Genomic DNA, 72,089 nt, shown 5'->3' with positions numbered 1-72,089 from the left:
ATTTCCTTCTCCTCACATAAGAAGAAGAAGGAAACAGCAAGAGTTTTAGAATTAGAACTCAGGATTAAATCATTGGAGGAGGCTTACCGCATTTCCCCCGAAGAGCACACAATGAATAATATAAGGAAAACTAAATTGCAGCTTAAAGAAATTATAGATAAAAAAACACAGTTTTTAGTGCAAAGACTTCGCTTGGAGAACTTTGAACATAGTAACAAATCTGGAAAGTTTTTAGCAAATCAACTAAAAACAAACAAGGAGAAAACAACAATCTCCTCTGTTAAAGATCAAGACGGAAACATCAGCCATGACCCAGACAAGATAAATGACACGTTTAGAAGCTTCTATAAAACATTATATGAATCACAGATTAATCCAACAGATGAACATATTGAACAATTTTTAAACAACATTAATCTACCAAAACTAAAAAATGAAAATAAAATAAATTTAGATGCACCTATTACTGTAGATGAACTCCACGAAGCTCTCCAACATATGCCCAACAATAAAGCCCCGGGTCCAGATGGTTACTCAGCAGAATTTTACAAGGAATTCTGGACAACGCTAGCTCCTACATTTTATAATATGTTGTTAGAAATACAGGAAAAACAAAAAATACCGCAAAATATGAACTTAGCTAATATAACACTATTGCTAAAACCAGGCAAAGACCCCACACTTCCATGCAGTTACCGTCCCATATCTTTAATAAATGTAGACCTGAAAATAATTAGTAAAGCTCTTGCCAGAAGGATAGAAAAAATAACCCCTCTTATAATACATCCGGACCAGACAGGTTTTATAAAAGGTCGACATTCATCTACTAACACGCGTAGACTAATTAACCTCATAGATTACTCTACTTTACATAATCTAGAATCCACAATCATTTCTCTAGATGCAGAAAAAGCCTTCGACAGGGTAAACTGGAAGTTTCTATTTGCAACACTAGACAAATTTGGGTTTGGATCTGCTTTCATAGAGTGGATTAAAATATTATATAATAACCCAAATGCATGTGTGAAAACCAACGATCAAACTTCTCCAAGCTTCCGCTTACAGAGAGGCACCAGACAGGGCTGTCCACTCTCCCCCTCACTTTTTGCCATTTTCATAGAGCCGTTAGCAGCTGCTATTAGACAAAATATAGAAATTAAAGGAATCCAGGGCAAAAATATAGAACATAAAATAAGTCTTTATGCAGATGATGTATTACTCTTCCTTCAGAACTCACAAACATCACTCTCTGAGACAATCACAGTTATTAATAAGTTCTCATCAATATCTGATTATTCTATTAACTGGTCTAAGACTACAGCCATGTCCATCAACTGTGACCTACAAAACATCCCTAATATCAAAATACAGACAGGAAACATTAGATATTTAGGTATAAATATTTCCCCCAGATTATCAGATTTAACAAAATTAAACTATGTTCAGCTACTAAAAACAATAGAAGATGATCTCTTACGGTGGAGGCGCTTACCCATCTCACTAATGGGGAGAGTTGCCACCATTAAGATGATGATTCTACCTAAAGTTAATTATTTATTTTCAATGATACCCACTAAACCCTCCACCAGTTGGTTTAAATCTCTGGACTCTTTCATATCCAAGTTTCTTTGGAAAAACAAGCCGTCACGTATCAGTCTTAAAACCTTACAGCAGACTAAAGATAGAGGAGGACTGGACCTACCAAACTTTAATCACTACTTTATAGCTAACAGGCTGCAGTACATCTCAATGTGGCTCAAACCCAGTTATCTGGATGAGCCGTGGCTAGATGTGGAGCAGGCTTTGTGTGAGGACTTAGTCATCTCTGACCTGCCGTTCATCAGCTCAACCATTAAACCATATAAGTGCTTTAAAAGCCTTAACATCCGTTTTTCCTTAATGGCTTGGTGGGAATTCTGTAAGATAACCAGATCTTCCCTCTTTCCATGTAGACTTACACCCATCTGGAACAACCCTGACATCCTGCAGAACAAAAAGATGATAAACTTCACTCAATGGAAGACTAAAGGAATACAACAGTTAGGACAGATAATAGAAAATGGAAACTTTGTATCTTTCAACACAATAATCTCACAGTACGGAATCAACAGCAATAAATTCTTAGAGTACCACCAACTAAAATCAATTATATGTAAGAAGTATACCCCTGTACAGTTAGACTTGCAGCTTCCTGTCAGAATAGCAGAATTCTTGAATCTTAATACTCCAAAATTATTATCAAAAATATATAGATTACTTGCAAAGCTAGAAGACAGGATATCTCTCCCAACTTCAAAATGGGAAGATGATTTATCTAATAACTTTGATCAGAAAAGATGGTCACAAATATGTTTAAACACGTTTAAAATGACTCAGAATTCAAATATACAACTAATACAATTCAAAATTCTCCATAGAACTCATTATACAGGACACAGGATGTTCAGGATGGGCCTTTCACCATCAGATATCTGCCCACACTGCTCTGAGAACACTTCTGATAGCTACATCCATGCGCTGTGGTCCTGCACACCTGTCCAAAGGTTCTGGATTAAGGTGTGTGAAGATCTCTCAAAATGGTTTAAAACCAGTTTTTCTGCAAACCCCACACTTTGCCTACTGGGCGACCTGGGTGACGCTAACATAGGAATACACTCCATAAACTTGGTCCTCGCAGTCTTATGCATCGCAAAGAAAACTATTCTTGTGAACTGGAAAGATAAGAATAATTTGTCTATCCAGCAGTTTAGAAATCTCCTGTTAGATCACATCAGCATTGAGACAATGTCTGTCTCCTCCAGGAACCAATCAGATGACTTTCATTCCCTCTGGTCCCCTGTGACTGGCTACATCACCTAATGTAGGTGGAGGATTGCGGCTTCGCTGGGATGGGGGTGGATATGGGTGGGGGGTCCCTGGTGGCTTCGGGTCTCCGGTTGTCTCCTGGGTGGGGATCTCGGCTGCTCCGCTGCTGGGTCGGCTGGGGGTTCCGGTCTGGGCGGGCAGCATTGGGTGGGCCCCGGGGTGGGGCTGCCTCGTGGCGGTGGGGGGTGGCTGCCGGGGTGCCTGGGTCGGTGTCCGTCGGCCCCTGGCCGGGTGGCCGGTCGGGCCCAGGGTGGGCCGGGTGGGGGCCCCGGGCTCTGGGGTGTCGGGTCTCCCCCCTCTCCTGGGGGTGGGGGGTCTGCCGCTGCTGGGGGGGCTGGGCCCGTCCGGATGTGCCGTGCCGGGGGTTGGTCGCAGCCCCGGAACCTGGGTGGGGGTGTGTTTGTATAGCTCGTGTCTCCTCGCCTCCTGGCTGGGGCTGTCCCCCCGCGGCGTGGGGTGGCAGGAGGATGGTGGTGGGGGGATGGTGTTTGTGTGTGTGTGTGTTGGGGGGGGGTGGTGTGTGGGTGGGAGAGGGGTGTGGGTGTGGGGGGATGGGTGGTGGAGGGATGGTGTGTGGGAGGGTGGGGTGTGTGGAGGTGGATGCGTGGTGTGTGGGAGGTGGGGTGGTGTGGGTGTGGGAGGATGAATGGTGGAGGGATGATGTATGTGTGGGAGGATGGGGTATGTATGGGAGAATGTATGGTGCAGGGATGGGGGAGTGTGTGGGAGGATGGATGGTGGAAGGATGGTGTGTGTGCGGGAGGATGGATGGTGTATGGGAGGGAGGATGGTGTGTGTGTGGGGGAGTGGTGTATGTTTGGGAGAGTGGGTGATGGAGGGGTGGTGTGTGTGTGTGGGAGGATGGGGTACGTGAAGGTGGATGTTTGGTGTAGGAGAGGGAGGACGGTGTATGTGTAGGAGAATGATGTATGTGTGGGAGGATGGGTAGTGGAAGGATGGTGTGTGTGTGGGAGGAAGGATGGTGTGTGTGTGGAAGGATGGATGGTGGAAGGATGGTGTGTGTGTGTGGGAGGACAGAGTATGTGAGGGTTGAATGGTGTATGCGTGGGAGGATGAATGGAGGAGTGGAAGGAGAGTGTGTGTGTTTGTGTGTGTGTGTGTTGGTCTGGGGGGGGGCAGGACTGGTTCTCGGGGTGTGCGGCTGGGCGCTGGGGTGTGGGGCTGGCCTCTGGCGGTGGCCGTCTGGGCGGGCCGGGTCCCCCCGGGTGGCGTGCTGGCCCTTGGCCTGTGGGGGAGGGGGGTGTCCCTGCACTCCTGGGCCCGGGCCCTCTGCCCCGTCTCTCCCGGGCGGCCGGTGCCCGGGGGGGTCGGGGACTGCTGGCCTCGGCCCGCCGGGGCCGGTGCCCTGTGTCCGCGGGGCGGCTCATGCTGGGGTCTCCTGCTGCTGCCTTCCTGGGCGGGCGAGTGGTCGTCTCTGTGGACCGGTCGGGATCTGTAGCCTACGGGGGGGCTGGTGGCCTGGGTCTCGGGACCGCTGGCCTGACTCTGGCCTCTGTTCAAGTGAGGTGGCATCTGCATGATCACTCTGCATGGTCACTCCTTCCTGAACGTCTACACACAGTCTTTGCGTCGCCGTGTGGCCGAGTTCTCCAACACATCCACACAGGTTTCTCTGCGCGTGTTCTTGAATACAGCAGTTTCACTTATATCTATTATCATATTTTTTTTCTTTTTTTTAATTATTTCTGTTCTTATTATTATTATTGTTACTATTATCAACTAGTTGTGTAATGACCTACTGGCTAGGATGATCTTAGCTATATATGTTGTAAGTAGTATGGATTACATGGTCTTCTGTATGATGTTTCAAGTCCCCACCCGCACTCCCCACACCCTTTCTGTCCCTCTCTCTCCCCTCCCTCTTCTCTCTCCTTTCTTTTCTCTCTCTCTCTCTCTGTCCCCTCCGGTCGAGTCCAGCATTAAGAGTCTGATTTAATAAAGTTTTTCATGTCATCAAGAGGGACTTTATACATGTAGTATAAATCCCTGCTTGATAGAGTAAAATTGCCCAGCATCAGACAGCAGCCAGACAATCATTCTGTTTGCAACGATGCTGGACAAGACAGGTTAAAAAAAAAAAAAAAGATTTTCATCATCAAGAAGGTTCTTTCTTGGATATATTAAACTCTTTCACTCCTCAGCCTTAAACATGAGCGTTAATGTTGTTCTTTTTGATGGAAATTTTAATCGGTATATTTATTCACATTAAACTTTCCTTCTGCCAGATTAAATGTTCAGATTTCAGTGATATAAGTGGAGCAGCATCAGAACCATCCTCCACACGGGGATGAAAGCGGAGCTATTCGTGGAAAGTTTCCTGAAATCAGCTGTGAAGCTCCATCAGAGAGCATCTGTGTTTTATTTGTGTTGTTTCTGTGATGAACTGAGTGACGGCCCGCAGCTCAGCTTTAATGTTTCTGTTGTTTTTCACTTCACCACAGGCTGTAAACAGCTTTCACTCTTCAGATTACAGCTTGTAAATATTCAGCAGCTTCCTCTGTGTTTCAAGGGGGTGTTTGCATTTTAACGACGACGACATGGCAAATATTGAAAGCTGCAGACACACACAGGTGTTTATGAGGGAAAATGTTAAAACATTCAGTTCTCATGAGGTTTTATACGACGGTCATGTGATCAGATCCCAGTCTCTGAACTTCTTTAACTCATCGGGACTCAATGGACTTGTTGAGGAACCATCAGCTCCTCTCAGAACTGAAAATGAAGCCAGATTCCAGATCCAGTTTCCACTGTTGACAGATTTTATTTTCATTTATTTACTGTTTAAGTGTGATTGAAATTCAAATTTGAGAGTTTCGCTGAGAGAATGAAGAAGTTATTCAGCAGAGACAAAGAAAAAGAGAGAATTTTGATAAAGTTTTGAAACTGAATGTGAATCATGTTGATCTACATCGGGGTGTCCAGCTCCAGTCCTCGAGGGCCACAGTCCTGCAGGCTTTAGATGTTTCCAGCTTCAACACACTGGATTCAAATCAAATGGCTTCACAGATAGCAGACATGTTCGGGCCAAGTCCGGGCTCCTTCTGGCTCTTGTGGCTGAGTTACAGCACTGGCAAGTATTTTGTGGGCCAGAAGTGGTCCTGATGTGGAAAGCTTTCATGTGGCTGAGGTCTGGCAGCCACACTCACATTCCGTCAATGTCCAAGCATGTTGAGCCATTAATCCGATTCAGGTTCTGGAACAGGATACATCCCAAACCTGGATAAAAAAGGACCTACTTTGGACACACTGATCTACATCATGGTGTTCCCGAGCTCCAGCTTTGACCAGAAACAGATGTTTTTATCATCAGACATCCCCCCACCGTCCTCTTCTTCAGGACCGCCTCCATCACCGGGTCAGACCCCTTTTTAATTCTGGGTGTGAAAGATTCAACAAGGTGTTGGAAACACTCCTGAGAGCTTTGGCTCCATAGCCGTCATCCTTCCGTCATCTTCAAGTTTTCATTCCTCGTTATGGATCTTCCAGTTCTGGAACCTCTCAGCATTTCATCTCGCCTCTTTTCTATGTGTGTATCAACTTTTACAGTCAATAAACGTGTTTTTATTCATCCTGAAGGCTCCATCCTGCCACCGGCGTGCACACCAAGGCCTGGACCGTGCACAGTCCACAGCTAAACACATATTAGTATTATAGAGCAAACGAACACATCATTGTGGGGCTGGTGTGATGGGACAGGGGGCTTGGTGCGATCAGTCATCCAGCAGGGGACAAACACAATTACAGAGAAACTCCTGACCTCTGCATCTCGCCTCCATTTAAATGTTTGATGTCTCATTGAATTAGTATCACAGTGTGAAAGACAAAGCTAATGGAAATGAGCCAGAGACAGGCCGTGCTGCTGATTGGGCCTGATATAATTAGAATAATATCACGTCCGGCGTTAATAACAAGGAAAGAAAATAAATAACAGGGACATCACTTAATAGCTGCTGCGCTAAACTGGCTGCGTTTAAATGTGCCGAGGCCAGCGCTTCTTCCTGTTTACTCATGGGCTGCTGATCGTCTGAATATTGATGTGGCGGCGCGATCGTCGGTGAAGGATCCTCCGCTCCGAGCTCCTGAGGAGGAGGAGGGGGAACGTTCTCATCCTGATTATTCATCTTGATAAATACATAAGGACGGAGTAAATTATGGCTGTTTTTCAGGCGGTGCTGCTTCACACTGCTGTGAATTAGCTCCGCTGATGGATGGGAGACGCCGCCCGGCTGCTCCTCGCCACCATCTTTGGCTTTTCTTCTCCACAAATATTCATTTAGCCGCTGACAAGACGGAAGATGTGCTTTTGTTTGTTGCTGCTTTAATTGTTCTTCCTCCTGAGGAAATTATTATTTGTCATTTTTGGGAAATTATCTGGAAATTGCAGTAGCTGAGATGGAACTAACATCTACAGGAAGGTATCAGGATGATTTGGTTGCTGCGAAGTTCCATATGATCACGACCGTCCAGGAGAGAAAATTTAAAGCTTTTTAAGACTGTAAACGTGTTTTCCTGTAAATGTTTTGCTCTCAAGAGAAAAAAATTACTTGATAATTTAAATTTATTTGAGTTCTCAGAAAGGAATGTAGGTTAATTCAACAAAGAATAATGACTGCAGGACTATAACGTTTTATTATGCTTTTATCTAACAATTTTTAAATAATATTTGGATCTGTAGCAGCAGATCTACATGAAGAACATAAAGAAGATTGAATCCAGACAGACTGTCTGTGTCTCTGGTGGCTGGAAGGATATGAGGGAATTATCTAATAACTAAACCACTTTGTGTTACAACTTACATGAAACATGCTTCAAAAATGTGACAGCTTGTTTATATGCTTTTCTATGCTGTGGTGTGTTGGGGAGGCAGCATAAAGTAAAGGGACGCAGCACGGCTGGACAGAGTGATCCGAAGGGCAGGATCTGTGGTGGGCACAGAGCTGGACTCTTTGGTCTCAGTGGCAGAAAAGAGGACCTTGGACAAGATCCTGACCATCCTGGACTCCTCCTCTCACCCTCTGCACAGAACTCTGAGCAGGCAGAGGAGTGTGTTCAGCCCCAGACTACTGTCCCTGACCTGCTCCACCAACAGACTCAGAAACTCTTTCGTACCCCGGGCCATCCGGCTGTACAACATCTCGCTGAGGGCTCAGGGGTCACAACCACAACCATAGTCTGAATAGTTTTTATGGACATGTGCCTTTTTCTCATTTGGAAGCACATTTGCTCTTATCCCATTCTGTAAACACTGTCTCAGCAGTTTTTGCACATCCTGCACTTTTTCACTCATGCACCTTGTTTGGCTACCACCGTCAACATATGTACATACTTGATCACCTGTACAGTATATATGTACATAGACCATAATAATGGTCTTCTTTATCTACCGTTGCCTCTATTTAATTTTAAATTAGTCTAGTTATGCTTAAGTACTAACCCCTAATGTCAAGTACTAACCTTTGATGTATGTATATGCTACTGGATGCTTGAATTTCCCTCGGGATCAATAAAGTATCTATCTATCTATCTATCTATCTCTATAAGAACTGTAGCAGTTTTTATAGTTTAATGTGTTTTGATTGAGTTTCAGTGTGACTTTGTTTTGGTTGTTAGAGCAGAATTTGAACATTAGTTACAAAATGTGGGCGTCTGAGTTTTGTAGCTTCAGTTTCAGTAGGTTGGGGGGCAAACTCCCGTTTTGCCTAGGACACCTGAGCCGGCCCTGCCTACTGAGAAGCATTTAGGGCAACTGGAACAGAGGTGGACGAGGTGTTGAGGACTGTGGTGGTCCTGGAGGGGCAGTGCAGAGAATCAGGCAGGAAATCGTCTACTGGCAAACTAAGCTGACATGCATTGTGATCTTTATGACCCTTTATGACCACAGTGGAGCATCTTCTGATGCTACTTCCAGCAGGATAATGCACCATGTCACAAAGCTCAGATCATCTCCACCTGCTTTCTAGAACATGACGATGAGTTCACTGGACTCCAACGGCCTCCACAGCCACCAGATCTCAGTCCAGTAGAGCAGCTTTGGGATGTGGTGGAACGGGAGATTCTCATCATGGATGCAGCTGACAAACCTGCAGCAACTGTGTGATGCTGTCATGTTAATATGGAGAAAACCTCTGAGGAAGGTTTCCACCACCTGCTTCATCTATCACACCAGGATTAAAAAGGTCCGACCCGGTACTAGAAGGTGGACCAGATGAAGAGGACGACCCGGTACTAGAAGGTGGACCCGATGAAGAGGATGACCCGGTACTAGAAGGTGGACCCGATGAAGAGGACGACCCGGTACTAGAAGGTGGTCCTGATGAAGAGGACGACTCGGTGCTAGAAGGTGGTCCTGATGAAGAGGACGACTCGGTACTAGAAGGTGGTCCTGATGAAGAGGACGACTCGGTGCTAGAAGGTGGTCCTGATGAAGAGGACGACCCGGTACTAGAAGGTGGACCTGATGAAGAGGACGACCCAGTACTAGAAGGTGGTCCTGATGAAGAGGACGACCCGGTACTAGAAGGCGGACCCGATGAAGAGGACGACCCGGTACTAGAAGGCGGACCCGATGAAGAGGACGACCCGGTACTAGAAGGCGGTCCCGATGAAGAGGACGACCCGGAACTAGAAGGCGGACCAGATGAAGAGGACGACCCGGTACTAGAAGGCGGTCCTGATGAAGAGGACGACCCGGTACTAGAAGGCGGTCCTGATGAAGAGGACGACCCGGAACTAGAAGGCGGACCTGATGAAGAGGACGACCCGGTACTAGAAGGCGGACCCAATGAAGAGGACGACCCGGTACTAGAAGGCGGTCCCGATGAAGAGGACGACCCGGTACTAGAAGGCGGTCCCGATGAAGAGGACGACCCGGAACTAGAAGGCGGTCCCGATGAAGAGGACGACCCGGAACTAGAAGGCGGACCCGATGAAGAGGACGACCCGGTACTAGAAGGCGGTCCTGATGAAGAGGACGACCCGGTACTAGAAGGTGGTCCTGATGAAGAGGACGACTCGGTGCTAGAAGGTGGTCCTGATGAAGAGGACGACTCGGTACTAGAAGGTGGTCCTGATGAAGAGGACGACTCGGTGCTAGAAGGTGGTCCTGATGAAGAGGACGACCCGGTGCTAGAAGGTGGACCTGATGAAGAGGACGACCCAGTACTAGAAGGTGGTCCTGATGAAGAGGACGACCCGGTACTAGAAGGCGGACCCGATGAAGAGGACGACCCGGTACTAGAAGGCGGACCCGATGAAGAGGACGACCCGGTACTAGAAGGCGGTCCTGATGAAGAGGACGACCCGGTACTAGAAGGCGGTCCTGATGAAGAGGACGACCCGGAACTAGAAGGTGGACCTGATGAAGAGGACGACCCGGTACTAGAAGGCGGACCCGATGAAGAGGACGACCCGGTACTAGAAGGCGGACCCGATGAAGAGGACGACCCGGTACTAGAAGGCGGTCCTGATGAAGAGGACGACCCGGTACTAGAAGGCGGACCTGATGAAGAGGACGGTGGGTGTAAATTGTAAATTTATCCACATGAGCTGTAAACATCTTTTAATCTTTTGTCACCTGTCCGTGAGGTTAACGCTGGTCTCTCTTCAGGTTTAGTCTTCATCATCAGTTCGAGCCTCCAGGTTACCGAATCCTGTTCATCTTTTAAAGAAAACATTTGTTCAGGGAACATTTAACTTCCGCAGGGTGCTCATGTGAGCTTGCTCTGCAGTGATGAAGATGGGCTGAGGGAGGAAGAGGAGGAGTCCTGATAATAGTATTTAATTTATCACTGAAAGTAGGGGCGACCTCTGGATGTCCCTCTCCCTCCATCACCTCCATCTCCTCCTCAGCTCCATTTAATTGTCGGAGACCAGAGTAAATGAAAATCAACTGGCCTCGTAATGAATGGAGGCCATTACTCAGCTGAAACACACACACAAGGCCAACAAAAGAGTTGGTTTTGATGAAAACTGAAATAAAGGTTTGGCTGGCTGAAGTTGGAAGCAAGCGGAAATGTTCATCTTGTGGTTGGGCAGGTAAAAAAACTGCTCTGGTGTGACGTTGCCTCCAGCTTGTTTTAGCTTCCTTTCTCTACCTCCTGTCTGAAATGACACCCCCAAATAAATTAAGTTTAACTTAACAACTACCAGGGACGTACGTAAAATCCTGGGGTCTCATTTATAACCGTTGCGTACGCACAAAATGGGGCCTGAAACTGGCATACGCCTCTTTTCACGCAAAGGTTGTGATTTATAAAAAACAAACTTGACGTGAAAATGTGCGGTCTTTCACGGCAGCTCTGACCCATGCGTATGCTGGTTTTGGAGGCTGGGGGAATTGGCGACACAGATGGAGAGGTGGGGAATTAACAACACACTGCATCCAGAGTCCTCTTGTGGCAGCGTGGGGTCCTGTCACCATGTCTCCAATTAATTTTGCGCTCTGGCTGTATGACCGCAGATGTGATTTCGGCTCACTGGTCAGCGTGCATGACTTCAACCCGGCAAGAGTTCATAACCCGTCTCCGCTGTCTATGCGTCCTGCTACACTCTTCCACATCCAATTTCCCTATATTGCAGGAGAACAGGCCGACATTAAAAGGCAATTTGCAGCAATGTCCGGTTTTCCTAATGTAATCGGCGCAATTGACTGCACTCATATTGCTATAAGGGCCCCATATGTCGATGAATTCATGTATGTCAATAGGAAGCATGTGCATACTATCAATGTTCAAGTCATATGTCAATCCAACATGATGTTGACAAATGTAGTTGCACGATGGCCTGGCTCTACACATGACTCTTACATCCTAGCGCAAAGCAGTGTAGAGAAGAGACTGCAGGCAGGCGCTGTACGTGATGGCTGGCTTCTTGGTAAGACAATAACTTTATATTGACAACCAGCTTAGCCAGATGCAGACCACTGATGCACTGTTTCATTGAAATGCAGGGGACAGTGGCTACCCCCTCCGGCGCTGGCTCCTGACCCCCTTCCCAAACCCCCAGAGCGCAGAGGAGACCCTGTTCAATACCGCTCACTCCCGTGCGCGCTCAACTGTAGAGCGCGCCATCGGCCTTTTAAAATGCCGGTGGCGGTGTCTGGATGCGTCAGGGGGTAGATTATTGTACCATCCCCAAAAGGTGCGCAGGATCGTGAGGGCGTGTGGCGTGCTGCACAACCTGGCACTGAGGCACGGCATCCAACTACCTCCTGGCCTCCCCCCTCCTCGGAATGCCGACCCTCACCCACAGCCCCCTCCCAGACACAGGGAGTTCCAACACGGGGCACGGCTCCGTGAGGAGGTCATGCAGCGATTAAGCAGACAATAAGGTTCACTTTTTCACAAGCTCTTTTAATGTGTTTGGAATGTCGAACATAATGTCACACAAATTATGCAGTGTTGTTCTGATTTCCTTCAGTTCATTGATGGTTTCTTTTTGATCTCGCCATGGTCCGCTCTGTCCCGCTCACAGAGTTAACTGAGGTAACTATGTGTTGCCACTCACGACACTTACTCTTATTTGTCACGCCACTACTGTGGCTACCAAACAAAATAATTTTTCGACTCTCCACCTCACTCACTAATGCATCGATTTCTGCCTCTGTGAAGTTGCGTTTTTTGGTTCGCTTCCCTGCGGTTGCCGTTGTTCGTGGATCACAACATGGATCAGCTGGCTCATTTTAATACTCGCTGAGGTACTTTGCATTGACCATTTATGGTGGAAAGTGGGTGTGTAGTGGGCGGAACATGAGCCAAATTCACCTGCGCAAACTTCAAGGACGAGTGTGATTTATAAAGGGGAAATTGCTTGCACCTGTGCGTACGCACGGTTTTATAATTCAGAATATTTTATGGCGTACGCCAACTTCCGGTTTTGGGCGTAAGTACACTTTTAGTAAGAATCCTACACACAGTTTTATAAATGAGACCCCAGGTCTCTACAGAAAGCTGAGACATGTGAGATTACTACAGAAATATCAGGATCAAGGTATTTGTTACTGTGTCAGAGTAAATTCACCTGGAACAGAGTAGAAACTAGTTATCTCCTCCTAAAAGAACCTCAGCAGAGAAATTAGCAGAAGCTTTAAAGTGGACGGAGCTGTTCTCGTGTAACTGTGTGGGGTTTGAACTGTGTTTGGCTTGGATGCCGATGCTTGGTGGAGTCTTTTAGCCGAGTTTCTTCCCGTCATGTTGCTATGCTACATGTTAGCATCACTGCTTCCTGGTGTCTGCCAACATCTGCTGGAGTGCAGGATCTCGTGCTGAACCCCTGGCCAGGAGGGCCTAGACCAGAAAACCTCATATGCGCCTCTGGTTCTTCCTCAGAGTGACGAAGACGATGAGAAACTACCAAACGCAGCGATCACACATGCATAAACAGACTCTTTCTTTGCTCCAACCCTCTGGAAGCACAATGCTCCGAGGCCCGGCGGGTTGGGACAGATTTGTGGATGAACGTCTTCACACAGGACGACATGATGAAAAGCCGGCGAGTCTCTGTGTGCTAAAGAGTTCATTACAGCCCGTCATCAATCCTTCCTCTGTCTGAAGCCCTACATTCATCAGCAAAATTAAAAAAGTGTCATGTCTGCGGTGATTTCTATTCTTCCATCAAAAACACACACCATCGAGCTGCTTCAATTTGCATATTCTCTGGATGTTATAATAACTCACTGAGGCCTGAATCAGCCCCAAGAACTCCGAGACGAGATGGAGCTCAGCAGGAGGAGAGATGAGCAGATGGACCAACGGGAGCTCAAAACCACATCAGGTCTGGTCCAAACTGCAGCACCTCAGTCTTCTTTATGTGGGCATGAGGTCACATTTAGATAAACGTCATGAACAGAAGTCAGAAAAAGAAGATGAAGAAGCTGTCTCCTTTACTCCAGACTGATGAAGATGATGGAAATTCTGAAGCTGAATCCCTCCGACTCTTCAGCTTCAGAAATACTGCTGTTTAAAAACTAAAGAAAATTTCATATTTTAAATTCAGAAGTTTCACATTTTACATTTTTAAAGTTTTTATATTCAGTAAATGAAAAGGAACTAATGTTAATATCAAACATCACACAGCCGGCTTGTTTTCTAACCGGCTGACTGAACCGGTTCGTACGGGTTTAACACAGTATGAGGAAGATGCTTAGTGACATCAGAAAACTTTACATTTTTATTTAGATTTACCTGTCAGTTACTCTTCTTCTTCTCCTTCAGGTAGGCGCCACCCCTCCATCAGGCATGGTTGGGTAGTAGCGTGTTACCCTACGTCACTAAGTGAACACATTTCGACCAGCAGCTGCTTCCTGTTGACAGTGTGATGCAGTGTTGCAAAGCCCGCTTGTTGGGTGTGTTTTTCTGTGAAGTTGCTCGTAAACATCGTCACTCGCAGGATGAGGCATTCCGAGCATGCTCGTTCCCCTGTCCTGTCGCCATGACGATACAGTATCTACCGCCCTTCTCCTCCACAGCTGACCACAGTGAAGCAGGATGCTGGTGTCGAGCTGCTGTTTCTAAACTAGAATCACAATCAGAGCAGAAATTATTCTTATTATTGGGTCGTCCTTGTAGACGAAACAAAAAGAAACAGGGACTGGAGCTTATTTATGTCAGGTAGACATAAATATGTCACATCAGCCCCGTCCAATCAGAACCTTTCCCAACCCCCAGATCATAAGCGGAATTGTGTTTTCAGTGTAAACCTCAATTCGTAATTACTATTTCCATGTAAATGCGAAGGAGAATACTTTAATTACATACATTAGCAGCTAACGCTAAGACTGTGGGCTCCTACATTAGTAGCTAATGCCAAAACCGCAGGTGTCACCATGTTCAAGAAAAGCAAAATGTTTTGAAAATAAAAGGAAGTGATGTCACCACATAGAACGTACTTCAAAATAGATCCAATAATGGACTGGTAAATCTAGATGATTTTTCTAGTATTTTGTTTCAGAAGTGCAAGTAGTAATCTGATTACTCCCAGATATCTGATTTTGATGCTCATGTAAACAGACTCTGTGTTTTATAATAACAGTTATTTGAGGATGCCTTCAATATTGAAGAGAAGCTGGTGTTACATAAATCTGTAAATGAATCAATATCAAACCAGATTTAAGCTAATCGAATCCGGCTGTTGTGAATTGAGTAGAACAGGCCGAGCAAATTAGTGGTGATACACAGCCCTACCTGAACAGCATCTGAATCATGTGATCAGAAAGGTAAACGTGTGTGTGACAGCCTCCATGTTATCATGGGAAAGTAGGCAAGGCAAGGCAAATTTTTTTGTATAGCACATTTCATGTACAAGACAATTCAAAGTGCTTTACATAAAACATTTCAGCAGGGTGCAGAAAGCAATAATAATAAAAAAAAAAAAAAGATTAAAAAGATTAGAAGAAATGCAATTAATGAAATAAAACAGATAAAATGCAAGAAATAAAATTTCAGTGTGGGGAAAGACAATAAAATAATAAATTACATTAAAATGATTAAAAGCAAGATAAGTTTAAAAAGTTAACATGCAGATTTCATGCATAGTCGCATGAGAAAAGAAATGTTTTTAACCTGGATTTAAAAATGTCTACATTTGGGGAAAGTTTAATCTCCACTGGCAGTTTGTTCCACTTGTTTGCAGCATAACAGCTAAATGCTGCTTCTCCATGTTTAGTCTGGACTCTGGTCTGGACTAGTTGACCAGAGTCTTTGGATCTAAGAGCTCTGCTAGGTTTATATTCTCTGAACATATCACAGATGGATTCTGGGCCTAAACCATTCTGGGATTTGTAAACAATCAGAAGGGTTTTAAATCTATTCTGTGACTGACTGGAAACCAGTGTAAACTAGAAACCAGGGTAAAGATTTTAAAACTGGTGTGATGTGTTCAGATCTCTTAGTCCTGGTTAAAACTCTAGCAGCAGCGTTCTGGATGAGCTGCAGATGTTTAATGCTCTTTTTAGGAAGTCCTGTTAAAAGACCATTACAGTAATCCAGCCTACTGGAGATGGATTCATGGATGACTTTCTCCTGGTCTTTCTGGGAGACTAGACTTTTAATCCTGTTGATGTTTCTAAGCTGGTAAAAAGCTTCTTAGTGAAGCTTTGATGTGGCTGCTGAAAGTCAGGTCTGAGTCTATCAACACTCCCAGGTTACGAACTTGGTTGGTGATTTTAAGAACCCGAGTCTCCAGGTGTTTGCCAATGCTGACCCTCTTCTCTTTGCTACCAAACAGATTAATCTCAGTTTTGTCTTCATTTAATTGTAGAAAATTCTCCCTCATCCAGGTGTTTATTTGCTCCAGACATTGACACAATAGAGTACTGAGTGCTGATGTAACTCTGACATTAAATGACCTCCTGTTCTAATTCTGTCCAACTCTAGTTGGACTTAAAGCAGCGTGACCGGTTCATATTCTGCAGATTAAATTCTACGGATGGCAGATAGTTTCTCTGTTTTAGCATCACAGACTGGGCCTGAGGTCTCTTACTGGTCAGCGTTCCGTCTGGAGAAGGAAGCGTACTAAATCCAGATATGTGGTCCAGGTTCTTTATTCCCACTGTTCCAGGTGATTTATGTGTCAAACAGCAGCTGGAAGTCAGAGCAGCCAGATGTTTTTCCTGCTTTCTAAACAAATGTTCACAAGCATTTTTATTACGTAGTTTCCAGAAAGAAGCCTCCCAAGTCCAGGGAGAGGTCCTGGTCCAGGTAGAGGTCCTGGTCCTGGTAGAGGTCCAGATAGAGGCCTTGGTCCTGGTAGAGGTCCTGGTTCAGGTAGAGGCCCTGGTCCTGGTAGAGGTCCAGATAGAGGTCCTGGTCCAGGTAGAGGTCCTGGTAGAGGTCCTGGTCCTGGTAGAGGTCTTGGTCCTGGTAGGCATCCTTGTAGAGGTCCTGGTCCAGGGAGAGGTCCTGGTAGAGGTCCTGGTCCAGGTAGAGGTCCTGGTCCTGGTCCAGGTAGAGGCCCTGGTCCTGATAGAGGTCCAGATAGAGGTCCTGATAGAGGTCCTGGTAGAGGTCCAGGTAGAGGTCATGGTCCTGGTAGAGGTCATGGTCCTGGTAGAGGGTCTGGTCCAGGAAGATGCCCTGGTCCAGGTAGAGGTCCTGATCCAGGTAGAGGTCCAAATAGTGGCCCTGGTCCTGGAAGAGGTCCAGGTAGAGGTCTTGGTCCTGGTAGGCATCCTTGTAGAGGTCCTGGTCCAGGGAGAGGTCCTGGTAGAGGTCCTGGTCCAGGTAGAGGTCCTGGTCCAGGTAGAGGTCCTGGTCCTGGTCCAGGTCCAGGTAGAGGTTCTGGTCCTGGTCCTGGTAGAGGCCCTGGTCCTGGTCCAGGTAGAGGCCCTGGTCCTGGTAGAGGTCCAGATAGAGGTCTTGGTCCAGGTAGAGGTCCTGGTCCTGGTAGAGTTCCTGGTAGAGGTCCTGGTCCAGGTAGAGGTAGAGGTCCTGGTCCAGGTAGAGGTCCTGGTCCTGGTAGAGGTCCAGATAGAGGCCTTGGTCCTGGTAGAGGTCCTGGTTCAGGTAGAGGCCCTGGTCCTGGTAGAGGTCCAGATAGAGGTCCTGGTCCAGGTAGAGGTCCTGGTAGAGGTCCTGGTCCTGGTAGAGGTCTTGGTCCTGGTAGGCATCCTTGTAGAGGTCCTGGTCCAGGGAGAGGTCCTGGTAGAGGTCCTGGTCCAGGTAGAGGTCCTGGTCCTGGTCCAGGTAGAGGCCCTGGTCCTGATAGAGGTCCAGATAGAGGTCCTGATAGAGGTCCTGGTAGAGGTCCAGGTAGAGGTCTTGGTCCTGGTAGAGGTCATGGTCCTGGTAGAGGGTCTGGTCCAGGAAGATGCCCTGGTCCAGGTAGAGGTCCTGATCCAGGTAGAGGTCCAAATAGTGGCCCTGGTCCTGGAAGAGGTCCAGGTAGAGGTCTTGGTCCTGGTAGGCATCCTTGTAGAGGTCCTGGTCCAGGGAGAGGTCCTGGTAGAGGTCCTGGTCCAGGTAGAGGTCCTGGTCCAGGTAGAGGTCCTGGTCCTGGTCCAGGTCCAGGTAGAGGTTCTGGTCCTGGTCCTGGTAGAGGCCCTGGTCCTGGTCCAGGTAGAGGCCCTGGTCCTGGTAGAGGTCCAGATAGAGGTCTTGGTCCAGGTAGAGGTCCTGGTCCTGGTAGAGTTCCTGGTAGAGGTCCTGGTCCAGGTAGAGGTAGAGGTCCTGGTCCAGGTAGAGGTCCTGGTCCTGGTAGAGGTCCTGGTCCAGGTAGAGGTCCTGGTCCTGGTAGAGGTCCTGGTCCAGGTAGAGGCCCTGGTCCTGGTAGAGGTCCAGATAGAGGTCCTGGTCCAGGTAGAGGTCCTGGTAGAGTTCCTGGTCCTGGTAGAGGTTGTGGTAGAGTCCCTGGTAGAGTTCCTGGTAGATGTCCTGGTCCAGGTAGAGGTAGAGGTCCTGGTCCAGGTAGAGGTTCTGGTAGAGGTCCTGGTCCAGGTAGAGGTAGAGGTCCTGGTAGAGGTCCAGATAGAGGTCCTGGTAGAGGTCCTGGTCCAGGTAGAGGTAGAGGTCCAGATAGAGGTCCTGGTGGAGTTGCTGGTAGAGGTCCTGATAGAGGTCCAGATAGAGGTCCTGATAGAGGTCCTGGTAGAGGACCAGATGGAGGTCCTGGTCCAGGTAGAGGTTCTGGTAGAGGTCCTGGTCCTGGTAGAGGTCTTTGTCCAGGTAGATGTCCAGCTAGAGGTCCTGGTTGAGGCAGAGGTCCTGGTAGAGGTCCTGGTCCAGGTAGAGGTCCTGGTCTAGGTAGAGGTCCTGGTCCAGGTAGAGGTCTTGGTCTAGATAGAGGTCCTGGAAGAGGCCCTGGTCCAGGTAGAGGTCCTGTAGCCTTTCAATCGGTTTTCTCATAGAAATCCACGGTGTGTGGTTTTTATTTATTCTTTCCTCAGCTCGACTTTATTTACTTTATCAGAGCGAACCAAAGTGCTGGATTTACTTTACTTTGTTCTAACACTTAATGTTGGCATCAAAAGGTAGAAATAAATAAAACCTAAAGACCTAAAGGACGGTTGATGTGATTGTGTCTCTGACAATAAGCAGGAAAATCTAGAATGGGAACATCCGTAGACCAGCTCCTTAGAACTGGACCACTTCTGGTTCTGACTCAGATTCTAGATTTAGATTTATGTTCTAGTAAACCAGCTGTTTCCTGATTTTCAGGATTTTCAATAGCCTGTGGCGTGCTCATTGTTATCCTATTTAATCAACCCTGCTTTTAATACAATATGATAATCATGCAACTCAAACGAAAACCACTTGGGTGCGCCGCAGCTCCGTTTCCTGTTTCTAGGCGTCGGTCCAATGGGAGGAGTCGTGTTCTGTTGGAAGGAAACCAAAAGAGTTCAGCGGTCTTATTTTAACAGTTATAATAGTACAGATTACATCCTTGTAGCTGCACAAGAGCAGAGCACTATTTTATTTTTGTCAGTGCTTGTGTCTATGCGCGTTAGCAAGTAGCTTAGTGTCAGATTTCACCAGACCACTATGAGTTTGGGGAACGAGTCAACTTATGCACTGCAATACAGATTAATTTTTTCAACATGCAGCATGCAGTATCACTTCAAACAGAGGCCTCTGTCCATGCTCATGCATAAGTTTTTTCCAGTTTACCCAGCAGCTGCTTCGATCTCCAGTTACACTCAGTCACGCATTCCTTTCTACATTTAGTCCACACTTTTACACACAAGCTCACCCTCAGCTTTTCTCTTCTCCAAAGAGAGTTTTGAAGCTTTTTTTTTTTCTCTTATTCTTCTCACACATGGACATAAGTTTACTTTCAGCGAGACAGGTAAGGCAATCAAGGAATAGTCACACACTCAGTCAGTCACACATTTCTGTCCGGTGCATCACCCACTATCATACACACACTTCAACAGCTGAGCAAATCACCATTAGTCAGAGGAGAATAAACCAGTCAAAACACAGTTTAAAACTTTTCCCTTATTTCCTCTCATAGAAGACATCAGTTTTCTTTCCGTTGGAGGGGTAAAGCAGTCAAAAGACAATTTTCAGCTCACTCAGACACCCATTCCTATCCGCTTCATACACACACTTTAACAGCTGAACAAATCATCATTAGTCAGAGAGGAATTAACAGTCAAGACCAGTTTAAAAGTCACAAGTTCGCTCCCAGTGAGCAGTCCAAAGAAGGAATATGTCAACAGTCAGTTTATAAAGCCTTTTTTCCTTCCTTTTTTCTACGTACGTTATTTAATGTTGCAACAAAGTTTTTCACAGCTGTACTGCGCTAAGCCCCTTTTACGCAGATTTCCCGGGTTAACAGAGCTTAAACCTTTCACTACTGGCTCTGTTTAATTTAGGATCAGATTTTTGATCGATCTTTGCACCTTGCTTTCCTATGAACCTAGTCATAAGCTACTCACACCCACTTAACTGACCCCGTACAAGACCAGACTATGGCTCGCAATCTTGCGGGCCCTGTGTTTAACTCTTTACTAAATTTGAACTCAAAACGGATCGATCGGTGCCTTCACATCATTTTCACTTTTACTTCACTTTCACTACTATTTTTGTTGCCAATTTACTTTCGCCGCTATACTGACCCTCCTCTCAAAGTTCCCGGGCGACCGCGTCCAGTAACGCCGAGGTTTTGATAGGGCCCTGAAATGTTACACCTTAAAACTGACCCCCCTCCCACTAATTGGTGGAGTCCTCCGCCTACTTAATATCTCCTTAAACTGAGCCCCTTCCCACTAGGCTGGTGGGCTCCTCAAAAACTACTTTATTTCTCCTTAAACTGACCTTCCTCCCAGCTACCTCTGGTAAGGCCCTCATAAACTAATTACATTTGTGCGCACAAATTTATCTGTCTAGCAGAGTCACACAGCAGCTGTATAACTAAGTTCAACTTGTAGCCAGGACAGCCCTGCGCCTCGGCTCACTTCACCCAGAAGGATTTAAAATGGGGCTTACCTCCTTGAGCGGTGAGTCGAAGCGGTCCAGGCACCCGGCCCCAGCGGTTAACTGGCTGGCTCGCCAAATGTCGTAGATAAATTCTTTATCAAAAGGGCTGCTGATATTAAGAGTCTGCAGACAGAGGTCTTTAATGATCCTTTATTCGGCCGACCAGGGGGACACCCCTTCAGGACAAAAGACCCCGTACAATCATTCTCCCAAGCTTATATAGCCTGCCTGTCACTATTTTCAGACACACAGTACCCAGGTATGCAGCCTTGTAGGGCTGACTGGTTGACATCATTTTGATATCATGTTATAATGTCATACTATTAATATTCTGCTGACCAGAGCTACACCTGTTGTTATTCAACTCAGCTCTGATACATTCATACTTCCACATCACAAAATATAGAAAGAAATCTTAACTGAATGTCTCCTGTTTCTCTTTTCACCATCTCTTCTATAATTAATTGATCTCTGTTAAATGTAGTTTAAGCTTCGGTCTGATTCATGATTCTGTGTTTTGATTTGATCTGAACAAAAGAACATGTTCAGTCTATAAAACCATCCCTGATCATCTCCTCCTCCAGCAGCTCCCCGAGGAGGAGGAGGAGGAAGCTTAACTCTGACCTCCAGGGTTTTGGACCCCTCAGGTTCAGTTTTAATGGTGACGTTGCTCTCAGCTGTTTCCAGACAAAGACCTCCATGTGTTTCGTTTTCATTTTGGATCTCCTGAAGTCTCCGGACTGACCTGGACCACGTGGACCACCTGAACTGCTCACAGGGATGATTTAAAGGAGGAAACATCTCCAGCCAGATCTGAGCGGCAGCAGCAGAGATGACTCATGAATAATGCAGCGCAGCAGATTTCAGGCTCCAGTTAAACCACTTAGTGGCTTTTCAGCTCGAATCAAAGCTCCAAGTCATGAATTGTGATGAGCGCACCAGGAGGTCTCGTCCCCCCGATCTGGAAAATGAACAATTAAGAGGCTCGACACTAATTAAACTGAGAGATCAAGCACCTTCTTCTTCTGGGCCTGGAGGATGGAAGGATGATCAAAGCTACGCCCGCGACGGCGCGCCCCCGCCGGCTAAACGCAGATTAACGCTCCACTGGCACCACACACACCACTAAAACTGACAGCAAACAACAAATATTTCCTTGTTGAATCATCATTACCAGCAAAAACACTTGTTTGTGAGTGAAAAGAAAGCGCCGGCGTTCTGCACAACTCTCCGGGTCCTTCCAGATCTGCAACTTTTAAACTTTCATTCATGCCCGCAGACTGAGCTGCACGCGTTTCATGTTGCTTGTTCTTGGGGAATATGCAAAGTTTATCAGGCCTCATCCCGGCTTTCATGTCGTCCTCGGCGTCTGACGGCGCCGCTGACAGAGATTGAGGAGTCAGGTAGCGGCGCGCGCGCCTGCGGGGCTGAGTGACGCCCGTCTCCGCTAATCGGCCCTGACGTGCTCCTCATGCCAGCCCGTCATTAGAAGCACCTTTAAAGAGGCTCGACCTTTGATTCCCGCTCCTCGGCGGCTTCCTGCTCGTCATAATGACAGCGCTGCTGACAGCTGCTCATCACGCGCCTCTTGTCGTCTTTTGTGGGAAGTTTTGCAACAATTAGCATAAATGTTTCATCTCCTTCCGCCCCGCGAGTCCCTGCTGCTGCTGCTGCTGCTGCTGGAGCGGGATCCGGCTGAAAGGCTGAGCTGGAAAACGACAAACCTTTGTAAAGTGTACTTTTCTCCCCGTGAACACACAGAGATGAAGCGAGGGAGGCAAACAGCCAAACATATGTACCCTTTGTGGAATCTTTTATTGAACATATTTGGAAGCAAAGAGCAGAGTTTGATTACAAGGCGAAAAGCCTCAGCAAATGCAAATCTCCACACTTGTTCGCATTATTTATTTCACAGCAACTTATTTACATTCTAGATGGAAAGCAATCGGCTGGAGGTTTACAGAAGGAGCTGCAGCTCCCCTGCTGACGCGCAGAGTTGTGACAAGTAGAAGAAAGTAAAAAAAACTTTCAGGTAAGTAGTGCAAAAAACTCAGAGCAACTTTGCCTCAGTCATATGGTTGCTCTGCAGATAACGAAGGCATTGAAATGATGAGCCAATTAATCGGAGCGTCTGCCAGCGCCTGAAGCTAAATTAAATATATACTTACAAATGATTTCAAAGGAGGTGGAAACCATCTCCACCGAGGAAGACTTTACTTACACTGAGGAAGAGCTTCATTAAAATTAGAGGAAACTGAAGGGAAGCAGAACATTTCACCATTCCCGCCTTCGGCTGCAGCTCAGTACATCAAAGCAAACCAGGCGGCAGGATGTCGGCTGAACGTCGGCTGAACGCTGGCAGAACGCCGATCTGAGCCCCTACCTCCATGAAAGATTCACGTCAGACTGCAAACACTGTCAACGTGCAGGATGAAGGAAGAACCTGGTGGAGGCCGGTGTCCACCAGCAGGGAGGTTGCTGGTTCAATCCCACAGCTGATTCCATGTAGTCCAGGTGGCTGAATACCTTCAGTTTAACTCTGCTAGATCCCCGCCGCCCCGAGTGTTATAACTTCCAGCATTAAGAGTTTCTCAGGAATGCCGAAAGCTGGATGTCACCACGAATTTCCTGAACTGATTCAATTCACAACAGCCTGATTTGATTTAAATCTGATATTGATTCATTTATAGATATGAAGTAAGACCAATTTTTCTTAAATATTAAAGACATCATCAGATAACTATTTTTATTAAACACTGAGTCCATTTACATGACCATCAAAATCAGATATCTGTGAGTAATCAAATTACTGTAATAGTCTGATCTGACCCGTCTACATGCACTCCTATAATCTATATTCTAAAGATCGTATAGAATATAAGCCCGTTATTGGATTTAAGGTGAGACTGATAATATTTAGTCAGTTTCTCTTGTGGTGCCCCATGATTATTTATTAATTAATAGTTTAATACAATGTTAGTTTCCTTGGTCATGCAGCTAATTGCTAACATCTAATCTAGTTCCCACCAATTCTCAACATGGCCTCCAGGAACATTTCTCCAGGATCCTTGAAGGACTTTCCAAAACTCTTCTTTGGATGGTTCTACTTTTTGTTTCTGTAGAGGTCCAGGTTCTGGGGAGGATCCGTCCCTCCTTCAGACCTGTAGAGGTCCAGGTTCTGGGGAGGATCCGTCCCTCCATCAGACCTGTAGAGGTCCAGGTTCTGGGGAGGATCCGTCCCTCCATCAGACCTGTAGAGGTCCAGGTTCTGGGGAGGATCCGTCCCTCCATCAGACCTGTAGAGGTCCAGGTTCTGGGGAGGATCCGTCCCTCCATCAGACCTGTAGAGGTCCAGGTTCTGGGGAGGATCCGTCCCTCCTTCAGACATGTAGAGGTCCAGGTTCTGGGGAGGATCCGTCCCTCCATCAGACCTGTAGAGGTCCAGGTTCTGGGGAGGATCCGTCCCTCCATCAGACCTGTAGAGGTCCAGGTTCTGGGGAGGATCCGTCCCTCCATCAGACCTGTAGAGGTCCAGGTTCTGGGGAGGATCCGTCCCTCCTTCAGACATGTAGAGGTCCAGGTTCTGGGGAGGATCCGTCCCTCCTTCAGACATGTAGAGGTCCAGGTTCTGGGGAGGATCCGTCCCTCCATCAGACCTGTAGAGGTCCAGGTTCTGGGGAGGATCCGTCCCTCCTTCAGACCTGTAGAGGTCCAGGTTCTGGGGAGGATCCGTCCCTCCTTCAGACATGTAGAGGTCCAGGTTCTGGGGAGGATCCGTCCCTCCATCAGACCTGTAGAGGTCCAGGTTCTGGGGAGGATCCGTCCCTCCTTCAGACATGTAGAGGTCCAGGTTCTGGGGAGGATCTGTCCCTCCATCAGACCAGTTTCCCCTGATCTTCAGTCCAGTTCTTGTGTCATGTGACCTACCTCAGCCTTGTCTCCATGTTTGTCGTCCTTAAGAACGGCTTCTTGACAGCCACGTTTCCATGGAGACCATTTCTGATGAGGCTTCGGCAAACAGTAGATGGATCAGCTGCAGACACTCTCTATTTAGTCAGGACTTTTAGACCCTGTTCATCTGCTGTAGACGGTTTTTAGTCCAGTTTCCTCCGAACATTCAGCCGCAGATGAAGGAATCACAGCATTGCTGCTGGTTCATGTCAGGAAGAAATTCTTCAGATATTTCTAGGTGAACTTCTTTCTTCTGATAACTAAACTGTCTAGTTTTTATCTTTCAGCTCTGATGTTTGCATCATGTGACCGAAGCCGTGACGGTGAATCTTTGTTTTTTACTCTGTCAGGATTCTCCACAAACTGAGCGGGACCAGAACCGACTGGAGTCCACCGTCCAGGGTTTGAGGAGCTCCTGGTGACCTCTGAGTCCTGAACAGAGATATTTCCTTCTTCTTTAAACTGGGAGCTAAAGCCTGTTTCAGGTCTGACCGGATCTGATCATCATGCAGAGTTCGTCTCCTCCTCCTTGGAAGAAGACACGAACACAGAATAACGTCTTAATGAAGTCAGCCGCAGCTCTCCACGCTGAGTGTTGATCCGCTGACCTCCGCCAGCGTTATTTGTTTAAAGCACAGCTAATCCTGATTGTCACACTTCCATAATCCCATCGCCTCACCGGCCTTCCTTTTCAACCCCCCACCCTGCATCAGATCACACACAGACGGCAGAAATCACCACGACAACCTCTCCAGCATGATCCAAATGTCAGCCCGTTCTCCCTCAGACCGCCTCAAACCACCACCGCCGGATGGTGGCAGGGAAACCAGGACAAGAGAAGCAGATGGAGACGGGAAGGAGGTGGAGGTTCATGATTTTTCATTTTTAATTCTCAGACATGAAGCAGGCTTAATGTCAGCTGATGATTGAAGGAGCAGCTGATCAGGATTAGATCGAGAAAAGCTCCCATCTGATCCGACTTCCCATCATTCCGATCTCATCCGTGTAGTATAAAGAAAATTCCTCATCCGGGCCTGTTAGGTAAACGGTGTCAACAGGACACCGAAGGTGGGTTCTGTCGGATTCATTCATGTTTAACCAATTCAGTTCAATTACTCTTTATTTATACATCACCAATTCACAACAAAGTCATCTACTTCTACAAACAGTCCAGTTCTAATCCAAGTTAAACTAAACCATCATATGATCCACATCAGTCCAGTTTATATTAACTGTTCATATAAACCCCTTCATAAAAGAATAACCTAAGGAAAACCTCCATTAGAACCAGAATCAGGTAGGAAAACCTCTCTCCTGAGTTTTCTAATGGATGCATCCTCTCTTACATCTGATCTCTCCCACCTCGTATCAAGCTGATATAATTGGCTCTGCTGGTTCTTTTCTTGCTAATGTCATTGGCTGTCATTCTCATTGTTGACAGTGTTAGCTCTTCTGGTTAGCATTAGCTAGTGGTAGAAAGCAGTGCTAACGGTGGCCGTGTCTTCGGTCAAGAACTTAAGGATCACAGAAAAGAAAGAATATCAGGAGTTATCTTAGAGTGAGTCATCATAAAACTGTAAGTCACAAAGAAATTATTTTCTTTACTTCTACTGAGTCATTAATAATGTGATAACAGTGACTCAAAAAACTTGTAGAGGCAGGTGGAAAAGATTTTTTTTGTACGTCACATTTCATGTACAAAACAATTACAAGTGCTTTAAATAAAACAACAGCATCACAACAGGAAGCAATAACAAGTGGATTAGGAACAAACTTTAAAAGACATAAAAAATAAATTAAAACAGAAAGAAAAAAGCTAAAATAAACTAGATAAAAAGATAAGTTCCAGTGTGGGGAATTAACAGCTGTTCTGATAAAAGGCAGCAAACAGAAAAGTTTTAACTCTGATGTAAAACTGCTGAGTCGGCAGACCTGCAGGTTTCTGGGAGTTTGTTCCACATGTGAGGAGCATAAACTGAACGCTGCCTCTCCACGTTTAGTTCTGACTCTGGGAACAGAAAGTAGACCTGACCCTGGTCCATAACCAACCAGAAGATCCTGAATGGATTCTGGTCCTAAACCATTCAGGTCTTTGTAAACTAGCAGCAGGAAGCCAGTGTAAAGATCTGAGGACCGGAGTTCTCTAGGATCTACTTTCCTGGTCTTAGTGAGGACTGCAGTTCTAGGATCTACTTTCCTGGTCTTAGTGAGGACTGGAGTTCTAGGATCTACTTTCCTGGTCTTAGTAAGGACTGGAGTTCTAGGATCTACTTTCCTGGTCTTAGTGAGGACTGGAGTTCTAGGATCTACTTTCCTGGTCTTGAGCCCTTTTCCGACTGTAGGAACCTTTTGCAGTTCCTAGAACCTTTTCAGGAACCAGGCCGTTTTTTCGCGCATTCGGACATATAGGAACTAGGGGCCAAAGCCCTCAGTTCCTAGAACCATTTTAGCTCCTGCTCCGAGGCAGGGTCTGAGCGGGGTTCTATAGGAACCCTCATGACGTAGGTGTTTGGTGACTGGTAGCTCCGCCCCTTGCCAGATTTCCGCATTTTGTGTCCCCGCCACATTTAAAAAACACGGTTGCACATACGGACAAAAACAAGAACAGAGCAAGCGATAAATGGACCGACGAGGAGGTCGAAGCTCTTCTGACCGTCTATGCCACAGAGGATTTTCAGAGAGGTTTTGAAGGTTTGCAGCGAAAGATAAAAATATTCCTGACGATCAGCTCTCAGTCAGAGAACGCGGGATAACGTGAAGCAGCGCACGTAGAAAACTCACACAAGACTACAAATAAATTAAGGACCACGACAACCGGAGCGGGACGAACCGAACAAACAGTAAATGATTCGACATCTTGGACCACCGACATGTTTACTCGGGCAACGCCGCAGCAAATGACTCCTGTGTGCGGCTTCTGGAGGCGGGGCTTCTGGAGGCGGGGCTTCTGGAGGTGATCATCCGCAGTGAAAACACCGCAAACTCAGAGGAGTTTGAAGGTTAGTAAACAGGACAAGAAACATTAAAGCTTCTGTATAGACCTAAGAGTTGTTCTCAGATACCACCCAGATAACTGAGCTGATCTACTTCACGTGTTTTCCATCTTTTTTGTATATAATCTGGTTCTGATCCATGTTTACTTCATCAGAGACGGAGCACCATCCTACTCCTGCTGCCACCAGCAGCCGCATCGATCAGGTAAATAAAACAGCTTTAATGCACATAAAATACCTGTTCTTGATTTAATAGAGATAACAAAAGTCAAATGTAAACAGGGCATGTATGCTTATATACAGATGCTGGTTTAAATGGATAGGGGGAACTGATAGAGCCACACAGAACTGATTGTAACAGCAGACTCAGTCATTTCAATGGAACTTAAACTTAATTTTTTAATTTAATTTGAAATGACTGTTATTAACTTGTGCACTCCTGGATAATTAATAATTTTACACTATTTATTATAACTTTATTAGCATCCTTCTTGTTTATAACTTGTTTTTTATTCTAAAATGTTTATCTATTCAGCAACTAAACCAGAACCAGCATCAACCACTATCAGCAGCACCAACCAGCTGCCAGCACCCTCTGTCACCCTGGATCTGGTAAAAAATAACATCCTGCTGCATTGTACAGGCATCTTGTTGAGTTTTTGTATTACAATTCTAAATATTTTATTATAGTTGATGTGTTAAGTATCTGTCTCCACCCTCCTTGTTTTTCCATGAAACAGAAAAAGGGCCGACACTCTTCTGGCTGCTGTGCAGGACAAGCTGTTGGATGCTGAACAGCGATGCAGCTTCAACATGCTGCAGGTCTTCCAGGAACAGAGCAGCGGCTGGACGGGCAGAACTGAAGCCAGCAGAGATCTGTGATGGACGGTCTGTGGGTGTACCGGACAGGATGGCAGGAAAAGCCAAAGTGATATGATCATCATATACACACATGTAAATAGTTATTTCTGCACGGCTGTATTCACTATAAAAATAAATGACTTTGTAAAGAGTCTGAAGTTTTCAGTTTTTGTCAGATGTGGTTTGGCAGCATCTCTGAAATATTAGCTAATAAAAATATTAAGTAGTTATTAACCATTAATGGCTATAAAATATGAAATAATCCATCTTTGCTCACTACATTTTAAGTCTTATCCTAGGGTGTGTGTTACGTTACAGTTTATTAACTTTTAAAATGCAGCACGGGGTGAAGTTCATCATGTTTAACGAAGGTCCAGCATCAAATACTTTGGACACTTTTAAAAGTCGCTTCAGATAAAAAAAAAAGCGTCTGCTAAATGACTGTAGAAAAGTACACACCTGTAAACATTTCACCACCCTTTACTACATTTTAACCCTCATATACTAATAATTTTGTGTGACTGTATCTCCTCATAATTCTAGACTGTAAGTCAGTCACAACCAACCCTCCAGTGACGGATTACTCCTCCACCTTTCTACTCATAGATTCCATACAAAGCTTAAGTCTATACACCTAAAAACCACCAACCAGGCCAGAAATCTGGGTGTACTGATGGACTCAGACCTAAACTTTGAGAAACACATTACGGGAATTACAAAGTCAGCCTACTATCACCTTAAGAACATATCAAGGGTAAAAGATCTGATGTCTCAGCAGGACCTGGAAAAACTAGTCCAGCTTCCATCTTTAGTCGGCTTGATTATTGTAACAGAGTTTTTACAGGTTCTACCTAAAACATCAGTCAGACACCTGCAGCTGATCCAGAACTCTGCTGCTCCAGTCCTCACTAAGACCAAGAAAGTGGACCACATCAGTCCAGCTCTGAGGTCTTTACACTGGCTGCCTGTTCGTCAGAGGATAGACTTTAAAGTTCTGCTGCTGGTCTATAAAGCTCTGAATGGTTTAGGACCAAAATACATCAGAGACCTCTTGACCCAGTATGAACCTACCAGATCCCTCAGGTCATCTGGATACAGTTTCTTATCAGTTCCAGAGTCAGAACCAGACATGGAGAAGCTGCATTCAGCTTCTATGCTCCACATGTCTGGAACAAACTCCCAGAAAGCCTCAGATCAGCTGAAACACTCAGTTTATTTAGATCCAGGTTAAAGACCCACCTGTTCTCTGCTGCATGGACTAGTTTTTATTTACAGTCCAGATCTGGATCTGGTTCTTTTAAGCTGGAATCATGTTTTAATATTGTCTTTAACTTTATTTCTTGCATTTTATCTATTTTATTTTAGCATCTTCCTTCTGCTTTTATTTCATTAATTGCATTTCTTTTAATCTTTGTTTATTTTTTATTGCACTTTCTGCACCTGCTGAAATGTTTTATGTGAAGCACTTTGAATTGTCTTGTACATGAAATGTGCTATACAAATAAATTTGACTTTTACTTCTAGGTCTGAGTCCAGGACTACTCCCAGGTCTGAGTCCAGGACTATTCCTAGGTCTGAGTCCAGGACTACTGCCTAGTCTGAGTCCAGGACTACTCCCAGGTCTGAGTCCAGGACTACTCCCAGGTCTGAGTCCAGGACTAGTCCCAGGTCTGAGTCCAGGACTACTCCCAGGTCTGAGTCCAGGACTACTCCCAGGTTTCTGGCTTGGTTGGTAGTTTTGAACTTTGCTGTTTGAAGCTGAGAACTGACTTTTAATCTTTCTTCCTTTGGCTCCAAAAACTATTATTTCAGTTTAGTCTTCATGTAACTGAAGGAAGTTCTGGCCCATCCGATCTTTAATCTGATCCATGCAGGTGATCAGAGTCTGGATCGAACTGTAGTCTCCTGGTGAGATGGTTATGTAGATGTGTGTGTCATCAGCATAACTGTGGTAACATGTTTAGTTGTTTCCATAATGTGAGCGAGTGGCAGCATGTAGATGTTAAACAGCAGTGGCTCCAGGATGGAGCCTTGGGGAACTCCACGGGTTAATTTGGTTCACTCAGATTTATAGTTACCTATAGACACAAAGTAGTCCCTGTCTTTTAAACAGGACTCAAACCAGTTTATTGCGGTGCCAGAAAGTCCGACCCAGTTTTTCAGACATCTAGTGAGATGTTCTGGTCGACCGTGTCAAATGCAGCACTGAGATCCAGCATCTGCAACAATAACTACACCGTCAGAGTGGACTGATTACTAACAGCAGTTCAGCAACGTCATCAGAAACTCTGCTCAGTGTTTAGGTGGCCTGTGTATGTCAAGGACCACCACACGAGAGCGGAGGGCATCTGGAGAGACATAAAGTTTTTCTAAGATACCTGCTGCATTGGAGGGAGTCATTAAAGCAAACAGCCCCTCCTCCACCTTTCTGATGTGATCTAGCTCCACCCACAGAGCTGAAGTCTGGAGGGGTCGCTTCTACAGGAACAAGCATCATTTTCTCTGTCTGACCAGCTTTCTGGTAAAAACTAGACATTGACTTTGTGCTTTGTAATAAAATCATTGATCAAAATGTTTTTCCAGCCAAAGATGTGACATTTAGCAAAGCTAGCTTCAGCGTGCTAAAAACATTACCTGTCCAGGTGTTGTTCTGGGCAGGCTGAGGCTGATGAGGAATGAACACAAGATGTGATAAATGTATAGAATGTATTGGGTGAATCTGGCTTCTCTGAACATTTATCAGTCTTTTTGTTGCCTATTAAACAGAGATAAAGGAAACTACCTGCATGTCCGGCCCGGCTTATCCTGGAGAGCCATGAGTACCCACAGAGTTGCAGCCTGGACCAGCTCGCTGGGGGACTGGTGGGGGAGGACGAAGTGGGATGTTTCAGGGTGAAAAGATGGGACTGGGGCATGGGGTTAGTTTGGTCGCCATAGTGACCAGCTCCTCCATCTGGGTGAGGCAAAGCAGTTTATTCCTACATTTCATGTCCAGGACGATTCAGAGCTCTTTACATAAAACATTAACAGCATCACAGGCGGAGCAAAGAAAGCTTTCAGAAGCAGTGAAAGCTGCAACAAACGGCAGAAATCACAATAAAATAATAAATTCATCAAAATGATGAAAAGCAGATCAGCAGCAGATTTCCTGCAGAGACGACGAGAAACGTTTCACCAGGATTTAAACTCTCATCTCCACTGCAGCAGAACCGCTACATGCTGCACCAGGTATACTCTGGACCCTGGTCTGGATTCTGACCTGCACCTTGGCCTGGATCCTGGCCTGGAGTCTGGCCTGGACCCTGGTCTGGACCCTGTCCTGGATTCTGGGCTGGACTCTGGCCTGGACCCTGGTCTGGACCCTGGTCTGGACTTTGTTCTGGACCTGGCCTGGACTCTGTTCTGGACTAGGTGACCAGAGTCTTTGGATCTCAGAGCTCTGCCAGGTTTATATTCTCTGAACGTATCAGATGGATTGTGGACCTGAACAGTTCTGGGATGTAAACCATCAGAAGGTTTTAAAATCTATTCTGGGACTGGAAACCAGTATAAACTGGAAACCAGTGTAAACTGGAAACCAGTTTTCCAGCCTAAGAACAGGATTCTGGGATCTATAGTATCAAACGCAGGACTGGTACTGGACCTGGACCAGGACTAATACAGGACCAGAACCAGGACTGGTACTGGACCTGAACCCGGACTGATACTAGACCACAACCAGGACTGATACAGGAGTAAAACCAGGACTGATACAGGACCAGAACCGGGACTGACACTAGACCACAACCAGGACTGGTACAGGACCAGAACCGGGACTGATACAGGACCAGAACCAGGACTGACACTAGACCAGAACCAGGACTGATACAGGACCAGAACCGGGACTGATACTAGACCACAACCAGGACTGATACAGGACCAGAACCGGGACTGATACAGGACCAGAACCAGGACTGATACAGGACCAGAACCGGGACTGATACTAGACCACAACCAGGACTGATACAGGACCAGAACCAGGACTGATACAGGACCAGAACCGGGACTGATACTAGAACAGAACCAGGACTGATACAGGACCAGAACCAGGACTGATACTAGACCAGACCTAGGACTGATCCGCCATGTACCACTGTGACCAGAGCAGGTTCAGGGCTGTGATGAGGTCGGAAGCCGGACTGAAATTTATCCAGATTTCCACTTTCATGTAAAAGTCATTCCGCTGGTGAAATCCAACTTTCTCAGTAGTCTGGATATAAAAGAGGTCAGAGACGGTCCATCGGTGTTCATTATAGAGGCGTCTAGGGGAGGGGCTTAATGGCTGCCATCTTTAGAGTCTGATGCCAGCGAGCTGTGAACTTTCAGTAGGAGGTCATGTTCCACTGAGGTGAAAACTGGTTTAAAAAGTGGGATGGGATCATGTCCAGAGTGCATGTTGCTGGTTCCAGATGCCAAACTGTTTCCTGGAGGGAGTTTAAATCCACCATATTAAACTGTGACATAATATCAGAAATATTTCCGGGTTTTAGACACAGACTAGTTTTCTTTTTGACTGTGTGGCATTAATATTTTACCTAATAGTTTTAATCTTTTGGCTAAAAACGTTGGCAAATTGGTTGCATTTCTCAGTGGAAAGGAGCTCTGGGCTGGACTGTTTAGGAGGATTTGTAAGTTTTTCCATCGTAGCAAACAGAGTTGTTGACGTTCTTGTTGAGCATTTCAGATAAATGCAGCTCTCTGGCTACGCAGGCTTTGTTTCTACAGCTCAGAGTCAGTTAGAGGGTTCCTGAGGGAGGTGAAGTCCAGGAGGGGTGGGGAGGATGGGGAGAGGGGGGTGACCAGGATGGAGTATGATGAGATGAAGGGGGTGGGTCCTTGCTGGAAGCTTTCGGGGTTTCTTCAGGAGGGTTTTTTATCAGGATTGAGAAGAAGGTGGAGAGGAAGATGGAGAGGAGGGTTGGGAGGAATTATTACTATCGTCTATCTGATTGTTCGTTTGGCTCCATGTCTGGTGGGTTTTAGTGTTTCTGAATTCAGAAATAGAAACCACCATGAATTTACTTTTTACTTTAACTTAGTTTGGTTAAATCCTCATGAGAGAGCACAGTTAATGCTTAGAGCTCTAGAAAAACACATAACCATGAACCATTTTGTAAAATATGAAGTTTCAGATCCAGAAGTTCAGGTTCAGGTTCAGCAGATATCACCTCTGCTGTTTCAGATCTTTCCTGTCTTCTCTCCAGTTCCTCTGAGTCTGAAAAAGCCTGTTTTCCTTCTGCAGCAGAAACATTAGCATCAGTGTAGCTGGAGGTCAAATTAGCATCTTTAATTAAAAAATTAGCAGCAAACAAACAGCAGAAAACCTACGAACAATTAAAAGAAAACAACCTGGAGGAGTTTGCCTGGACCTAATGATCAAACAGCCATTTATTCAGATCACACATCACAAATGTGTGTGTGGTCCGGTGGGGACTCATTAATAACCAATATTTTTAAATCAGATACTGTCTTTGATCACAGTCAAACCCCCGAGATATCGGCTTGTCTTTAAACCTACGCAGATTCACGAATTTACCCACAAACATGTTTGTGTTTCTGGAAACAGAAAAATTTACAGATTTTTTTCTATAATTTTCAGCATCATGATGATGTGACTTTAGATTTTAACCAGACTGAACCAGACTGAGCAAAAAAACCTCATCATTAATAAAATTATTATTATTATTATTATTATTATTATTATTAATAATAATAACAATAAAATCTATTATCATTAATAAAATTATTATTATTATTATTATTAATAATAATAATAACAATAATAATAAAATCTATTATCATTAATAAAATTATTATTATTATTATTATTGTATAGCTGTAATTAGTTTCTTTCCCTCAAACATCACATTGTTTGTCAAATATGATTCAGTTATGCAGACTTGTTGTTTGTTTTACTGGTTTCTGACTGTTTTTATCGCTCTGTGATTCGTCCTTCAGGTCCTGCTTCTCACAGACTTTCCGGCCTGTTCAGTAAACGTGTCTCTGCTGCCCCCTACCGTTCATCACCACAAACACACACACAAACAGGTTTTAGTCTTTATTCCAGCATGTGAAGCTGATCAGTCACATGATGACGGCTGCTTCAGCCCAGCGGCCTTCTGGGAAACGGCCTTCAGTCGTCTCCTCCACACAGACTGAGCAGAGCCTTCTGGTAGTCTCCTTTAGTGTGTTCCTGAGACCAAGACAGAGGAAATCCATCAGAAACAACTCGCACTTGAAAGCAGGTCGGAAAAGTTCATCCATGATAGAAAACTTCCTCCGATTCATTCAGAAAAATATTAATCAGTATTTATGCAGCTTTTGTTCTGAATATTTTATTTCTATTATTAGATAATTAGAGAAGAATAGAACTGATTATCAACAGTTTAAAATGGCAGCTGAGAGCAGCCGAACCTGGAATTAATTCTGATGCTCCTCATTTTTATCATGATTTCTACGGAGCTAGAACAGGGACATGGGTTTGGTAACTCATATCTCCATATTTGGAGAAATCAGATTAACTATGGATTAATTCTGCAAGTCAGTTTTACTAGAATAAAACATTTGTCCCAGACACCTGAAACTGATCAGCTCATGTGAGGCAGAGGAAATGACAGGATGATAAATCATTATCTCAGACTAATTCTGGTCTTTTCTTTTGTTTTTTGTTTTTTTGTTTGTTTGTTTTTTATCAATGAGCCAGTAAAATGAATTAAATTCAAAATTAAATTAAATTTTTTAATTTAAATTTTACAGGAAATTATAAAATAAATATATGATTTTATGCTTTTGTCTGAATTTAATAAATACTACATATTATTAAATATTTAAGTTATATTTCCTTAGTATTTTTTTCCAGGTTAAAATGTTAATTTTCTATTTGTGTGGTGCATTCACTGTCTCAGCCTGTGTGGGACGTTTCAGTGACTCACAGCGATGGTCTGGTACAGCGATCTCTTGTGCTGTCTCTTGAACTCCGTCCTGATCTTCATCAGGTCCACTTCACAGCGAGACACCATGATCCTGGTCACCACCTTCTCTTTGGCGCCTTTACTCTGAGGAAAACACAAATGGCGTCATGATGGACGACAGGAAATGACGACGCAGGAGGGAGAGCAGGTGTTCAGCACAGGTACATAAGACTCAGCATGTTTACCTTCATGGCATCATTAAGTCTGTTGGCGAAGTACAGCTGCTTGTTCTCGAAGCACTCCACTGAGAAGAAAACAGACGGACGGTCAGTTCACCTGCTGTGATGTCATCACCACCTGTCCTGTCTCTGTGATGTCATCACCACCTGTCCTGTCTCTGTGATGTCATCACCACCTGTCCTGTCTCTGTGATGTCATCACCACCTGTCCTGTCTCTATGATGTCATCACCACCTGTCCTGTCTCTGTGATGTCATCACCACCTGTCCTGTCTCTGTGATGTCATCACCACCTGTCCTGTCTCTATGATGTCATCACCACCTGTCCTGTCTCTGTGATGTCATCACCACCTGTCCTGTCTCTGTGATGTCATCACCACCTGTTCTGTCTCTGTGATGTCATCACCACCTGTCCTGTCTCTATGATGTCATCACCACCTGTCCTGTCTCTGTGATGTCATCACCACCTGTCCTGTCTCTGTGATGTCATCACCACCTGTCCTGTCTCTGTGATGTCATCACCACCTGTCCTGTCTCTATGATGTCATCACCACCTGTCCTGTCTCTGTGATGTCATCACCACCTGTCCTGTCTCTGTGATGTCATCACCACCTATCCTATCACATCATTGATTTTGGCTTCTGAAGTCAGGTGTTGGTGCAACAGTTCAACCGGCAACCAGCTCTGCTCTGATTGCTTGGTGAGAAACTCGACAGGACCTTTGATTGGACAGTTAATTACTCACATCCACGTTAGATGAGTCATAAACAAGTTCTTACCATTTTCCAGAAAACAAAAATCCTACTTTAAAATAAAGCGGAAAGGTAAAAAAAAAATAATGAACTCATTCATTCCTCTACGCTGCGTCCGACAGCATGAGAACCGACGTCACTGCGCAGGGGATTCTGGAACGTAAACAACACGCCGGCGCCATTTTCTGAGGCCACACAGAAAAACCTGACCATTGCAGATCGATAAGTATTTAAACGATAGTAAAGCTGAAAGTTAGAAATGAACTAAATGTGCGCTACAGGGACAAGCTTCTTCCCGAGGCGAGGAGACACTATACGGATTATGATCCATTTGAAACGTCGGCTAGAGAGAGGACCCGAGACCCCGACGCCTTACCTCCTCTGACTTTTCCTGACATTTTTCTGTATCTGGTCTGTGGTCTGTGAGCACCTTTACTGAGGCTCAGGTTAGAAATTTTAAGTCTTTGAAGGCTGATGTACAGTTTACAGACCCTCTATCTGTCAGTCGACCTGATGTAATGTAACAGGGAGCATTATGAGGCTTTGCCAGGCTTCATTCACAGGCAGTGACAAAAGTAGCTCTAAAAGTCCTCCTTCTGGCTGGGTTACATCCAGTTTCTCAGAATAACTCTGAGTGCTGTTGGGTCCCATTCATTCATCGCACGATGTTTGAACTAGCCTTCCTTAGCCTGCTAGCTAGCTTTGTCGACTGCTCTGTTACACACAAACACGGACCAAATTAAGCACATCATCATCTCAGTAAGCAAAATGTTCACGCTTACCAGAAGGAAAATGATTTGAGCACACTTTCAACCAGCTTGGGATATCAGAAAATTCATGTCCACGCGTCTCACGGTGGACATCCACGGCATCCACCTCCATCATGTTACTTCAGACACAAAACTCAATGTGCAATTTATTGTGCCTGTCGATTGTGTGCAGTGCAAACCACGAGTGGCCTCCAACAATGGCTATTTTTCCTGTCAGCCACAGGGGCGAGTGTTGTGACGTTATGTTCACATGCCCTATTAAAGGTCACAGTGAAGCTGGAACCAGTCCATCGCAGGGCAACACAGCGAGACAAACAACCAGTCGCTCCTAGTGAGCAAATAATCTATCATGCATGTCTTTGGACGGTGGAAGGAAGCCGGAGAACCCAGAGAGAACCCACGCATACACGGGGAGAACATGCAAACTCCACACAGAAAGACCACCGGCCCCCAGGTTCAAACTTCCCCCCAGGCGAGGATCGAACCAGTGACCTTCTTCCCGTGAGGCTGCAGTGCTAACCACCATAAGTGCAGCCCAATTAAAGAACTATTTAAAAGAGATGATTTCAAAATAATAAAAAATGTGTATATAAAATAATATTATAATGTAATATACTGAGTTATCCCCTTAATGCCTTAATTTATTACAATTATTAAAAAAACTAAAATAAATACGGTAAAAAATGGGGAAAAAAACAAATAGAAAAAAGACTGGACTAAACTAAATACAATTAAATGTTAGATAAATTAATAATAACAAACAAATGATAGTAAATAACATGGAAATATATTAATAATAGCAAATTAAAAATAAATAAACAAAATAAATTAGATAATAAGAAATAAGATTCTAAAAAAGGCCAGAGGCAGTTTGAGGCTAAATTGTGACAATAAGCTGGAAAAGTGATTAATAGTCTTAAAGTCTTTTTCAATTTTTTAATCTAACCAAGTCTCTTAAAGTTTTCCACATTTTTTAAAGTAAACTCAGGATCCTGATCAAAGATAAATCCAGAAAAAAGTTCATCTTTCTGTGATCTGTCGATGCTGCTGAGGATGAGGATGCTTGCTGGACGTACCGAGGGTGAGGAAGGACCTCTCCAGATCTCCCTTTACCTCCTTTCTGATGCTCTCCTTTATGTCATACGGACTGTAGCTCTTATACCTCTCAAAGACTGAAAACACAAAAAGACACTAAATGAACGTAGTAACGTGAGTTGTGTTTATGTTGTACTCAAACATTTCTACTAATGATAACTGCAAGTGGTTGAGTTATATTCCTTATTATATATTCCTTTTTTATTAAGACCTAATAAAAGACACTAAATGAAAAAAAAACAACAGAACTGAACAAATTAGAAATTTTGCCCTGAGGCATTAAAACAATCTTACAAATAAATATAATAAAACAAAAACATTTCATTTAAATAATAAATTAAAACATATTCAGAGAACAGAAAATGTTTTAAACAAGAAAGACTGAAATCACTTTTAAAGAAACCTATGAAAATAAAATGTAAATAAATATGTAAATACATTTACTGTGAAACTGCTTTAAGGGCTGAAATGTTGTGATTATTATTAATAATTCAGGATTTTTGTCAGGGGCTTGGGATTGAGTTAGTTTACCTTTCTGCAGGTGGGGGACACTCCTCTGGGACATGATGGAGATCCAGGTCACCACGTCGGTTCCCTTCCTCTTAACCCCAGCTTCATACAGCAACTGATGGGTTTACACAGGAGGACATAACAACTATATATTGGTTGGTTCGGTTACATCGTGATCCACGTTTTGTTTCTAAAATCAAACATTTGTTCTGACTCACTCTGGCATCGTCATCAATCTTCTGATAGTCCACGACATTGGAGGGTTCGTCTCTCTTTGTCTGTGGATCAGATAAGATTTTCAGGAATTCGAGAGTAAACTGTTGCTATGTTTGTCATATAATCCTGGAACTAGACCCAGTACCTGAACCAGAGCCAGCAGCAGCTTAGCGAAGTCTCCTGACGTGTCTCCTGCGATGTCTTTCTCCAGCTCCTTCTTAAACACTGGAGACACAAAGAAATCACACCACGATGTAGCTCGCGTTAGCTAACGCTGAAGCTCCTGATTGACTAGACACAAAACTTCAAACAAACTTCATTTTTTTTACCTACACAAATTATATATCAGTACATAAGCATGTTCTCTTTCTTTCATCAGTGTGACCATCATGATGCTGGGCCCTTACGTTCTCTGTCAAATCCTCCAGGGTGCCTCTCCTGCTGGCGCCATTCACTTACTGTCTATTTTTCCTCAGATTTTTCCTCAACTCGTGAGGTGAGGAGTGTTTTCAGTTACATCTGTACGTTCGACAGACCCTACTTCCACTCACGGTTCAAGAATTTTTGACGCGACTTTCTGTTTGTGAAAAGCAACTATTTGTTTGAGGGGTGCGCCAAGCCCTAAATCAACTTCAAGCTGCGACTCTCTTTGTTTTCAAGTGACTCGGCGCGCAACGAATGGCTCTATCGTCATAGCAATGCTGACTAGCAGGCCCTGTCGTCATAGCAACATTAACAAGCAGGCTCTGTTGTTTGTGAAACATTAGAATCACACACACACTCCCCAGGAATATCTTCAGGAATTTTCTAGTTTTACTATTATTCTCTTGTTGGTTCGGAGCCCATCCAATGACAAGATTTTACATCATGTTATATCTGGGCTACGGCCACAAATTCCAACAAATAACTAACGTGACCATAAGTTAACCCTTTAAGACCAAAGGAGCTGGGTTAATTATCTTGTTCCCATAAATTTGATGTCTGATTAAAGCACTACATTCACAGTTAGCATGCTAGCTGCAGCAGTAAAACGTTCTGGGTTGTGAATAAAACCAGTTATTGTTTTAATGTCGTCTGACAAAGATTTCTGTTTTTAAGAACCCGATGAGAAAAAAACAAGACAGAAACCATTGTGATGAAAAATCTGTTTCATTTTTGTTACGACCCGACTCAGGGGTATGGAAGGGCGCAACAAAGAACACGGCGTGGACAGATGTTACTTCAAAATAAAAGCGCATTTATTTACAACTCCCGTGATAAGTGATGTAAAACAAAAGATGAGCTGGGGTTAGCGGACCTGCAGAAAGAAACAAACCAAAACCTATACCAAACACTCACCGAGTGCACACAAAGACACAACCGCAACTCGGTGAGGAAATTAAAACCAAACAAAAGCAGCAGACCCATAAACTAAAGTGACCGTCGTCACAACACAAAAAAACGCTAACCTAGCCCAGCACTAAAACAACCACAAAGTAAACTTAACTCAACTAAACACTTAAAGCACCCATTGTGAAAGGAGGTGGTCGCGACACACACACACCCAGTGCACAACATGAGGGGGAGAGCGGCCGAAGCCATTCTGGCATCTCCCCCTCCAGACCTGCCTCGGCTGCAGCCTTTTCAGCCTGAGCTTCCCCGTAGGCTGCAGCCTGACTGGTCCAGAGGGGTGCCAGTCACACAGGGGCGGGGACAAAGGCGCTGGCCTTAGCCACTCAGGGCAGCGCTCTGCCCCCCCTAATCAACACACAAACGACCACAGCTGTCTATGACAAGCAGGGCCGTAACAATTTTCTTGATTTATAAAACTGAGTTCCCAGAAACCTCTGACACTCACTGTCTTTGTACACCTTTTTGATCTCCGTCAGCTCTTCGTTGTTTCTGGAGCAGACCAACTCGATGAGAGTCTCCTCGTCGGTTCCCAGCCCCTGCACTCAAACACCAACAAATTTACTCACTGATGACTGATCCATGACAAGTCCACATGTTTAACACTGATCCTGCAGAGTTTCAGGCTAACCTTTCTCACATATTAGAGGTTGTCCTCACTGAAATCAACATTCGTATTTTATTCCACCCTGACTGCATTAAAAAGCTAAATATCAATTTTTTCCATTTTCATCCTGAGCACAAAACTGGAAAACAGATAACAGTTCATTATCTGATGTTTCATTTAGGAAACTAAACAGGAACAACTGAAGACTTTTTAAATGTTTAATTTCAGATAAAATCCTAACATCCTGATGGCAGATGGACCTGTAACGTCTTGTCCCTGTCAGTTTGATCAAGCACCACCTGCTGGTCGCCCTGCAGACATGTGACTGACCTTCATGGAGGCTTTCAGCTCGGAGGCGTCGTATTGGGTGGTGTTCTTCATCAGACCCAACATCAGAGCCTCCAGAGAGCCTGACAGCGCCCCCTTCAGGGCAGCGCTCAGATCCTGAAGACAGGTTCAGATTTAAATACATACAAACATAAAAAATACAGCATTAATTATCAGTTTGCTAAATCAACTGTGGGAAAATATAACTCAGATTTTTTATTTCTCAATATTATTAATCATCTGTTTATTCAGCCAGAAAGAACCAAGTTTATTAGCATTAGAGACAAACCTGATTCAGGCTGACCAGTTTGTTTAGAATTTAATTATTTAGACATTTCCATTTCTTAGAACATTAAATTTGTTTCTCCATCCTTTAGTTGAGTGATTCTCAACCATGGGGGCCATGGTCCATGCTTGAGCCATTATGCACCACCTGGAGGGCGGTCAAGATTCAATGCAATCTCTTGGTTTCCTTAGATAGGCTGTTTAATATGAATTGGCTTGTATGAATTCAGATTTAATGACAATGAATTGGCGCCAATTGATTTGTCTGTAAAGAGTTGAGATGACGTTGTTTTGGCAAAATACAAATAAAGCTGAACTGAATTTAATTTAATAAGCAGAAGAAGACGTTCAGCTAGCCACTAGCTGCTAGCCTGTGGCGAAAGTTATGGAGTTGGGTTTAAAACAAAAGTATGAAGACAAACTTGTTCCAAAGCCCCTAAAATAGAAACTTTTTTTGCTGAACTACAATCCAACTCATTAGGTACAGTTTTATAGAGCACAGAACGGAGTGTCAGCTAATGTTCTCCATCACTGAAGTTGCACCTAGAAACCAAACATCTAACACTTGTGGGAAAACTGGTGAAGATCTTTAACCTTTTTGGAGATTCGTTCATATTCAAAGGCAATCTCTCTGCGCTGGTCACAGCTCCGTCTGGTCAGGATGTCGATGATGGTCTGTTCGTCTACTCCTGCAGATAAAACACAGCTGGTTTTACCTGCAGCTCATCCCACTTACACCAGTTTCTGATTAACAGCTGCTTCAGTTGGAGGAAAAAATGAGAATTTATTAAAAATCAAACTGCCAAAAATTCTTAGACGTGAACATTTGCTGGAGGGATTTTTTAAAAAGTCCATAAACTGAGAGGTTGTGTCCTTTTGGGGAGAAAATGCTAAATAAAAAGTTAGGTTGCAGCTGTAAAGGCAGTGAAGTGGAGGGAGTGTTGTTTCCTGGACACTAACCTTTAGTTTTAATGGCAGTATCGATCCTGGCAGCATCCTTGACTGGGTCGAAGTCTCGTACCGGCACCACGGTGGGGTATTTGGGCTCCGGTTCCTACGGAGAAGCTAAAGGTTAGTTAAGAATCTGATGCTGCAAAGCTGCCAGTGAAAACAAAACTCAGTTTTATTTCTGCTTTTCAGTTCTGACTCATTAACTTGTGTTTGTTCTGCTGGTGAAAGCAGAGGTTCTGGATATCATGTGGGTCACTGCAGAAGATAAACTGGGCTGATTGTCGGGTTCAATACACCCGACTTCAAGCTCAAACTCTGAACTCTCGTTCAACCAGTTTATCAGCTCCCTGATGTCCACCCAAAGTTTACAACACCAGTAAAACATGGCGGATGCTTCCAGAGCTCCCTCTGTGTAAACTTGGATCATCGTTCACAGATTAACGCTGCAGCAGAAACAGTCCTGATGGTTTATACAAGCAAGAGTTATAAGGTGCGTTTCCATTACCCCTAGAATTGCGCATAAGCGAATTATTGCAACAACAAACAGTAATGGAAACACCTACATTTCGAAAAAACTCTCAAATATGGTTAAAAAGTTTTTTACGCTCTCATGAGGAGGTTTTTCAGACGTGTTGATATAGAAGTATATCGCAAAAGTGTAATGGAAACACTTTTCTCGCATTTACGCTTCACCGGACGTGACGTAGCGGGTCACGTGACCAGTTTGTTTCAAATAGAGATGGTGCAGTCTGAGTAGACGCAGGAGGAGATGGAAAGTTTTTTACAAATAATTAAAGAAAAAATATAATCGTCATCCTTGATAGCAAAAAACAGCGAAATGCAAGAGTTTTACAAAGATTTAGACATCTCTATCCTCCTCAAAGCGGAGTCTCACGGGACGAGATTTTACGAGAATAAAGGCTAATGTGCTAAACACCACTCAATGGAAACACCTGCAAATCGCAATTGCACTTTATCGAAATGTCAGAAATATCGATTTTATTTTGCGAAATACTGTAATGGAAACGCGGCTATAGTCACAAAAACATTGACGTAAAGCTTAAATCTAAATGTGTTTATTCGTTATGTGTAAGAATAAATAAGAGATACACTCATCGTCCACCTTATCAGGTCCACCTGTTCACTTAACACAAATATCTAACAAGGCCAATCACACGGCAGCATGTGGTCATGTAGACGTGGTGAAAACAACCTGCTGAAGTTCAAACTGAGCATCAGAATGAGGAAGAAAGGGGATTTAAGAGACTTTGAATGTGGCATGGTTGTTGGTCTGAGTATTTACTGGGATTTTCACCCAAAACCATCTCCAGGGTTTCCAGAGATGGTCTGAAGAAGAGAAAATATACATGGCTCCATCCTGCCTTGGATCAACGCTTCAGGCTGCTGCTGGTGTAATGGTGGGGGGAGATTTTCTTGGCCCACTTTGGGCCCCTTAGTACCAACGTGGCCTGGTTTAACCAGCACAGCCTACCTGAGTATTGTTGCTGACCATGTCCATCCCTTTATGACCACAGTGGAGCATCTTCTGATGCTACTTCCAGCAGGATAATGCACCATGTCACAAAGCTCAGATCATCTCCACCTGCTTTCTAGAACATGACGATGAGTTCACTGGACTCCAACGACCTCCACAGCCACCAGATCTCAGTCCAGTAGAGCAGCTTTGGGATGTGGTGGAACGGGAGATTCTCATCATGGATGCAGCCGACAAACCTGCAGCAACTGTGTGATGCTGTCATGTTAATATGGAGAAAACCTCTGAGGAAGGTTTCCACCACCTGCTTCATCTATCACACCAGGATTAAAAAGGTCCGACCCGGTACTAGAAGGTGGACCTGATGAAGAGGATGACCCGGTACTAGAAGGTGGTCCTGATGAAGAGGACGACACAGTACTAGACGGTGGACCTGATGAAGAGGATGACCCGGTACTAGAAGGTGGTCCTGATGAAGAGGATGACCCAGTACTAGAAGGTGGTCCTGATGAAGAGGACGACACAGTACTAGACGGTGGACCTGATGAAGAGGATAACCCGGTACTAGAAGGTGGTCCTGATGAAGAGGATAACCCGGTACTAGAAGGTGGTCCTGATGAAGAGGATAACCCGGTACTAGAAGGTGGTCCTGATGAAGAGGACGACACAGTACTAGACGGTGGACCTGATGAAGAGGATGACCCGGTACTAGAAGGTGGTCCTGATGAAGAGGACGACACAGTACTAGACGGTGGACCTGATGAAGAGGATGACCCGGTACTAGAAGGTGGTCCTGATGAAGAGGACGACACAGTACTAGACGGTGGACCTGATGAAGAGGATGACCCGGTACTAGACGGTGGACCTGATGAAGAGGATGACCCGGTACTAGAAGGTGGTCCTGATGAAGAGGATAACCCGGTACTAGAAGGTGGTCCTGATGAAGAGGACGACACAGTACTAGACGGTGGACCTGATGAAGAGGATGACCCGGTACTAGAAGGTGGTCCTGATGAAGAGGATGACCCAGTACTAGAAGGTGGTCCTGATGAAGAGGATAACCCGGTACTAGATGGCGGACCTGATGAAGAGGACGACCCGGTACTTGAGGACGACCCAGTACTAGACGGTGGACCCGATGAAGAGGACGACCCGGTACTACACGGTGGACCCGATGAAGAGGATGACCCGGTACTAGAAGGTGGTCCTGATGAAGAGGATAACCCGGTACTAGATGGCGGACCTGATGAAGAGGACGACCCGGTACTTGAGGACGACCCAGTACTAGAAGGCGGACCTGATGAAGAGGACGACCCGCTACAAGAAGCTGGACCTGCTAAAGAGGACAACCCGGTACTAGAAGGTGGTCCCAATGAAGAGGACGACCCGGTACTAGAAGGTGGACCTGATGAAGAGGATGGTAATTCTCTGTAGTCGTCTTCATCTAGCTACTGCTCAGATTGTTCAGATTAAATCATCTTGAGTGTAAACAACGAATCATATCTGGACTCACCCCGCCGTACGACAGCGTCAGCTGACCCAGAAACTCAGACACCAGCGCCATGATGGTTCACCTGAAACACACAGAACTGTCTGAACAGAAGTTTTCCTCAGTAATCAGCTGGTTGTTGAGTTTTATAACATGTCTCAAGCTCAGCTGATAATGTTCTAAACTTGTCTTCAGTGTCCTCCGTTTTAATCAGAGAAACTTCATCATGTCTCCATCATGTCTCTATCATGTCCCAGTCCTTTCTCCATCATGACTCTATCATGTCCCAGTCTTTTCTCTGTCATGTCTCCAACATGTCTCCATCATTTCTCTATTATTTCCCAGTCTTTTCTCCATCATGTCTCTATCATGTCCCAGTCTTTTCTCCATCATGTCTCCATCATGTCTATCATGTCCCAGTCTTTTCTCCATCATGTCTCTATCATGTCCCAGTCTTTTCTGTCATGTCTCCATCATGTCTCCAACATGTCTCCATCTTATTCTCTATCGTGTCCCAGTCTTTTCTCTGTCATGTCTCCATCATGTCTCCATCCTGACTTTATCATGCCCCAGTCTTTCCTCCATCATGTCTCCAACATATCTCCATCATGTCTCTATCATGTCCCAGTCTTTTCTCCAGCATGTCTCCATCCTGACTTTATCATGTCCCAGTCTTTTCTCCATCATGTCTCGATCATGTCTCTATCATAACTATATCATGTCCCAGTCTTTTCTCTGTCATGTCTCCATCATGTCTCCATCATGACTCTATCACGTCCCAGTCTTTTCTCCAACATGTCTCTATCATTACTCTATCATGTCCCAGTCTTTTCTCTGTCATGTCTCCATCATGACTCTATCATGTCCCAGTCTTTTCTCAATCATGTCTCCATCATAATAATAATAATAATAATGCATTTTATTTCTTGGCGCCTTTCAAACACCCAAGGTCACCGTACACAAAAAGAAAAAATAAATAAAAAGACAATAAAAATATAAATTACATAAGAGTTAAAAGAGATAACGGACATTGATTTAAAAATTACACAAAACAGTCAGTATACATGGGTTATAGGGAGTATGCCAGTTTAAACAGGTGGGTTTTGAGTGCAGATGTGAATGATGGAAGGGAGATGATGTTCCTAATCTCGGATGGAAGTGAGTTCCAGAGCTGGGGAGCGACTGAAGGCTCTGCTCCCCATGGTAGAGAGACGGGCAGAGGGAACAGTAAGGTCAACGGAGGAGGATGACCTGAGAGCACGGGAGGGAGTGGCAATATGGAGGAGATCAGACAGATAAGGAGGGGCCAGATGGTGAATACCTTTGAAAGTGAGGACCAGTAACTTATAGTTAATTCTGTATTTTATTGGGAGCCAGTGGAGTTGTTGAAGGACAGGGGAAATATGTTGAAAGGAAGAGGTGCGAGTCAGGATACGAGCAGCAGAGTTCTGGAGAAGCTGCAGTTTCTGAAGTGATTTATTGGGAAGACCGAAGAGGAGTGAGTTACAGTAGTCGATGCGGGATGTGACAAGACTATGGATAAGGATTGCAGCAGCATGTGGAGTGAGTGAAGAGCGTAGACGATTGATATTACGAAGGTGGAAGTAGGCAGACCAAGTAATGCTATTGATGTGGGCTTGAAATGATAGGGTGCTGTCGAGAATGACGCTGAGACTCTTGACCTGAGGGGAGGGGAAAATGGTAGAACTGTCAATGTTGATGGAGAAACTGTGAGACTTGGTTAGAGTGGAGGCCGACAAGTAGAACTTCAGTTTTACTGCTGTTGAGTTTGAGAAAATTGGAGGAGAACCATGCTTTAATTTCCTGGAGGCAGTCGGAGAGAGAGGAAGGAGGAAGAGAGGAGTATGGTTTGGAGGAGATGTAGAGCTGGGTGTCGTCTGCATAGGAATGGAAGTTGATATTATGTTTACGGAAAATGTAGCCAAGGGGGAGAAGATATGTGATGAACAGAAGAGGGCCCAAGACTGATCCCTGGGGTACACTGGCCGAAACAGGGAGTGACTCTGAAGTGTGGGTCTTGAGTTGAATAAACTGTGTGCGGTTAGAGAGATAGGAGGAGAACCAAGTGAGAGGAGTATGAGAAACACCGAGGGTTGCCAGTCTATTGAGGAGGATGCTGTGTGAGATGGTGTCAAATGCTGCACTGAGATCTAAGAGGATGAGGATTGTGAGAAGACCGGAGTCAGCTGCCATCAGCTTGTCGTTGGTGATTTTTAACAGAGCAGATTCTGTGCTGTGAAAAGGACGGAAGCCAGACTGGAATTGTTCGTAAAGGTTATTGTTAGTGAGGTGTTTGTGGAGCTGAGAGGCGACAACCTTTTCCAGAATTTTGGAGAGAAAGGGAAGATTAGAAATGGGATGAAGGTTATTGAAGTCAGATGGATCAGCACCAGGTTTTTTGATGATCGGAGTGACAGCAGCAGTCTTGAAGGCTAGTGGAACATATCCGGTGTTGAGGGAGGAATGAATGACGGCAGTGATGTGAGGAACCAATGAAGGGAGACAAGCTTTGACTAGGACTGTAGGGAGAGGGTCGAGCAGGCAGGTGGAAGGTTTGGATTTCTGAATCAGTTCAGAAACATCAGATGGGGATGGAAGAGTGAAATCTGAGAACGGGTGTGGGATAGAAAGAAATGGAGGTAGAGGGTCTGTGATGGAGACAGCAGCTCCTACAGTGGCATGTCTCTATCATTACTCCTTCATGTCCCAGTCTTTTCTCCATCATGTCTCCATCATGACTCTATCATGTCCCAGTCTTTCCTCCATCATGTCTCCATCATGACTCTATCATGTCCCAGTCTTTCCTCCATCATGTCTCCATCATGACTCTATCATGTCCCAGTCTTTTCTCCATTATATCTCCCTCATGTCTCCATCATGACTCTATCATGTCCCAGTCTTTCCTCCATCATGTCTCCATCATGTCTCTATCGTTACTCTATCATGTTCCAGTCTTTTCTCCCTCATGTCTCCATCATGACTCTATCATGTCCCAGTCTTTTCTTTAACATGTCTCCATCATGACTTTATCATACCCCAGTCTTTCCTCCATCATGTCTCCAACATGTCTCCATCATTTCTCTATTATTTCCCAGTCTTTTCTCCATCATGTCTCTATCATGTCCCAGTCTTTTCTCCATCATGTCTCCATCATGTCTATCATGTCCCAGTCTTTTCTCCATCATGTCTCCATCATGTCCCAGTCATGTCACCATTATGTCTTGGTCATGTCTTCTTGTCGCAGACATGTCTCCATCATGTCCCCCTTATGTTTCTATCATGTCCCCATCATGTCTCTATCATGTGTCTAACATGTCCTGTTGATTGACTTTCATCCAGCCTGGCTTTGTTCTGACTCACTGGGACATCTTCAGGTCTTTTAAGTTCTGGAGACAGTTTTGTTATCAGTTTGAGGACTTTGTGGTTCTTCAGACCTGTCCCTGGACAGGTCCTGTAGAAACTCCAAGAAGACGGCTCAGATAAAGGATCATTCTGCAGGATTAGACTGGATTTCAGACCGTTGGAATATAATATTGGATTTTACTTTTGCATACGAGAGAACATGTGCGAGCTTCTAGTTTTTCCTGAAGTGAATGCAACACGCTTCCGTCATACATGACCACTCACCTCTCATCAACAGCTTTCCAACACGGAGTGAAATGATCTGAACAGATCTGAGTAGTGGCTCTGATCCTTCAGGAGACACCGGAGTGTCCTTCATTAATGAAAAGAGACTCTGTCCCAGAATTCCTTACAGCTGTGGACTATGCTGATCCAGGTGTCGATCAGTAAATCTGAGGACAGCTGGTGTAAGCAGCTGTGACATGTTTGACTATTTAATCCCCAACATGGGTCTTACTGATATGATCAATAGTGTCAGTGGAACTGTGTGATCAGACTTGATGAGATGAGGATTTATTGATTTGTAGAGCTGAGAGCCACTGTGAGGAGTTCCTGACATAACAGGAGGTAGTTTTTCCGACTGGACTCCTGGTTTTCCTGTGGCTCAGATAGTTAAAAACTTCATGGAGAGCAAACAGTGAGAGCCTGATCTGGTTCAAACTGAAGACGCAGACGGGAAGGTGGGGTGGGATGAACCCAATGACTCCGGGATTCAGTCAGATCGGATTGGATCAGCCTGGAAACGCTGCATTTCCTCTGAAAACACCCGAACAATGGCCTTCAGCCTGCAGAGGACTGCAAACTCTCCTATTCTGGAGGTGTGTTTGATTTATGGAGCAGGATGTGCCAGAGGAGGGGGGCGGGTGTGGGTGTGCAGGAGGGGCAGCAGATAAGGATTATTGATCCTGATCTGAACACATCTTCAGGAATGTGTTGCGTAACATCAGAGTGATTAAAGTTGTAAAAAGTTGTAGCTGGAAAGCTTCCTCCACCTTTGACCGTCTTACAAAACCACAGCAGGAAATGTGAGGGGGTGGGGTGGGGGTTTATCACTTAGCAACCGCTGGTACAAACAGACCCAGAGCGAAGCGTCAGTCCGACTGGCAGGATCCAAACTCCTGGCGTAAGACATTTAGAGGTGTGTCTATATCTTGATGTGCAGCAGTCAGTTATCTGAACTCCTGATGAAGTCACACATTAACTTCTGCTGGACGACATCCCCCTGTACAGGGTTCAGCACAAGGTCCTACAGTCCAGCAGATGTTTGCAGACATGGAGAAGCAGTAATGCTAACATGTAGCATAGCTACATGACAAGGAAAAACTCAGCTAAAAGACTCCACCAAGCATCCAAACCAAACACAGTTCAGGCCCCAGCAGATATATGGGAATGTAGAAACCAGGAGAGCAGCTCTGTCAGTGTTACAGCTTCTGCTAGTTTCTCCACACAAACAAGAGTCACATGACAGCAGAGACTCTGCTGGCTCCAGAGACGTCTGTCTCACCACGGTGGGACAGAAACAAATCATCTTACTTTTGCTGTTTGGTGAAAGACTACTCATTTCTAGGGTTACTTTACTCATTTCTAGGGTTACTTTACTCATTTCTAGGGTTACTTTACTCATTTCTAGGGTTACTTTACTCATTTCTAGGGTTACTTTACTCATTCCTGGGATTACTTTAGCCATTTGGAAATGAACTGAGCTGCTATTCTCTGGTTTTCACTCAGTGTGGTGTTCTTGCAGGAGGAGACAACATTTACATTTTCTACTGTGTTCCAGGTGAATTTGCTCTGACACAATAACACTTCTCTTCATTCTGAAACTTCTTTAGTAATCTCATATGTCTCAGCTTTGCTGTAGAGAACAGAATTATACATACAGGCCTGCTAGTTGTGAAGGTATTTAGTTTATCGTATACCGAGGAGAAAGGAAATGAAGCTACAGTCTTATTTAATTTATATATTAGAAAAGATAAAACAATAATATTGTATACTAAGAAAAAAGTATGACTGTACTCATCTGCAGAAGTCAAATATTGTATGAAATTGTGGAAATGTGTTTGATTTTTTATTTTATGCATCAGAGGGTAATTTTGTTTTTCTATTTTTCTGCCACCTCACATAGAAAAGAGTTCATGATAAATAATATGTAAAACTGTGAGGTGATAAAACAATGAAAGAAGCTGTTTGCAGTGCTGATGGATGAAGTAAAGCTCAAGTTATTTAGAGAAAAATAAATCAAAAATAAATCAGAACATCTAATTCCAGCGTCCCTGCACATCCTCCATGTTGCTCTGACTTCAAATGGAGTTTTTGTGGCTAAAAACACACAGATCTGCAGTTACTAAAACGTCTGCTGATAACCATTCAATTTTTGATAATTCAAACTTTTTCTTGCAGCTCCATCCAGCAAACCTCACACTACAAGCCTGTGGTTGGTGGTCAGTCAACAGTTCCCCTGATTTTGAATTTCTCAAGGTTAAAAGGACCGGATTCCTTCCAGTTTAAGTTCAGTTCTGAGCAGTGTCTGAAATCTGAGCAGCAGCGTGACGGTTCTTACCTTCAGAGAAGCAGCAGCAGCTCCGTTGTGATCCAGAGCAGACCAGGGTGTGGTGTTTATAGACCAGCTGACTCACACACATGCATGACTCAGAGTAGCAGACTTTAACACATCAGCCTCAGCACTGGACAGAAATTCCTCAGTGAGGCTCAGAAGGTAGTGCCAAGGTCAGAGGAAACCCTGGCTTCTGATTGGCTAACTGGAAGGACTCAAGTCAAGGTAGCCATGGAGACTCCTGTAGAAGCTTGGTATTTAGATGTTAGACATAAACCTGGTCCCACAGCTAAGAGAAGGTGTTCACATGTTCACGCAGAAGATCTGGTTGGCCAGTTTTGCTTGTTTGGTCAAACAGGGAACACAGAATCCGTTCGTCCTTTATGTTTAGCATTAGCCCCTCCGTTACACCGGGTGTGTGTGTGCCACATTATGGCTGCGCTGCTGCTATTCGTGGCTGTTTTAGTCAACAGTTTGGTTTCCACCGGCTGCGCCGCAGCTCGTATCAGAAGCATGCCAGAAGCACAATGTCGCGGCAAAATTTATGCCGAGTCTTTCCGACTTCATCCTTCATATGCGGAACTCAGAATTCGTGTTTCAAACTCGGAATTTGTTCATCCTTCATGTCTGAAGAATTTGTTTTTGAAACTTGGATCCTCTTTGTCCTTCATGTTAGAAACAAAGACTTTGTGTGTGGACATGTCCCCGCCCGACATGTCCAGACCCACAGAGAGAACTGCACATGAATGCACCTGCTGGATTCAATAAACAACTGTTGATTGAGCTCCTGGAAGGCTGCAGCTTTTCTGACCGAAGACGTAGGCCAGCTTTGTACACGCCAGCATCCCAACTAATAAACAGTCTCATTGTTTGAAACTCAGAACGTGTTCATCGTCAGTGTTCGAAACACAGGATTCGTTACTTCATGTTTAAAATTCAGAATCTGTTTGTCCTTCATATTCAGATCTCCGAATTTGTCTTTAAGTCTCAGAATCTGTTTTCCTGTTTTCAAAACTACTTTAAGAACTGTTCAAAACCTGAGAATTCGATTCCGAGTTTGGAATCGGATTCTCAGGTTTTAAACGTTTTGTTCAGGGCTCACTAACACGTACAGACACTTGTGGTTAACATATTTAATATATTGTATAAATTATTTTTAAAATAATAGTATTAAGTAAACATGAACTTTTAATTCTGTTTTTGCATCAATAACGTGACATTTTGTGTTGCTGTTCGTTGTCTGAAGTAACTCTGGGCCAGTTGTTGAAAAATTTGGGAATTCCATTTTTCAGGACGGTGGATCACATAATCCAGCTTACTTTTATTCTGGTTGTTCACAGCAACATTGGATTGTTTCACCCTGATCCAGAATCCCATTTTTCAGGTTCACCAAATCTGGATTTCCAGCATTTAAAACAATGTGAAGAGCAGCAGGTAGAAGAGCCGGAGTGAGTTATTTAACTTCCACTTTGCAACAACACACAGCCTTCGTGAACATCCACTTCTATGTATAATTGTATGACTTCCCTGCACTGCCACAACAAATATAAAACTCATCCGTTAACAACTACATTGTGGATATTCTGGAAATGTCTTCACGAAGGCGCCATGTCCCTCTCTGTGACTGTTAATTATGCACCGGAGCCCCGTGTTGAGGAACTGGACCAACCTCCGGCATCAGAATGAGAGACGTAAAAGTTAGCATACACCAATTTAACCACTTTATCCCTGTAACAGCTAAACAAACCAGGTGCAACATAGAAATATTAGCATATGCACTGACTACAAAGATACTATTATTTGTTCAAGCCTGAAGTTTTATCACAGTTTCCTCCTGAAATCCAACTTGTAATCCTGCCCTCTGTTGGGATCAGGATAAGACTAAAGTTTTCCGGATCCTACTCAAAAGTCATGAACAACCCAAACTGAGGGTTTTATCCGCATAACAACCAGGACTGGATTACATGATCCAAGCTAATTTCAGAATCTTGCTTTCCTTTTTAAACCACCCATTTTCAAGATTTGATCCCATCCCATAATCGAATTACAGTCGGATTAGGTTTGAACAACCGGGCCTCAGTGATTGGACAGTCGGAGTTCAGGTGAGCGTAAAAATGTTTCTTTAATGGTTCTCCTGCAGCAGATGGAATAAACTCTTTCCTCACTTCCTGTTTTATTCTGATCCAGAAAACGGGATCATTATCATCATTTTTATTTCCGCTCATGTTTGTTTTTCTCTCCAGGTTTCATCACACGGTGATACTGCAGCAGCTCTGCTAATATTTAGCCAGACAGTGAGTGATAATACAGGAGTGGTGGGGTGGGACGGGTTGGTCCAGGACTGTTTATGAGCTTGGTTGGAGTCATTACACTGAAGGTATTTCAGGTATTGATTAAGCGCCACCCTCTTTACAGCTTCAGGTGAGTTAGTTCAGGAGGTGACCTCACTGAGTGATGGGGAACAAAGCTGCTGTGCCAACCATGAGCATCACATTCAACCCCCAGCCATCACAGCTGGCGATCCTCCTGAAGTGGATGATCTGGAGATCTGGAGACTGAAAGAGAAATATTCTTTACCGTTAATTAAGAAGAGGGGACTAGATATGAGTCATTAAGTTTTATTTAAAAGAGTACTGTATTCAGCGTGGATCTTCGTATTTCTGTTATTTATGAAAGAATAGGAAACAAAAGGAGAGCAGAATTATAAATCTCTGATAAAACAGATGGCATTGGCTCAGGCGGTAAAGCAGCTCATCCAATAATTAATAAGATTGGTGGTTCAATTCCCACTGAATGAATGTGGACATGAATGTTTGGTGGTGGTTGGAGAGGTCGTAGGTTCGGATTGGCTGCAACGTTTCCATCAGTCTACCCCAGGTCTACACAAGTAGCTTAGCATCACCAGGTATGAGTGAGGAGTGGAGGAATAATGGATGCAAAGTGCTTTGGGTGCCTTGGAAAGCTCTATATGAATCTAAGGCATTATTATATAGAATTGTGTATATATGTGTATGTATGTATGTATATATATATATATATATATATATATATACATACATTCATTCTCTGTGCCGCTTAGTCCATTACAGGTCACAGGTAAGCTGGAGTCTATCCCGGCGTTTTAGCAGGTGAGAGGCAGGTACACCTGGACAGGTCACCAGCCCATCGCAGGGCCAACACAGAATGAGACAAACAACCATTCAGTCCTTGGGAGGATTTAGAGCGACCAGTTAACCTATCATCATGTCTTTGGATGGCGGGAGGAAGCTGGAGAACCCGGAGAGAACCCACGCATACACGAGGAGAACATGCAAACTCCACACAGAAAGACCACAGCCTCCTAGATTCGAACCTCCCTTTAGCCAAGATTCGAACTAGCAACCTTCTTGCTGAGAGGCTGCGGTGCAGCCGATATATATATATACATATATATATATCTTTGTAAACAAGAACAAAAATGTACACAGATTAACCTATTACCTTAAAAACATTATTAAACTATTCAAATCCAGCATTTAATTAACAGATTTTGTGTGTGTGTGTGACAGAGAGAAAGAATGACACGTCACTTCCATCCGTTGTGTTGCGGATGAGCTCCCTCTCCACGGAGAGCATGGCCAGCACATTCATACGTTTTTGCCTGTTGCATTTCTCAGGACCGTTTCAATTCTTTTCAGTGTTGAGAAACACCTCCCTGTCACGGTCTGTGGTGGACGTGAGGACCCAACTGCAGGCAGTCAGGGCAGGAGGCAGAATCAGTGCAGGTGAAAGGTTTATTTCCCAAAACTCAAGACAGGGAACCGCACAAGACAGGAGATAAACCATAACATGTACCACATATGACCACATAAGAGGATCTGACAAGGAGTGACTGAAAACCAAGGACATATATACATGGAGGGAGTAATGGGGAACAGGTGAAGTGGATGAGTAATTAGACCAGGTGTTCTAACGAGGCAGAAACAAAAACCACAGAGCACACAAGGAAAAAACTAACTTAACATGACAAAACCTAAAACCCAAACCATGATCTTAAAGCAGAAACTAATGACAAAAACCAGAACTATAACCCAAAACCATAACTAGAAAATGAACATGACCCACACACAGCCCATGATCGTAACACTCCCAGCTTCAGCTGTTGTCATGGGTGTTGTTATGAGGATGTTCAGCAGGGCCACAGTCTTAGAAAAGGTCTCCTGGGACCACAGCAGCCATTGAATTCAGCGTTCTCGTAGATGAGAGACAGTTCTGTGTTCAGCTTTGCCGTGTTCAGCATGGGTCACCGTGGCATCCAGAGCCTCACCATGAAATGTATGGCAGTGCTGTCTGTAGCAGCGTGGCAGTCATGAGTTGGTCCGTGAAGGAGAAGTGCTCTTTAGCATGAGCCAGGATGGTGTCGCTGATGCTCTGCTTCTCCCAAGACCCTTCTGGTCTGGTGGTCCTGCTGCTACTTGCTTACTTGAGATGAGTCCCTGAGGGCAAGCGGACCAATAGGGTTTGAGGAAGCCGATGGAGTTCTTTAAGCAATTTTAAATTGTATTAGTTACATGTTTGAATTTTTAGTCATTTTAAAGGTGTTTAAACATATTTGTGACCATTTATCTTTATTAAAGTTACTGGATAAGTCACCCTCCCATTTTGAAGTTGGAAGACAGATTGAGTCTTCTAGTTTAGATAATAGTCTATATGTTTTTGATAATAGCTTTGGGGCATTGAGATTCATGAATTCTGCCACCCTAATAGGTAGCTGTAAGTTTAATTGTTTAATGGTATATTTTTTACACATAACAGATTTAAGCTGGTGATATTCAATGCTTGCTCTACATCTAACCATGGTTCATCCAGACTGCTAGCTTTAAGCCATTTGGAGAAATACTGCAGTTTGTTAGCTAAGAAAGTGATTAAAGTTGGGTAGCTCCAATCCGCCTCTATCTTTAGTCTGTTGTAAAGTTTTTAGACTGATATGTTGGAACATTGGGGGGGCGGCCTCTAGCCTCCGTTGAGGCATGGTCGCATTTACATGATAAATGTAAATCCCCTCCTCATTTGTTTTTCTCTCTGAGTTTGTATCTGGTTATTGTTGTGCTACTTTCATGTTTTGTCTTTTTGATTTGGTTATTATTTAAAAACTCTTAATGACTGGCAGCCCTGTTTTTTCTGTGTGTGTGTTTCTGTTTTTGTAAAAGTTGTAGGAAACTTTCTGGTGTGTTCATGTACAGGTGTAACAGTTTGTTGTCTGGTGATGGTTTGGATTGAAGGGTTGTTTTCTTCTGTCTGTGATCTTTTTGTCTCATTTCTTCTTTCCCTTTTGCTCTTTTTGCTATTTTCCATCTTTTTCTGTCCCCTCCGGTCAGGTCCAGCAAGATTACATAGATTCCATAATTCAAAGTAAATAAATAAATAAATTAATCACATTATCAAGAGGAGCCTTACCCATAGGCCTCCCTTGGCAGAGCAAATTTGTTCAGCACGATACAGAAACCAGATTATCATTTTGCTGCTATGATGCTGGACAGGACAAGTTAAAAAAAAACAACAAAAAAAAAAAAAACTAAATGATCTTTTATGGCAGTTTTATGGATTTAACATGATCTAGTGAGAAAACAGGAAAATTAAAGCACACACCAAGTCAGTAGAGCCACGGAGTGATGTCCGGGTCGCGGTACAGCTGTCCATTAATAAATAATTTATCCACCGCGATGACAGCGCGAGCACCTTCAGCGATAAATTTCCTCCTGATGGGAAACAGGACTCTCCGTCGGTCCAGAATCTCTCTGGGATATTGGTCGTTTACTCCAAAGTTGGTTCCCTTCAGTTCGTGGCCCTGGTTCTTCACCTGCTCCTTCTGTTTGAAGCTGATGAACTTCGCTACAATAGGTCTTGGTCTGCTGGACCCGGGTTTCCTCCCGCCGAGCCGATGGACTCTGTGAAAGATGTTTTTCACCGTTTCCTCCGGGAGCTTCGGGTGACTCTGGATGAAGGTTTTTACCGTGGTCTCGGGGTCCTCCTCCATCTGCTCTGGAATCCCTGCAAATGCCAGGTTCTCTCTCATGCTCAGCGCCTGCAGATCGATCACTGTTTCCTTCATCTTCTTATTTTCCTCAAAGACTCAGGTCAAGCCCTCGGTGAGGGATTTTACTGACTCTCTGAGGCCGGTGTTCTCCACAGCCAGAGTTTGTACCTGCTTCTGGCTGAATTCCAGTGATTCACGTAAAGCCTGGAACTCAGTGGAGAATCTTCACCAGACTCAAACGCTGTCTTTGTCTTACCTTGCTGCCTGCTGCTGCTTGTGGAGCTCTGGAGGGCACGATTGATGAAAACTGCATCAACGTCCTTCTTCTGTAGCTGCTGGTACAGCATGTCAAAATGAGGCATTATCTGATGAAACAGCTGCAGAAAAAAAGTGGAAGTCCTCATCCTGCAGCATCCTCAGGAAACCAGATGCCTCCCTCACTGTGGTGCTGTCAAATGGACCTGATGTCGTGATGGATTCAAACCACTGCATCAGGTCATCCGGGTTCTCGTAGACAGCGTTGACAACTCTGCTGTTGAACTTCCATCTTGTGAGTGACACTCTTGGAAGCCTTCGTGCAACAATCTGGTCAAGTATGCTGGTGCGTTTGGGTGACCAGGTAGAAAAATTGGCGCCGCTTCCCAGATCAGAAACAGAAACTCTCACTGCTGGAATGTGAGAAGCAGCTGCTGCATAATCAAATTCAGCAGAGAGATTGCATTTTAGTGACTGAAATTTTTATTGATATAAGAAAAGCATTTTACATTAAAGTCTATGAGAGTAAGCTGGCCAGTTGTCATCCCCATGGAGCATGGCCTTACACTGATTAGACAATTACATACAGAGGCAGATTAAAGTGTCAGAGAGTCACAACTACCTTAATATTGTGTAAGAATGGGAAAGAAAAAAATCTCTCCTTTTTCCCCTTGGTGGCGCGTCACCCAATCACACTTATGAATAAATTGAGTTGTAGTCAAAAGACATGACTCGATGAGCTGATGAAGACTCCTAAAAAACCAGTCGCCCCTCTCAACTTACAGGTAAACCTGCCTTAGACGCCTCCTCATACCAGCGAAGGTCTAACCTACAGGTATTTCCCAGGCCTCGGTGTCTGGGAACTCAAACTAAAGTCCCAAAGATAGAAGTGGAGATGTTACTCAGACCTGCCCACTCCTCGCCTGACAGTAAAAATGTAGTTATTAACCTCCTGGGCCTTTCGGTGTTTTAGCAGACCTGAAGAAGCCTCTATCTGAACACCTCACTGTGTTTATAGAGGATGTGAGTTATTGTCCATGTCCAGCATTCTTCTCTGTCCCCAGAACAGAACCAGAACTTCTGGATCAGTTCGTTCAGCTTCTTTAAGTTCTGATTGACCTCTCCAGAAGATATAAAACATCTTGGTGCAGACATCAAAGGATCTCAGCTTCCTCCAGAAGTAGAGTCTGCTCTGGAACCCTGGTCCTCGAGGGCTGCAGACCTGCAGGTTTTATGTTTCCCTGCTCCAACACATTGATCCAAATCCAATGGATCCAACAGCCTGTGGAGTTCTGCACAAAGGAATCATCTAAAACCTGCAGGACACTGGCCCAAGAGGTTCAGAGTTGGAAATCCTTGGTCTAGCCTTAACAGAAAATTCCACATGTGGAAATGTGGTTTCTCTGTAAGGACCGCTTCATTATTAAACTGGAGAGATTAAATCTGCATCCTTCATGTGTTGTAAAGAGATAAAACTGGGAGACCATCTGAGATTTGAAGGGATTAAAAAAGTATGTGTGATGACTCCGCTCAGTCTGTGGAGCTGTAATTTTATCATGACCTCTCCCTGTTGATCTAGAGAAAAGTCTTCCTGCAGCTGCTCTCCTGTAGGAGATGAAGTCTGCACCGTGTTGCAATCCAGAGGAATGTGTGTTGGAGCTGCTCTGTGGGGGCATTCCAGCAATACTGCTGTTTGTGTTTCCATGGTAACGCAATCAGAAACTGCACAACGGGCGCGAGCTGCCAGCTCCCCGTGATGTGGATCAGCCACTTGTGGTGTTGCAGTTCACATTTTGACCACAGGAGGGCAGCAAACGGCTGGAGTTTATAAGGTCAAGCAAACAGCTTGAATAAGACGCAGAGAAAAAGAGAAGATTATAAACAGAAGAGAGGATGAGGTGCAGGAAAAGAATAAAAAGAAGAATGATAGGGAGCACAGGTCCCTGGTCTAATGTGGCTCAGGTAGATGTATCACCTGAGCTCCAATTCTCTGTTTTGCTGACGCTGAACTTAACCTCGTTAGCAGATAATCCTCATCAGGGCCACATTAACAGCTTTAACCTGCAGGCGCTGCAAAATGCTGCCGCCCAGGGCTGCAAACAAGAGCCTGGACTCTGACCTACAGACACTTTCATACTGACTACATCCACAAACTCATTTATTTCACTTCAGATCAGGTTTTTAATGTTTACAAACACAGTATCAGTCATTTCAGGGAACTTTCCACAAACTAACCCAATAACTTCATCTGAGAAGTGATTAGTAGCAGCAGAGAGAAAGAAACTTCACGCCAACAGGAAGCAGTCTTTCTGGACCAGTTAAAGGTTTTTAAAGGCAGAAAGGGGTCAGCTTCCTGAACCCAAACTGGGAACAGGTTCCATGAAGACAGTCCAGCTCAAAACCTGATCGCGTGTTGTTTGATCAGGTACAGGTTAAAACTCCATCTAAAGAGTCGGCTCCCTGTCACAGTCATGAGGAAGGAAAAAAAAAATATCCCCACTGGCAGCATCAGGGAAAAATACATGTTAGCTGAAACCATTTTTTTTCTAAGGACAATAATATACTTGCTTTTGGTTATGCGTATGTTTATCGTGGCTGTGTCGTATATTTTGTGTCATTTGTGCACGTCCTCAGAAATTAATCTTATGTGTGTGCAGGCGGCAATATTCCAGTAACCAATAGGGGACAGTCTAGGGACCGGTTTGACTCAACGGTCAAAAAATGATGGAACATTTAGAAGACAAGCTTATAGACAAAGTCTGAAATTACACAAATCTTTACAATATATTATAATTTCCTTGACGTCTGAGACCGTTATGTCCGGGCAGAGAGATGGTGATGGGGTAGCACCGATGGGGGCTCAGACGTCAGAGCAAGGCCAGCCCAAGCCTCTGTGAGGCCAGAAGAAGAATTTGATTTGGGAGGCCTACCCGAACACCACAGGTAGTATTTGATCATTTTCTACCTCAAAAATGTAACACATCCGTTCATTTACATTATTTGTAGTTGGTTACATCATACCAGGATGGTTTTTCACCTTCCTGGTGTATCAGAAAACAATTCTGATAGTAATGTGCACTTTTAAATTAGAGTAATATGTGAGGGTAGCGAACTAAACTTGTATTTCAAAGTACCAGAAAACAGAAGCAGACATTTAAACAAGTTTATCAACTTAATTATGGCAACACTGTAATGTTCTACTTCAAAATATCTTAAGACTGTGGCTCATGTGTTCTTGTCCTCTTACATTTGTGAACCTCAGAGTCTGGAGCGCTCCATGGTGCAACAGACTGTACATGTACTGTACAACAGAGGCAGCGGCCTGCAACAGGGATTGATTAAACCTGGATTATTTGGCACCAGACAATGATGAAAATAATATGGGATCAAGCATGAAGTGTGTGTGTAGTACCATTTTTATTCTACTTGTTTAATGATATATTTCCACAAAGGGATGTGGCTCGGTAGGTTTGGTCCAGTAAACCTCGATCTCTGCCACGTTTCTACAGTAACCGTATCCTTACTGGGAAGCTGGCGTTCCAGCTGGATAGCGATTGATTCGTCAGCTGGATAATGGTGTGAACTCTTAGCAATGAGACGCTATCCTTCAATTCTGATGAAGAAGAAGGCAACCCAGAACCAAAGGAGGAGAATGATGGGCGTCCAGCAGGTTGTCCTTTATTTCTTTTCATGCGGTTTGAAACAATAAATCGTCCGTATATTTTAACACAGAGCTGCTCCTGCTTTCTTCTTATTGATGAGTCTTGCAGGAAGCAATGATTCTTTCCACCAATCAGTGGACTGCAGTGTGTCAAGGTCCACACTTCAGCGGTCGGATTAGTAAGATTGGAGCCCCAACTGAAGGTCCCATAACAGTTTCCTTCATGCTGTCTACAGGGGGCGGGCCCTTAGATCCATCCATTGTTCTTGTACCTGCAATCAGGTGACCGACGAGGTACAGCTGGAAAAGTTTTTTTAATTACTTTTATTTCTGTTTTATTTCTTTGTGATTTATTATCTTTTAACTGTATTATTATTATATTCTTACATATAATTATACCCAAATAGTCTGTCAGGCTATAGAAAATTTTACACCAGCAATATTTAATACTTTTAAACAGGTTTAAAATCATGTCATGTTGTAGAAAGCAGGTGGAGATGATCTGAGCTTTGTGACATGGTGCATTATCCTGCTGGAAGTAGCATCAGAAGATGCTCCACTGTGGTCATAAAGGGATGGACATGGTCAGCAACAATACTCAGGTAGGCTGTGCTGGTTAAACCAGGACACGTTGGTACTAAGGGGCCCAAAGTGGACCAAGAAAATCTCCCCCCACCGTTACACCAGCAGCAGCCTGAAGCGTTGATCCAAGGCAGGATGGATCCATGTTTTCATGATGTTTCCAGCAGATTCTGAGCCGAGCATCTGAATGTGGAGCTGAAATGGAGACTCATCAGACCAGCAACGTTTCTCCATCTTCTATTGTCCAGTGTTGGTGAGTGTGTGTGAATTGTAGCCTCAGTTTCCTGTTCTTAGCTGGCAGGAGGCACCCGGTGTGTCTTCTGCTGCTTCCTGGTCCAGACAGCTGCTGCTCTGGATATTTTCTCTTCTTCAGACCATCTCTGGAAACCCTGGAGACGGTTGTGGGTGGAAATCCCAGTAAATACTCAGACCAGCAACCGTGCGACGCTCACTCCCTTTCTTACTCGTTCTGATGCTCAGCAAGTTGTCTTTACCATGTCTATGTGACTAGATGCTGCCATGTGATTGGCTGGTTAGATACTTGTGTTAATTGAACAGGTGGACTTGATGAGGTGGAAGATGAGGGTGAACTATGAATAAGAGCTCGTTGGCTCTGGTGCTGCATCTATGTTTGTTTCTATTTTTTCAGACTGTATAAATGTGTTTGCTGACATTTTGAAAACAGAGAAGTAAAGTCAGACATCTTCTGTCTCTACAACCCGGTAGTTGAACCTGAAATCCATCTGTCTGTTAGAATAAGAGGTTTCCTCTCCAGACCCTGTCCACGCGTCTCTCGTCTATTTTTGACGTTTGGTCGCATCATCCCGACTCTTCTTCAGCAGGAGGGCCAAGGTTTGGCTGTTCAGAAGTTCCCTCCATGCTCCAGCCTCTGACGGCGTAATCTCAGTCTCCGCTCTGTCCGGCTCTGTCCTTCACTTCCTTTCTAATCCTGTAAGCTCTGTAATCTTCCCACAGCCTCAGATCCCTGCAGGTCTTCTTCACCGGAGCTTCGTGGGATGCTGCTGGACCCCGACTGAGCAACTCAGGTAGGACAGGTGCCCCCAACCCTTAGACTTCCACCTCCATGGACCCTGCTTGTTTTCTGTACAGCAGAATGGGGACGTTTCTCGGTTTGGTTCATGGTTTCGTGCTCGAACAGACAACGGCAGGGACAGTAGCTGGTAACTCATCTTGTTCTTAGTTAAAAGCTGAAAACATGAGCTGAAAGGAGCCATGGCGGGGATGAAGGGGTTAAACTGTAAAAGTGATGGACAGTGTTTTAGTTCTGCTGATTTTTATGGACCCGGCTCACATTGCAGAGTTCGATGTTTTAAAACGATCTAACCGAAACGGATCAATGAAGGATTAATCCGAATTTTTATCATCAGCAAAAGGAATAAATTCACAGTTTTAAGCAAAGTTTGACTTCACCTGAAGGTTGACGTTGCATTTAAGATAAAATACAGACAGAAAGATGGTTTTATCTAAAACAAACGGACTGAATTTTACTAGTTAAGACGTCTTCAAAAATTCTTTTATTCCGAAAAACAAATCACAATGACTCATTTAAAGCCCTGCACGTAGAGGAAGCGGTTCAAGGAACATACAAGAGTTAACACACATATCAAGGTCGAAGATACTAGTTAATAGTTTTAAAAGAACAAATCTAAACAAATGAGATTTGTGCAATAAATAACATGTAATTGTTGGAGCATGAGGTGGAAATAATGTGGAGATACTAGTTCACATCATTTGAAATAGATAAGTTAAAGTTATTGATCAGCTCGTTTCAACATACACAGATAAACAGCTGATCATCCGTCCATTATAAAAAAGAAGCCAAACTACATTTTAAGATCAGTTCCTGGATCAGATGGACCAATGTCCGAGTGGTTTTTCTGGCTCTGCCCCGGTGATCCTGACCGGAGTGGCCACCTGCGGGCCGGGGGTTTGATGCTCAGCTGCAGCCAAAGTGGGCCACATCCTCGTCTTCAGCTGGTCAACCAGCTGGTTACGGAGATCCAACAGCTTTCCTGGCCGACTTCATAAACCTATTACTAATCTCCATTACTGCTAACGAGTTGTTTCCTAACAGTTATTTCAGGACCTAACTTGTTTATTGATGTTAACTAACTTTCTGTTTCAGCTGTTCTGTCTGGTTAACCCTTAACAGATCCTATAGTCGCATTTTCTGCTATATCAGCTGTGTTGATTGAATATAGATGAAATTTCTCAAAAAATATATTTTTTGTAGGTAATTTTAGAATTTTGATGCCAGTTTCTTTAATTAGCCTAAATTGGCTACACGGCACAAAAACTTACAAATGTAATCCTAAAGACAAAAAATGGCCCATTGAAAACCATGTAAATGCCACATTTGATGCCACATTTTTCTTTATCATTTTTCATATTCATCTTTCTTTTAAAACCATTTTATTAGTCTTTAGGGATCAAAACTGATGTGTACCTCCCAATCAGACCAGAGAATATGGAAAGTTTTGAACTGGGCGACTGGATTAACTGGATAAGACACTAAGTGGAAAGTGGAAGTGACACACTGGACACCAGTTTAAATGGTTGAGTGGGTCCAGTGGCAGAGCTGGTTGGCCTCCTGTGGAGGATTAGGGTCATGATCAATCAGCTCTAACTGAAGCTGACAGCCAGCCAGACATGATCCAAACACCATTAGGCACAGAACAGCGAGGGGGCACAGCTGAGAGAGGATAAAGCTAATTATTCCTGATTTACGTTTGTTTTTAAAACCACTGACATACTTTCATTCCACCCGGTTCCAGCGAGTCAGCCCGACATGTTGGATTCAGACATGGATTTTACAGTTTTGATCAGCAAAGTCGGCACCAACTAGGACTCGGCTTTCACGTCAACTCATAAAATCACCGTTCTGCAATTGAACGAGAACTTTTTAGTTGGAATAAATGAATGTTGAACATGAAAACACTGATAAAGAAAAGTGAAAAACAAACCAAAGTTAATGCATCTGAAAAAAGGAATGGGCAGCGACTGCTCATCAAAACCCATCCTATAAATGAAGAAATGGCCAATAAGTCTGGTTTACTTTAATGATCAAGACAACATAATTTTGAATGTTGTAGAAGAAAGTTGTTTTTTGCTTTATACAGAAATTGTGCTATTTTTAAATGAACTCGATCAGTAAATTGACGTGTCACCCATTGACACCGCAATCCGGAAAACCCGTCCTTTCCAATGGCATGCCCATCAGCCACATCCTCTGCTACCTTCGTCTCTGCAACTGTTGGTCCGCAGTGAACAAAACAGAATTCATCAGTTCATTGATAAATCTCTCAGACATTCAGGTCCTAGCCCTGACTGAAACATGGATCCATCCAGAAAACACAGCTACACCAGCTGCCCTTTCTGTCAATGCAGAATTTAGCCAAACACCTCGCTCAGCTGGACGAGGAGGTGGAACAGGCTTTCTTATTTCTAAAAAGTGGAACTTAACTTCTGTCCGTCCTATGGCTACCTGCTCATCACTTGAGTATCACGCAGTAAAGGTCTCTACACCCATCACTGCATACATTCTGGTCATTTACCGCCTCTGGGTGGCAGTATAGATGAGTTTGTCTCTGAAATGGACATGATTCTCTCTGACATTCCTGATGATGGCACACCACTAATCGTCATGGGAGACATGAACATTCACATTGGCAAACCACAGCAACTGATTTTCTGGCTCTCATCTACTCTTTCAATCTCAAACTGGTTCAAACTGGTTCAGACTCCTCCAACACACAAAGCTGGTAATACTCTTGACTTGGTGCTGACCAGAAACTGCTCCACAGCCAACCTGTCCGTCACACAGCTGCATCTCTAAGACCACTTCCTGGTTAAATTCTGTCTTCCTTCCTCATGTCAATCAAGCGGCTCCTAAAATGGCATCCTACCGCAGACACTTGAGATCCCTCAGACCTACACAGCTGTCTGATGAGGTTTACTCTACCCTCCCTTCCCACTCAGACTTCTCCTTACTGTCTGTTAATGAGGCTACAGAAACACTCTGCTCCTCTCTCGCCTCCTCTCTGGACAAACTCTGTCCTCTGGTGTCAAAACCAGCCAGACAAAACCCTCCCAGTCCATGGCTCACAGAGGCTCTAAGGGAGCACAAAGCCAGAGTGTCCTGTCTTCAGTCAGGTCTCACAGTTCCTCCAAGACAAAAACCTGTTTGATCCATATCAGTCTGGCTATAGGCAAGGCCGCTCTACTGAAACTGCTCTCCTGTCAGTTACTGATTCCCTACTGGTTGCCAGATCCGCTGGTCAATCCTCAGTCCTTATACTGCTGGACCTGTCGGCTGCCTTTGACACGGTCCACCATCACATACTGTTCTCCAAACTCTCAGAGCTTGGCATCTCTGGATCTGTCCTCTCGTAGTTTATGTCCTACCTCACAGGAAGGTCCTTCAAAGTATCTTGGCGAGGGGGCGTGTCCAGATCACATGGGCTGAGGGTGCCTCAGGGCTCGGTGCTTGGCCCTCTTCTCTTTTCACTATACACCTCCTCACTCGGTGGAGTCATTAGCTCTCATGGTTTCTCCTACCACTGCTATGCAGATGACACTCAGCTTTTCCTTTCTTTCTCACCTGATGACACAACGTCTCAATGTGAATATCAGCATGTTGCTGATATCTCTGCATGGATGAAGGATCACCACCTTCAGCTAAATCTGTCCAAGACCGAGCTTATTGTCTTTCCAGCCAATCCTTCTTTACCGCCACAGATAAGTGTGCAGCTTGACTCCATCACGCTTGTGCCTACGTCTCTACCAGGAATTTTGGTGTCATGGTAGACAACCAGCTGACCTTTAAGGACCATGTTGCCTCGGTCTCCCGGTCTTGCCGATTTGCTCTCTACAACATCAGGAGGATCAGACCCTACCTGACTGAACACACGGCCCAGCTCCTGGTCCAGGCTCTGGTCATTTCACGCATTGACTACTGCAACTCCTTACTGGCTGGCCTGCCTGCATGCTCAGTTAAACCTCTGCAGATGATCCAGAACGCAGCAGCACGTCTGGTCTTCAACCAGCCCAAAAGAGCTCATGTCACTCCGCTGCTAATCGCTCTCCACTGGCTTCCAGTTGCAGCGCATCAGATTCAAAGCTCTGCTTCTGGCTTACAAAACAATAACCCAAACGGCTCCGGTCTACCTCCACTCCTTAATCCAGAGCTACACTCCCTCTCCACAGTTACGCTCTGCCAGTGAAAGACGCCTAGTGCTCCCACCACAAGGTGGCGCAAAATCAGTAGCTAGACTCTTCTCCTCTGTTGTTCCCCGGTGGTGGAACCATCTACCAAACTCTGTCCGATCCGCAGAGTCCTTATCCACTTTTAAAAGCAAGCTAAAGACTCAGTTGTTTAAGGAGCATTTCCACACTTAGCTTAACTCTTCTACTCAGAATGAGGTAGAAAGATTTGTCCAGCTCTTTGGCTCAACCAGGTACTGAAGAAGCTGCTGCACTTATACCCAAGATGATGTTGTGTGATGAAATCATGATCTCAAAATTAAACAAAGGACTATTGTAGCGCGGGGAAGGGAAAAAAGCCCTGCCTCTAGCGCCACATGACAGCACCTGGACGTCCAGAAGTCTGACTACCACTTAATGATGACGTCCATTTTGTTTGAATTCATGCTTGTGTTGTTCTTACAGTTAAATGACTGTAGAATAGAATAGAAGTGAATAGAATAGAATAATGCCTGAATTTATTTACAATTATATAAAAGCAAAATAAATAAGTAAAAAAAATAATGAGAAAATTGCAAAAATAAAAATATGGAGTTGAATAAAACACCCTGAAGAGATAACAATATAATAAATTATATAAAAAATATAAATTATGATAAACATTTTTTTAATTAGATTAAATGAATCAAATTAAAATAAAAATAAGAAAAGACTGAACGTTCTTTGTCATTTTTTTTCTTCCTCTCTTTATTCTGGTAATAATAATAATAATAATAATAATAATAAATTTTATTTGTAACGCACTTTACATTCCAAGGAATCTCAAAGTGCTACAAAGGATTTTAGTAACATACAAAACAAATCATAAAAATATAATAAACAGTGTAAAGGATAAAAGAACAACTATTAAGTTTCACTGCAATCGTTCACAAATATTAAACCAAGATAAAAGTTTAAAAACTAGAAAAGTGCTGGTTAGCAAAAAGCTTTTTTTAAAAGATAGGTTTTCAAGTTTATTCTGGTAACATGAACACTTGCAGAAGAACAAACGAGAAAAACTACACGAACAATAAGACACATGTCAAAAACAAAAACATTCAAGAAGAGGAAGAAAAAAATAAACATTAAATATGTTAAATCTGTTTGCACATAAGATCCACATGTGAATAACATCACATGTAAATGTTGCAAAACTATGTTTTCACATGTAAATCACATTAGACCCACATGTGGATCCAAACATGTTTTTTTCTAAGTGTAGAATAAATTGGGATTGGCTGCTGATTAGAAGGGTTAAATTTGAATCCTGTCCACAGGTTTAATTCAGGTTTGACTTATTTCCTCAGTTAAAATAAACATTTATCAACATCAATCAGAAGTCACTAAAACAAACAAACTTTTTGTTTGGACCAGTATTTTTAAATCAGCCTGTTTTTCTTCCATCCAGGATGTTGAGCTGGGTGGTGAAGGTGGTTCCCCAGCCGCCTGAGCTTCCCTCCCAAAAGACTGAGGATCAGAAGGAGGCGGTACCTGTCCCGCCCCCCTCCACAGCCCCGCCCCCTGTCAATGTAAGCCACTCCCTACACATACGCACTTTTTCTTTTTTCTTTCTTTCCCCTTTTTTTTTTATCTGTCACTGGTTTTAAGGTCATTCTAGGGTCACCAGCAGAGGGCGCCACACTACAGGAAGCACTTTCATATTTCGATCAATAAACGTTGAAAATTTTAGTCTTTTTTATTAAAAAATTCTTTGTAAGAAATTGTGAATATTTTTAAATCTAGAGTAATTTCTGGCAGTAGTTATGGTAAATGGTCTGTATTTATATAGAACTTTACATCAACCATCACATTCACCCATTCACACACACATTCACACAGTTTTTATAAAAATGTATCCTGAAGAAAAAAGCCTGTTTTATCTGATCGTAAAATGTTTTCCAACAGGAGAAGAAAGTCACGTTTCAGGACGAGCGTAAACACGAGGGTAAGACTGGTTCTGTCTGGTTCCAACTAGTTCTGACTTATTCTGTCTGGTTCAGTCTGGTTCTGTCTAGTTCTGTCTGGTTGTCTGGTTGTGACTTATTCTGTCTGGTTCTTTTGGTTCTGTCTGTTTCTGTCTAGTTCTGATTGGTTCTGTCTGGTTCTGTTTGGTTCTTTTGGTTCTTTTGTTCTGTCTGGTTGTGATTTATTCTGTCTGGTTCTGACTGGTTCAGTCTGGTTCTGTCTAGTTCTATCTGGTTGTCTGGTTCTGACTGGTTCAGTCTGGTTCTGTCTAGTTCTATCTGGTTGTCTGGTTGTGAGTGGTTCAGTCTGGTTCTGTCTAGTTCTATCTGGTTGTCTGGTTCTGACTGGTTCAGTCTGGTTCTGTCTAGTTCTATCTGGTTGTCTGGTTCTGACTGGTTCAGTCTGGTTCTGTCTAGTTCTATCTGCTTGTCTGGTTGTGAGTGGTTCAGTCTGGTTCTATCTAGTTCTATCTGGTTGTCTGGTTCTGACTGGTTCAGTCTGGTTCTGTCTAGTTCTATCTGGTTGTCTGGTTCTGACTGGTTCAGTCTGGTTCTGTCTAGTTCTATCTGGTTGTCTGGTTGTGAGTGGTTCAGTCTGGTTCTGTCTAGTTCTATCTGGTTGTCTGGTTCTGACTGGTTCAGTCTGGTTCTGTCTAGTTCTATCTGGTTGTCTGGTTGTGAGTGGTTCAGTCTGGTTCTGTCTAGTTCTGTCTGGTTGTCTGGTTCTGTTTGGTTCTGTGTCAAGGCTTCTGACAAAATCCTCAAAGTTCTCTCATGTGACTCCAATCTTGATGCAACTGCACAGGCTTCTGGTTAATTTCAGAGAGCAATTCAAAATTATTTTAATCCCTGTTTCCACCGACGCGACAGATCGTAAGAAAATATTTTGTTTCCACACGTGAAGACTGGGACAGGAACCCTAATATCCAACCTGATCCATCCATTTGTTGGGATTCTTCCATTGGGGTACCAATCTAAGCGACCGAAAGGGTGGAGCTTGACACACTGCAATCTGTTGATTGGTTGTGACCAGGACCTGCTGATGGGGCCCATACAAAGTTAAAAACTTAAGGAGACGGAGCTTTCTGTTCAGCAGCCTCCAGACTCTGGATCTCTCTTGCTTTGGACTTGAGATGGGTGGACTCTGTGGTCACTTTTAAAAGTCAGTTAAAAAGCTCTTTTTAAATCTGTGTTCTATTGTTTCTTGTTTTACATTGTTGGTTTAAATAATGTTTTACTGACTTGCTGTGCGGTTGTTTGATTCTGTCTGGTTCAGTTTGGTTATTTTTGTTTGTTTTTTTTTTTTGGTTCTGCATGGTTCAGTTTGGTTCTGCATGGTTCTGCATGGTTCAGTTTGGTTCTGCATGGTTCTGCATGGTTCTGTTTGGTTCTTTTTGGTTATTTCTGGTTCTGAGTGGTTCTGTTTGGTTCTATTTTGTTCTGTTTGGTTCTGTTTGGTTCTCTGTGATTTTGTTTGGTTCTTTTTGGTACTGTTTGGTTCTGCATGGTTCTGTTTGGTTTTGCATGGTTCTGTTTGGTTTTGCATGGTTCTGTTTGGTTCTTCTTGATTCAGTTTGGTTCTATTTGGTTCTGCATGGTTCTGATCATGCACTTCTGTGTGACCAACAGCTGAGAAAGCAACGCTGGACACAGCGACATCTGCAGGGAATGGGTAAGGTTTTACGTCCATACGTCCTGGAAAGAGGCCAGAACTAAACGTGGTTTAAGCTGTGAGACCTTCTGCTAAGTTAAAAATGTCCAACTGCGATATCTGTGTCTTCAGCCCAGTACCGGCCTCTCAGTCCGGCATGTTGACCTGGATCAGCAGTGCTCTGCCTCATCCCACAGCCCCTCCCACCCTGAGCCGATCCAACTCTACTGCCAAGGTGAGGACCAGATATTGACCCTCCTCAGCAGTTTAGCTAAGTTCTGATGTACCACAGAATTGACTTCTTGGTCCACTTCTCTGTTTCTGAACCACTGCTCAGCAGCTGATCCAGGACCAGAATATAAAGATTATTAATCCAATAAAGTTCAGAATCATTTTTCTATAGCTCATTTATTTCCTATGTTATCAGACACTTAGTTTTATCATCAGCCTACCTGACATGTTTCGACAGTAGTCTTCTGTCTTCATCAGAGGTGTCACTGGATGCTGTGTGATGTGTACAAATCAGCTGACATTCATTGAGGCAATTGACCTGTCAATCCAACTCACCGGTGACAGGCTGACACCCGACTCACACATCAGGATCCTGGACCTAAACGTTCCCATCAGGATCCTGGACCTAAACGTTCACATCAGGATCCTGGACCTAAACGTCCCCATCAGGATCCTGGACCTTAAAGTTCACATCAGGATCCTGGACCTAAAGGTTCACATCAGGATCCTGGACCTAAACGTCCCCATCAGGATCCTGGACCTTAAAGTTCACATCAGGATCCTGGACCTAAACGTTCACATCAGGATCCTGGACCTTAACGTTTCCATCAGGATCCTGGACCTAAACGTTCACATCAGGATCCTGGACCTAAACGTTCCCATAAGGATGCTGGACCTAAACATTCCCATCAGGATCCTGGACCTTAAAGTTCACATCAGGATCCTGGACATTAACGTTCACATCAGGATCCTGGAGCTTAACGTTCACATCAGGATCCTGGCCCTAAACGTTCCCATCAGGATCCTGGACCT

General features: G+C 44.3%; 1 protein-coding gene and 1 long non-coding RNA gene across 3 annotated transcripts; one reads left to right on the top strand and one right to left on the bottom strand.

The window, feature by feature from the left end:
- Positions 1-17,241: 17,241 nt before the first annotated feature.
- Positions 17,242-17,769, top strand: LOC121645617. The gene is made up of 3 exons (XR_006011460.1): positions 17,242-17,276; positions 17,517-17,546; positions 17,673-17,769. It is a non-coding gene; the product is annotated as an uncharacterized LOC121645617 (long non-coding RNA).
- A 16,918-nt stretch (positions 17,770-34,687) lies between these two features.
- LOC121645418 (annexin A2-like) lies at positions 34,688-51,791 on the bottom strand. 2 transcript variants are annotated; one of them, XM_041993862.1, is made up of 13 exons: positions 51,661-51,791; positions 45,702-45,762; positions 42,703-42,796; positions 42,337-42,431; positions 41,461-41,574; positions 40,972-41,062; positions 39,280-39,359; positions 39,137-39,196; positions 38,940-39,033; positions 38,390-38,485; positions 35,799-35,857; positions 35,575-35,697; positions 34,688-34,835 (listed from the first exon to the last, which is right to left on the bottom strand). In XM_041993862.1, the coding sequence occupies exons 2-13, from the start codon at positions 45,750-45,752 to the stop codon at positions 34,776-34,778; spliced, it is 1,017 nt and encodes a 338-aa protein (XP_041849796.1). In that variant the 5' UTR covers positions 45,753-45,762; positions 51,661-51,791; the 3' UTR covers positions 34,688-34,775. The 2 variants fall into 2 exon arrangements, with proteins under 2 accessions (XP_041849796.1, XP_041849804.1); XM_041993870.1 differs by lacking the exon at positions 51,661-51,791 and adding an exon at positions 49,326-49,819.
- Between the last annotated feature and the right edge of the window lie 20,298 nt (positions 51,792-72,089).

The sequence above is a fragment of the Melanotaenia boesemani genome, chromosome 1, assembly GCF_017639745.1.
Source record: "Melanotaenia boesemani isolate fMelBoe1 chromosome 1, fMelBoe1.pri, whole genome shotgun sequence".
Classification (NCBI taxonomy): domain Eukaryota; kingdom Metazoa; phylum Chordata; class Actinopteri; order Atheriniformes; family Melanotaeniidae; genus Melanotaenia; species Melanotaenia boesemani.
This window is presented reverse-complemented; position numbering and strand designations above follow the sequence as displayed.

Excerpts from the sequence above, each read along its gene's own strand:
- LOC121645418 (XM_041993862.1), bottom strand. The coding sequence starts at position 45,752 with ATGGCGCTGGTGTCTGAGTTTCTGGGTCAGCTGACGCTGTCGTACGGC. Across the intron at positions 42,797-45,701 it reads TGACGCTGTCGTACGGCGGG|GAACCGGAGCCCAAATACCC; the intron begins GTGAGTCCAGAT and ends GCTTCTCCGTAG. Across the intron at positions 42,432-42,702 it reads TACTGCCATTAAAACTAAAG|GAGTAGACGAACAGACCATC; the intron begins GTTAGTGTCCAG and ends TTTTATCTGCAG.